Genomic DNA, 72,089 nt, shown 5'->3' on the forward strand with positions numbered 1-72,089 from the left:
CTATATTTCTATGTTACAACTGGTTTCTTGCACTTTACATTTTTTTTCTGGAGGAACTGGGCTTTTGGGTTGTATTATATTATTTCCAAAATTATAATGAAGTTGTTCAACCATATGAGGGAATAAATAGCCAGAAAGAAATGGTGTTAAAAAAACAAACAAACAAACAAATCAGGACATGATCATTCTTCATTAAAACTTGCAATCCATGCATATTTATAAAAGCAAGCAGTACCCTGTTAGAGTTGAAAATCATTTAATTTCCCTGGGAGCAGTTTCACTTTGAACACTGTTACCTCATTGGTTCATTGCTCATTGGTTCATGATGAGTATGATGTCATGTATGACATAACTGATATAGATCAATCACTTCAAATGAGTGGGGAAGCTTTTGTGATCATTTATTTATTTTAAATATTTATTACCGGTGCCTTCCAAGGTTTGGGGCAGGGGACAGTATGATATATATAAAAATACTATATTACCTAAAATCCAGTACAGAAAGCAAAAAAACAGAGTTTCACACATAGGCTGCTGAGTAGGATGCTAGGCTTTAATGGATCCTATTTCATGGTGGTAGAGGTCATATAACAAGGAACTCTAAGCAGGAGGATTAAAATTTTTTTTTAAAGAAAAACATTTTCAGAGCCTTTTCAAAATGCTTTATGATCTTTCATGTTATATATGGTAAGGGGAAGGGAATTCCACAATACAGGACTGGACTTGGAAAAGGCTCTTTCAGATGTCTCAGCCAGGTGTGTGACTTTAGGAGATGGCATATCCAAAAGGCCCTAATTGGAAGAATGAAGGGTGCATGCCAGAGTATAAACCTTTAAAATGGAGTTAATCCATGGGGAAGTAACATTTAGTAAGTTGTAGATAATGACTGCTAACCAGGGCCGGTGCAAGGGTATTGGGTGCCCTAGGCGACCCTTGCGCTGCCGCCCACCCCCCACCTGTTTCAATGCTGACTGTGTGCTTCTCAGGGCACCGAGCCGTAGGGGGCGCTGAAGAGCAGCCACGTGGTGCCGCAAGCGGGGCCTATCCTGCTCGCGGCAAAGAGAAATAGAGACTGTGTGCTTCTCAGGGCCGCTGCTGCTCATGGCCCAGAGAAGCACACAGACTCTATTTCTCTTTGCCACGAGCGGGATAGGCCCCGCTTGCGGCACCATGTGGCTGCTCTTTGGCGTCCCCTACGGCTCGGTGCCCTAGCCGACCGCCGAAGTTCGCCTAATGGACGCGCCGGCCCTGCTGCTAACTTATTTTGAATATGCCAGTGTAGGGGAAGCCAGTATAATGATTGAAGTATCAGAGTAATGTGGTCATGTATTTTAGTATCTGTCAACATTCTGGTGGCCACATTTTGAATGATTTGCAGGGATCTTAGGATATTAGTTGAAAGACCAAAATAAAGGGAGTCGCAATAGTCCAATTCTTTAAGTATCAATGATTGAAAAATGGTGTGGAAATGATTTGGATCAAGCAATGATTTTAACAATGTAATTTGGCAATGACGTCTGAACTACAGATTTAATATGAGGATGCATTGAAAGCACAGGGGTTTATGATTACACCAAGACTGCAAGCCTCATTGGAGATCTGAATGTTATGACCATCAAATGTAAATGCTGAAGGGACATCAGCAGAAGGAAAGCAAGAGGGTATGATTATCTCTGGTTTGTCGATGCTGAATGATAGTTTGTTGTGAGGCAGCCAACTTCTGATTGTAGACAAGCAGAGTATCGCGAACTGTACAGTAAGGGACCAGGAAGATTTTAAAGAAAAGAAGAACTGAATGTCTTCTGCATACAACCTATAGCAGATACCAAGGCTAGCCAACAGGTGACATAAAGATGTTAAATATATGTTGAAGAGGGCAGCTGATAAGGCTCATCACTGAGGCACTCTTGTGGGAATAGAAAACAAGGAGGAAGTCGCTGAGTGTATTCTGACCTGTGTATAGTTTGAGAGATAGGATCTAAACCAAGCCAGTACTAAACCAGTTAATCCAAGAGCCAAGAGACGGAGAAGCTAAGTGTAATAACTTATGGTATCACTAACACAGAAGCAACTCCTCCCAAAATTAAATCCACAACCATATAATAGAGAGGGAAAATTAATCACTGTTTACAAAGTCTACAACAACTCTTTTTCTGAGGACAACGATATCAGAATAAAGTACCTTGTGTGTAATCCACTGTCTCTCACCCGCAATGGGCCTCAAACAGTATCAACCGTCTCGGCACTATATTTCAATCATTTATCATTGCCTCATAAACGTTTCAACTTGTCCACCGATTATTTTATTAATTTTTATTTTTTATTTTCATAATACCCACAAATATTTATCCTATCATTTTATCATATTAAAAATCAAATACTTAGCTCCTGCTGTAGCGTTCACACATTACCCAACATGGACCATGTTTCAGCCAGCCCAGCCTTCATCAGGTGTCCCCTGTGGCTCTGCTCTCTGGCATCTCTATGCCAGAAGAATCCAGCAGATGCTGGTAGAAACACTGAATTCCACACAGAGTGACTCTACTAAATATTCAGGTTATATCACATCAGGTTTTAGGGGAATGTACGGTACTTCTTTTGAAAGAAGTTCTTGCATTGCTTTTAATTATAAATGAAACATCCCCTAAACATCACTGCTATTTTTATCACACCAGGGAAATACCTGCAGGACCTAAATGTAATCCGCTTTGAAGCGTCGAAAAGTGGAATATAAATAGATAAATAAACAAATGCCAGACACTGACAGTGTGTCAGACTTCCAGACATAACTTTTAAGCTAAAATGTAACGCTGGTTGTATGTTTTCCTTCATTATCCTGAAGTTTAAGCTGCCACCACTGCCAAAAGTTAATCAAGTTTGTTAATCTCTATATAATATTTCACAGGTGGCATTCTCCTCTATCCTCCCATTCAAGGATAAAGGCCCCGGCAGGGTAGCTCACATTCTGGAGACGAGTGAATGGCTATGGAGATGGTGCTGGTGAGAGTGTTTTGGCTTCCTGGACCATGGGATGATGTTTCAAGGACTGCTGAACAGAGATGACCTGTCAAAGAAGGGGATACAGCATCTTCCAGCACAGACTGGCAAATCTACTGAGGAGGGCTTTAAACTAGGATTAGATTGTATAAAAGGAGATATACTGTAATTAAATGTAATAAAATATAATAATCAAAGCCCTAAGGTAAGTAAAAAATGAAATACTTATATAGAATTGGGAAAAAAAAAAGGGTAACATCCAGAAAGCTATGTAATGCTCATAGTATGGGAAATAAAGTACTGGATCTAGAGGTTGTCATGGAAGAGGATGATGTGGATGTAGTGGCTGTCACCGAGACATGGTATATGGAAAACCATGACTGGGATTTTGTTATACTGGGTTACAAGGCCAAAGTAGGAAACAAGGGAGGAGAAGTAGCACTATGTATAAAAAATAGTATGATAGCAAAAATTGCAGGGCTTATGAGGTAAGGAGGGTTAATCCGGAAACAGGGAATGGAACAACTGTTTATATGTTGGTGTAACATACAGACCTCCATCACAAACAGAAGAAATGGAGAGCAATTTAATGGCTATGAAAGGGGAGCTGCTATTGCTAGGGGATTTCAATCTGCCAGATGTTGACTGGGACATCCCTCTCTCACCTTGTTTAAATCCCAACTAATGACCCACCTTTTTGAGAAAAAAGGAGGTCCCTGGTGAGACCTCACTTGGAATACTCTGTACAATTCTGGAAGATCACACCTTCAAAAGGTTATAAAGAGGATGGAGTTGGTCCAGAGGGTGGCTACTAAAATGGTCAGAGGTCTTCATTCTAAAGCATATGGGGACATTTATTTATTTAAAAATATTTATATTTCACCTACGATAACATTGTCATGCTAGGTGGATTACAATTAAAATTAAAATACCATCATAAAACAACACATAAAATCACATACTTAAAGATCTAAACATGTATGTCCTAGAGGAAAGGTGACATGGAGGAGATACAATAGAGACATTTGAATACATCCAAAGTTTCCATGGAAAGGAGGCTCTAGAATGAAGAGTCATGAGATGAGGGTGAAAGGGATAGATTTAGGAGTAATCTAAGGAACTATTTCTTTACAGAGAGGGTAGTGAATGCAAGGAACAGACTCCCCATGGAGGTAGTGGAGACAAGGACCATATTTGAAACATTTGCATTAACCTCAGATTTCACCTTCACTGAGTGAATAATATGCATTTAATTTTATTTTAGTCTTGTAGTATGTTTTAGAAGGAAAGGATTTAGGGTAATTATGCTTGGTAAGCAAGAAATCAGTGTCATAGCCTTGCTAGAAAAAAAAATACTCCCTCTCCCCCATCTCACCTTTTTTATGTTAAAGAAGATTGAAACTGTAAAAACAGGAAAGCAATAAATATCATGCAGCTCATTTATTTAAAAAAAAAATTAGGACTGGTGCTATCAGACTCCTTTTTTTAGCATCTGTGCCTGAATTAGCCAGTGACTCATTATTTTAGTGCAAGGTTATCAATTCACCCAGCGGTAAAATATTCAGCTGGGTGAATGGGAAATAGAGATATCACCCACATTCATTGCAGGTGGGGTAATAAAGGAATCGCTGTGTCTTTTAATGCAAGAAAGCAACAAATGCAAAATCTGGAGTTAAAAGAACTGCTTCCTCCCACAGCAGAGAGCCCAGGGATGGCCACCTCTGGTCCTTAAGAGCCACAAACAGGCCTAATTTTCAGGAGAACTACAATGAATATGCATGAGAGAGATCTGCATGCATTGCCTCCATTGTATGCAAATCTATCCCATGCATATTCATTGAGGGTATTATTTATTTAAAAGATTCTTTGCCCACAACCTCCCTATATTCCAGGCAGGGAATAATTAAAATACAACAAAGCTACCTAAAAATAATGGAGACAATAACAAACTCAAAGCCATACCATACTGTCAGTATCTGCTGACTGATTCAGGGAATTAAGCATCACAATCTAATACCAAACCTGGTTTACCAGATTAAATGCACTGCAAAATAAAACGTTTTTTTCACAGCTTTTTTAAAACTCCTGCATCTCTGGTAATGTTCGAATAGAAGTAGCTAAAGAGTTCCATAACTTTGGTCCTGAGACGGTGACTACCATTTCTCTTTTCTGTCCTGAGAGCCAGACCTGCTTGTGGCGCTTGAGAACCAGTGCAGGCCGGCCCTAGATAATCTACTCATGGAGCTTATTGCTGCCAGATATTTAGGAAGCAAATAGGATACGTGTATTCAAAAAGGAGCTGGTGCAATTAAAATGAGCTGAAAGCGGCTAACATGGCCCAGGCATCCTCCTGGGGGCGCCATGCTCCCTGAGAATGGGAGCCCGCGAGTGGCTGTCCGCCAGTTTAGAAAACGGACGCCGAATTTATCAGCGTCTGTTTTCTTAATCGGCTCACAGCCAGGGGGACTCAGGAAAGGGACGCTTTTTAACCGAGCATCCATTTTCTGAACTCCACCGCCCGCACTTTTTTAAAACTTTTTTTTTTTTAATTTGTTCTAAGATTTTGTTCCTCCTCCTTAATATCGCAACGATATTAAGTAGGAGGATGTACAGAAAAGCAGCATTTTCTGCTTTTCTTTCAAATTTTTGAGAGTGCTCAGCAATTAAAGCCTGCTCTTGGCAGGCGTTAATCTTTGAGCGTATTTATTTTTTCGCATATTTAGACGCATATTTAGACGCATATTTATTTTTTCATTGCGGGTGATTCGCTAATAGCCTCATCAACATGCATTTGCATGAGATGAGCTCTATTAATTTCGCCCCGCATTGGATGTGCATTGTGTAGGTGCTATTCACCTTATTGCATAAGAGGATTAGGTAGCACCTATATAGCTCGGGTCCACTGTTAAACAGCACCTATATAGCTCGGGTCCACTGTTAAACAGTGTGCTTGGCTGAGCACACTGGGGCAGATTTTAAATGTTACGCATGCGGGGTACATTTGTGCGCGCTACCTGGCGCGCACAAATGTACACCCAATTTTATAACATGAGCACGCTGTCGCACCTTGTGTGTGCCGAGCCCAAGGGGAGCCCCGATGGCTTTCCCCATTCCATCCAAGGCCTCGCTGAAATCCTTGGAGGGAACTCTTTTTTCGATCCCCCCCACCTTTCCCTCCCTTCCCCTATCTAACCCACCCCCAGCCCTAACTAAATCCCCCCCTACCGGAGAACTCGAGACTGCCCCCGGACCGCCTCCATGCCCTCATCCCCGCCACCGGACCTCCCATTTTAGAAAGCCCGGGGACATACGCGTGTCCCGGGGCTTGCGCGCACCACCGAGCCTAAGCAAAATAGGCTCAGCGCGTGCAGGGGCAGGTTTTCGGGGGTTACGCACGTGTCTTACGTGCATAACCCTTTGAAAATCTATCCCACTATGCATTGCATCGGCCCAAAAATAAATTAAGCAAATGCATGCAGGATAGATGAGGTCATAGGCCATCCAACATTACAGTCAGGAGTGCCACACCCTGGCCTGTGACTACTGGAATGGTAGGGCAGGGCATATGTATTTATTTTAAAATGTTTATATTCCGCCTAGAGTTTTCCTCTAAGCACCTGCTGCTTGATATTGCTGAGATAGGATACTGGGAGGGATGGCGTCATCCAGACTTTCAACAATTAAGCATTGCCCAGAAAACACAAAAGCTATAAAACTGTATTATTGCAATCATAACAAAGAGTATGGATCACAACCTAATCAAGTTAACTGTGCAGCCTCGGGCATCTTCTTAGAACAGTATGCTCAGTCTGAAATATGTGTCACAGTTTCTAATATTAGACAATTATCTCAGGTCTTAATGGAAGCATTGGAACTGGCAAACATTTTTATATTATGCAGCTGGCAATTGAACCGCACAGAATCTTCTTTTATGATGCTCTTTTTATTCGTTTTCATATTTTACTCTTGAAAAAATGTTCGTATTTAAAGGTTTTAAGGGGTGGATTGATTAAAGTTTTAGGCCAGTGTTTTCCCCTTTGGACCAGAGTAAAAGTGACACAAAACCTTCATATATAAATCCCAGACAACCCCCCTGGTATTGGGTCACTCCCACCAGTGCGAACTGGAGGAAGTGGAAACATACTGCTGTGTGTTTATCTTTATCAGACCTATGTGCAGAGATTATCTGAACAAGGACAGAATAGCAGACCGACTTAAGGAGAAGTATTATATTTAAAAAGATAAATTAAATATATAAGAAAAATAAATGGTGACAAAAAAAGAAAGGGGACCTAGAAATAAGGTCAACAATGAAAGGATTATGCAGGAAAGCTGACTTTGAAGACTGACTATTACTGCTACTTAAAGCTGGAGAAACTCCTAAAAGAGCTGATGGCTGCTGGTTTTATTATGAGGGGCGCTTTTGAAAGCTCCTGGCATGGCTCCTACCCCTGACTATTAATATGGTGGAAGCTACTTCGGGGTTATCATGTGATCCCAGTTTAATCAACAGCAGATTCCGCCTAGAAGAGCACTATCAAAAATAAAAATAATAATAATCGAGTATAGTGTGACCTAATTTAAAGAAAACAACAGGAAAATATTGCCTGATCCCGTGAGCATGTGGCTTTAGGAACTGTCCTCATCTCCAGCCAGGTTGTTCCTTATCTGGTTAATAATCTCGCCCACTACAAAATACTTAAATATGAAAAAGCGCAACAAAACTGGAGACCTGGCAGCTGGAAGTGCTGCCAGCGGTTTTGCCCTGGCTGGTACCCAGTGCTGCGGTGTCCCGCAGGAGCGCTAGACGGGAAGGTGCGCTGGGAACGCGCGCGATGTAAGAAGCCTCCGGCCGGCCTTGCACGGAGCGACCTTCCTCCTGCCCGGCGTGTGACATCAGCACGGGGCTCGCCGAGGGGACTATAAAAGAGCGAGGCGCACGCGCAGCCATACGGGAGTCAGGCGGAGCTCCATGGATCAGAATGGGTAGCAAAGACTCGCATTTTCAAAGTCTGCCTTAACAATTTCCTGTCTGGTGACTAACAAGAGTTTCCTGGCCTTCATCTTCTTCTCTTTTTTTTTTTTTTTTAAAATTGATCAGAAGGCTTCTTTGCAGACTCGAGTAGATTCTTAAGAATAAATGATTCTTAAATCCAAAATACTTCTGCTACAGATTTCGCCCTTCGCCCGACTATCTCTTTCCTTCCCAAGGATATTTTCTCCTCCACCTAGAGGGGAGGGGAGGGGGGGGGATGAGAGCGGGTTTCCCCCGTGTATGGCAAGGAAACAGTCCTAGGTGGCATCCTCTGCTCGGAGCCAGAGGGCGGCTGCTTCACAGGGCAGAGACCACCACCCTCCTGCACCTGCGGTCTCTGGATGAGCAAAGATCGGATCAAGTCCAGTTCAAACAATCATCGAGCAAAGGTTCATCTGAATCCAAGCAGAATCCTAAGACAGTTCTTTAATTACTTCAAAAGTCCAAACCCTAAGACAACGAGGTGGAACTTTGCCAGTATAATAACAACACACACACGCACACACATCCCAGCGTCAAAATCACGTTTCTGTCAGACGTGCAAAACGAGTTTTCCAAAACACAACGCAGCGTGAACATGAAATTGGAATGAGAAAAACCAAACCAAAAGACCCCGCCAATAACAAAACCAGATGGGCACTTACCATGCGCTGCTTTTGTCATGCTTTTTGTGTACTACAGACTTTTCACACACTGCCTTGCGAGGCTGCACCTGACCCTCCAGCGGCGCCTGGCAGGGAGAGAGGACGGGGCTAAGCGGGAGGGGGGAACGGGAGGAATGCGAAAGACAAACAGGCTGCAAGGGAGAGCGCTCCCAGCTTCCACGTGGCTAGAGAGGACATTACTACGTGTTCCCAGCGCGGACTCCCTTTGCCCGGACTTCTCTAGCGCAGGAAGAGTTAAGGACCAACTCGAGGCCCCCCCCCCCCCCCCCCCAGCCCAGCCCTGCCACGGGCTCCAGTGATGGACGAGTCCGCTCGGCAAATACTTCCAATCCCCCCCCCCCTCGCATCCACCCTCGAGCCGTTTTCTGCAGGCTGCTGGGATCGTCCCTCTCCTCTTCCTTTCCGCTCCCTCCCCCTCTTCCTCTTTTCACCCTAGCACGGGAGGGCACCTCCTGGAGCCTGCCGTGGACCTGGGAGCGGGGCAAGAGCCCCTGGACCTTCCCCTATCACAGAAGGGGGGGGGGCAAGGTGTGTGGGGCTGATTTCAATGCATTGCCCGGACCCGGCAATCCCTTTCCTTCTGTCTGCTGGGAAGGCAGGCACCGCTCTCTTTCTCCCGCCATTTGGGGGTGAAAGATAATGGGCGCTTTCCTTCTGAGCGGGTTATTTAAGGTCTTCCCCTTGCCAAGTGTGATCCTAAAAGAGCGAGGCGGCAGCAATGTTTTGGGGGGGTGTTTATGTCAGCGTCTGGCAGATCTGTGCTACGGCAGCTGTGCACGTGAGTGCTGCAAACTTTGCCAGGGGGGTAAAGTCTCGGGATGCGAAGGTACTTTGCGGGGCACCTCGGGACACATCTCAAGGACAAAAGTCTGCGAAGGGAGATCGGGGCTAATCAATAAGGAAGGGGCCGAGTAGTCGGCTGTGAGGCACAATGAAGGCGAATATCTTTAGTCCAGGATGAGAAACACATTACAAGAGTTAAAAAAAAAATCGTCATCCCCTTTAAGCGTGTTTTATGTCGCGTATTTGGCACCAGCTTGTTGCGTGATCTTTCCTTCCCCTGGGTCTGCAGAAGATGTCTGAAGTGAAGCCCACAAGCAGGGGCTGCAGCGCATAGTTGTTGGGTTTTTTTTTCCATTGTTTTCCTATGGCTATGATCTTCTGGCTTTGCCTGAGGAGCAGGTGGTGAGCCTCCACCGATCCTTGCAGACGAGGGAGGGAAGGAGATTCTCTCAGATTCCAGCGCAGCCTTACGACAAAATCAAGATCTCTCATCGCCACCGTCTACAAACTTGGGTGCGTGTGTGCTTTGGGAGTGGGTGCTGGTGGCAGGGCAGCGACATCATTCCAAACGAGATGCCCTCAGAGTCTAGATTGTTTACTGTATGTGTGTGTATGTGTGTGTGTGTGTATGTGTGTATGTGTGTGAGTTTATGTCCGGAGGGGGGACAGTATGCAAATTAATATCTCCCTACATATGGATTCACTGATCTGTTTTACCTAGACTTGAAAATGGAAATTTCCCGGTTTTATTTTTTTACTGAAACAATTCTGTCATCTGTGAAGGTGATGTTGAAGGCAACTGGCAAAAAGAAGACAGACCCAAGCACAGTACCATTAAATTCTGCAGCCAATTTGGTTACATTTGAGTGATGCCTACAATGATCTTCTATCCCTCCAGCTAAACAATTAGACTTATTTGCTTCCAGGACTCTTCATATCTAATATCCAATGTCTTTTTTGGGCTTTTGGCGGAGGCTGAGAGACGGTACAGTATGGACTGGTATTAATGTCCTACCAGCCTGTCCTTGTTTGGGACAGGATGATGCTACTACCAGAGCCAAAACAAAAGAATTAAATCTCCAGCTTAAAAATAAAACAAAAACAAACAAAGCAATCACTGCTATGGTTTCCAGAATCATAGAAAAATGACTTTAAGGTATTTATGGCAGGTTCTTCATTTTTTTTCCAGGTTTGTAGCCATAGCTCTCCTTTTGGATTAGGAAATATGATTCTGATTAACTAAACTGCAAGAATAAGGAGAAAGGACCCAAAATATTATGGTAGAACTTGGCAGGAACAGAAATAGAAATGCATTAACCTTAAAATGTTAGAAGCATTATTTAGGAAAAAAAAATCTAAATTGAAAAATAAGAAAGAAACAAACAAAAACAAAAACCCAGAAACTTCTATGGGGAGAAAAAAAGTCACTTTTTTTGGCTATGTCTTTAGGAGGCACTGCTGCTTTAAAATAAACAGAACTGGAATTAATTGCTAATTTAGTTTCTCTGTAATTGCTTTTCAGTTTTTTTTTATTGTAATACTTAATGTCACATGTCTCCTGGACTTCAAAGTCATTTTTGTTGTGGGAGTTGATCTGTTTACCACAGGTTTTAAAAGTCAAGCATTTCCAACTCCTGAACAGAGAATGGATTATGCTGAGCAGGCGTGAGTTATAGAAAGATTAAAAAAAACCCATGACATTAGAAAAAGGCTGTATGGCCCACCTAGTCTGTCTTTTTGCCCAATTACTTTAACTTTATAATTCCCACACTTCCTTAGAGATCCCCTGTATTTATCCCATGCTTTCTTGAATTCAGAAACGGTTTTTGTCTCCACCACCTCCATTGGGAGGCTGTTCCATACATCCACCACCCTGTCTGTAAAGAAATATTTCCTAAGATTATTCATGAACCTACCCCCTTTCACCCTCATCCTATGCCCCCCCTCATTCTAGAGCCTCTTTTCCATTGAAAGAGGCCCGCCTCCTGTGCATGGAAACCTTTGAGATATGTGAATGACTCTATCATATCTCCCCATATCTTGCCTTCCCTCTAGGGTGCACATGTTTAGATCTTTAAGTTTATCCCCATATGCTTTAGAACAATGACCATTTTAGTAGCCACTCCCTGGACCGACTCCAACTGTCCATGCAAACTACTACACTTAGGAAAGACTAAGAGGAAAGTGAAGGGAGCAATGGATGCGCACTCCATAATGCTCCAACGCACTTTGAAGATTTCAGGGTTTTCTTTGCATTAGATGAAGCATATCTTGATTGGCATAGAGGAGATTTGAGATGAGACTAAAAGAATTTTGGTGTTTATTTCTATATGCATAATAGAACTTGCAAGTATCATGGATGTATGTATTTAGACAAATTTTTTTTTCATCTAATTTTTCAAGAAAAAAAATCTTTTATGATTGTATGTTGTTGTCATGATAGTTCTAGTGTAGATCTTTCTTTATATTTTAATATATCCCCAATGAATATGATTTCTATGATGCAAAGGTTTGTCTGTATCTATCTCTATAGATGGACTCTCTACCTGGGTAACATCAAGCTAGGTTGAGAGAACATTGTACAAATCTCATTGTTGTGTGAGTTTTCTCACTCCAAAAGACATCAGATCATCACAAGAGTGCACTGTTCTGTTCATACGTCTCACTCTGCATGTCAAAGTGGCCCCTAACCCCTACACTACTACCTAAACCTCACCTCGAGTTACTCGGTGGGCCTCCTATAGTAGCATAAATAGCTGCTTACTAGGGTGCCACCCCAGAGACTTTCTCTCTTTCCTCTCCTCTCCCCTTCCCTTCCCTTCTCTCTCCTCTCCCCTCCCTTTCCCTCTCCCTCTCCCTCTCTCCCCTACTCCCACATCTCAGGCCCTTCCCCCATTCCCCTCCCACATCTCAGTCCCTTCCCCCAATCCCCTCCCACACCTCAAGCCCTTCTCCAGCCTAAAAATGCCCAAAATGGAGTTTGCGAAAAAAAAATCGCAATTTGCATTATGGGCATAATGCATAGAGATGTGATTCGGCTGAGCCTTCAGTAGGCTGAAGGAGTATGCTTTTGTCCCCCTACCTGTGGAGGTGATTTTCCGATGATCCTAACTCATATAGAGCAAAGATGGATCTCTGAATTGCAGTCCTTAGCTCCTGGCATACGCACATACATATGAGCCCATGCGGCTGTATCAAAGTTACCATCCCTGTGCTGTCACAGATCTTATTGATCTGTGGTCTTCTCCCTCCCTTTGACACCACTGGTTTGGGTCCTATCATCTCCATGGGAACTTGTTACATGTGTCCACTACCCTTACAAGGAAAAATAATTTTCTTAAATTCCTTTGAACTTCTCTTCCTTTCAGATTCATAGAATAATCTTTTGTCCTAGAGCTTTTCATTCCATGGAAAATGCTACCATCTGGTACTTTATTGGAGCCTAATTGTGAGGTTCTCACTCTCCGGTCAGATCTTTTCATCAGAGCACAGGCTAAACAATTCCTTCTTGCTCTCCTGGACTCAAATTTCTGGAGAAACTCGGGAAAAGTTTCCACAATCCATTCTGTATTGGGCACTGAATAGCCCTAGTACACTCCCAATGTCTGGGGAGCTCCAACTCAAACATAAAGTATTAACCGTTCCAAAGTATTCAGGACTCCAGCCAGTTCACCTGGAAACTCCAGGCCACATTTTAAGCATCTTATGTCAATTCTGCCCTTATGTAAAACCCCAAATGCTCTAACGCCACTTCAGTTTGTAGTGTTGCTGAAACCATGCACTTCTGACTTCAGTTTTCCTAAAGACACATGGCCCCAACTTCAGTAATATTGGATAGGGATGTGAATCGTTTTAGGACGATTAAAATTATCGTCCGATAATTTTAATATCGTCTTAAACCGTTATGGAACACAATACAATAGAGATTCTAACGATTTATCGTTATAAATCGTTAGAATCGTGAGCCGGCACACTAAAACCCCCTAAAACCCACCCCCGACCCTTTAAATTAAATCCCCCACCCTCCCGAACCCCCCCCAAATGAGTTAAATAACCTGCGGGTCCAGCGGCGGTCCGGAACGGCAGCGGTCCGGAACGGGCTCCTGCTCCTCAATCTTGTTGTCTTCAGCCGGCGCCATTTTCCAAAATGGCGGCGAAAAATGGCGGCGGCCATAGACGAACACGATTGGACGGCAGGAGGTCCTTCCGGACCCCCGCTGGACTTTTGGCAAGTCTCGTGGGGGTCAGGAGGCCCCCCACAAGCTGGCCAAAAGTTCCTGGAGGTCCAGCGGGGGTCAGGGAGCGATTTCCCGCCGCGAATCGTTTTCGTACGGAAAATGGCGCCGGCAGGAGATCGACTGCAGGAGGTCGTTCAGCGCTGAACGACCTCCTGCAGTCGATCTCCTGCCGGCGCCATTTTCCGTACGAAAACGATTCGCGGCGGGAAATCGCTCCCTGACCCCCGCTGGACCTCCAGGAACTTTTGGCCAGCTTGTGGGGGGCCTCCTGACCCCCACGAGACTTGCCAAAAGTCCAGCGGGGGTCCGGAAGGACCTCCTGCCGTCCAATCGTGTTCGTCTATGGCCGCCGCCATTTTTCGCTGCCATTTTGGAAAATGGCGCCGGCTGAAGACAACAAGATTGAGGAGCAGGAGCCCGTTCCGGACCGCTGCCGTTCCGGACCGCCGCTGGACCCGCAGGTTATTTAAGTCATTTGGGGGGGTTCGGGAGGGTGGGGGATTTAATTTAAAGGGTCGGGGGTGGGTTTTAGGGGGTTTTAATGTGCCGGTTTTGCGATTTTTCGATTTTTCACGATTTTTCACGATTTTTCACGATATTTTACCCCCCCAAACGGCAACAATACGATTCCCTCCCCCTCCCAGCCGAAATCGATCGTTAAGACGATCGAGGACACGATTCACATCCCTAATATTGGAAGTGCTTTATCATAGATCTAGCTTTTAGTTTCCCTTAATAGTTCAAACTCTCAATGCCACTCGTTAATCTCTCATATAAGCAGGCCAAAAGACAATCTTTCTTTCAATGTTCTTGCCCACCAGGATCGCACTGCCTCGCCTCCCATGTGGCAGCATCAATCTATCCCAATGAAGCCAATCGCTTTAACTGCAGGGTCTGTATCCCAGCCCCAGATCTCCCTTCATTTTGCCAATCACTAAGCCTGTGTTGTGTTTGAGGCATTGTGGACCCTTGGTCACAATGGAGAAGACTCCACCCATGGGGAGGAGCCCCGTGGGGAACCACTGCGATAGGCTGACACAGTTAGCAGACACTGAATGGAAAGAGTCTTTATTGTACTGCTTTAAATAGATGGTAAAGCAGGAAGGTAAGGCACTGATCCACAAGGTGCCAATACGCTCAACAGGCTCAGAAGTATAGTCTTAACCAGATGTTCACAATAGGCAGGAGCCCACAGTGCGGGTAATGCCGCGGCTGGTGGGTGGAGTTGGAGTGCCAGTTCGTAGAGGTACTCACAGAGTGACGGCGTCTTCCTGATGGTAGAGTGGTGGGACTGAAGGTCCGTGGTGCAGAATATGAAGAAGATAGGCCCTCGAGGAGCAAGTACCCAATGGTCCAATATCCTGGTAATGAATAAGAGAAAAGACCCCCGAGGAGCGGTTATCCAGGTTAGTGAGGGAAGGGAGTTGGAAGCGAGAGACCTCCGAGGAGCGGGTGTCTAGAGCTTCTGCTGGAGCGAGGCCATTAGCGAAAGGAGGCATCTAAGCTAGCAGCTTAGAGCAGGCAGAGTAGCGAAGTGAAGTCTTTGCTAACTCAAATTGGTAGCGGAAGCGGAGGCTAGTTACAGGGGTGGATTGTGGGAAAATAGTGGCCCGGGGGATTTTTCTCCATACTGGCCCATGGGTAACCAATTACATATACAATGTAATTTACATATATAATTTACATATAATTTACATATTTATGTACACACCCCTATATTTCGGTATGGTCCTCCCATAGCAACACAGTACTATTTGCCAACACTCAAAGAATAACAACCCCACCTATGAAAAAGAATACCACAAATATTACACCAGAATCTAAAATATCAATACACCTCCTATCAGGAAAACAGAACAGGCCAAGCTACTACAGATCCCTACAGAGAAACCACATGCTAAAAGAATGCTTCATCTCAGTCTTTGCATGCAGAACACAAACTCTCACCAAATACAGAATACAAAATGAAGGAGCACAAATGACAAAAACTGAAATGGAAACTCCAAGAAGCCAGACTCCATGTATTAACAATGGAAAAATAGAACCACCATTCCTCATAAAACAAATACAATCAAGAAACATAAAGCATCAGTTATAATAGTAAAACCATAATAAAAGAATATTTTAAAACTACTGATAAATAGAATTTCTATTAATTAAAATCATATACATTTTTTACAATGTCCCAAACACTAATAAAATATTTCAAAACAGCACATATATCAAATAACACTCAATAATTAAAACTAATAAGGATTTTAAAAAGCCCCTGCTGTCCCCTTCTGTGGGAGCTTTTTATTTCCAGTCACCCTGATATTGTCGAGGATTAGGAGGTTATCCTCTCTCTCTCATACATACTCACATGTCCATTCTCTCTCACGCATACACTGTCACATACATATACATTCATGCTCTTATACCCACCATAATCTCTCGCTCTCACTGACACTGACACACTCTCAGGCTCTAAGACACTCTCCCTCCACACACACACCCCCACACACACACCAACTCTTACCCCCTTGGATTTTCTCATACACACTCATACTCTCACACACACACACACACTGACCCCAGGCAGGCTCCCATTCATTTTCACACCCCTCCCTCCCCATCCCCCAGGCATGCATACATTTGTTCTCACACACACAGACCCCCAGGCAGGCATCTAAGCATTCGCACACATACGGCCCCAGGCAGAGTCCAATTCATACACATGCACACACTAAAGGCAGACCCCCCTCTCTTTCTTTTGCCAACAATCTTGGAACTTCTCTCATTCCTCTGCTGCCACTGTCACTGCTGCTGCATGGCTATTGGGGAGGCGCCGATTGCTGCTACTGACACTGAAGCCCATTCTGCTGCCTCCTCTGTGCAGGCCCCGTGGGCTTCCACTTTCTCCATGCTGATCTCGTACATTTGTGAGATCCGCATAGAGAAAGTGCTATTCTTGCACATTCCCAAAGATTACATGTGCCAATCACTAAAAAGTAATTTATTTATTTTTTTTTACCTTTGCTGGCCGATCTTAGTTTTCTAATCGGTTGGTCACAGGCTTTTTTTTTCCACCTTCCCTTTCTTATTTTTTTGCCAATTCCTTTTATATTGTCTTTTTTTCTATTTCTTTTCTCTCCATCTTCTTCCCTCAAACACACACTCAGGTTCTCATTCTCATATGCTTTCTCTCTCTTCTCACACACACACACATGCACACAGCCTCTCACTGTCACATGCTGTCTCTCATACAATCATTCATACACACAGGCTCTCACTGTTACAGGTTCTCTCTCATACAATCATTCATACACACAGTCTCTCACTGGCACATGCTGTCTGACTTTCACACATGCAGGCTCTCTCTCACTCCCACATGCTGTCTTACTCAAGCACAGGCTCTCACTGTCACATGTTCTCTCTCATACAATCATTCATATGCACACACACAGGCTCTCACTCTCACATGCTGTCTCTCTCACACACACACACAGAGGCTCTCACATGCTGTCTCCGCAAACATTCAGATCCTCACTCCCACACACAATTTCTCAACTCATCTCATACACGCACACATACATACTCTACAGACCCTCAGCCTCTCTCTCACCTCTGTGCCTCCTCTTCGCGGGTCGCCGCAGGATGGGCTCTGCAGCGGCCCTGATCTTCTTGGGCCGCGGCTGCCCTGCTACCGGGTCTCTTCCTCTTCTCGGGCCGCTGCGATGATTCGCGGCGGCCCGTATGTGCTGCTCCTCTTCTGCACGCACTGATGCCCCTCCTCCTTCCTGCCCACGCGGTTCCGGCAACGTTTACTTCTGGGGCCGCACAGGCAGGAAGGAGGAGGAGCATCAGCACGTTTAAACGCGATCTTTTTCTTCGGGCTGTGGTGACGTGAGCCTCACCACGGCCCTGCCGATCTGCCTGCTATATACGTGTTGCTGCTCAGCTGCCGCATGAGCCTCCTTGCGCCCAGGAGCATTGGCTCCCCTCGGGATACCACTGCTCGCGGCGCCCCCTAATACTTTGGTTGGAAATTTTATAATACAAAAAAAAAAAAATCACGTGACAGGAGTGACCGGCCCACCGGTGGAAGCCCGATCCCCCGATAGGTCAATCCGCCCCTGGCTAGTTATACCCGAAGGTACTGACGTTATGTGGTGGGGCCGCCCCCAAGATTCCCGCCATGACGTGTATTTGAGCATCAGAGATGTGCGCGCTCGCGCCCTAGGAGGCCACGGGAGTGAGCATGGCGGATGGGGACACCCATGCTGGTTTGAAAACGCCGAGGCCCATGGCAATCGGCACCGGAGACAGACATCTTGCCCAAAGAGAGAGAAAGGGGAGAAAAAGAGATAAGTCAGAGCGGTCGCAGCCGTCTGTGACTGACGGACGCAACAGTACCCCCTTCAAAGGGCCCCCTCCAAGACCCCGTTGAAGAAGCAGGATGTGAATTGATGGCATATTCCGCCCAAGGCAGTAATTCAGCCCAGTCGTTCTGTTTAGAGTTGACATAGGATCTCAAAAATTGTTTCAGCGTCCTATTCATCCTCTCAGTCTGACCATTAGACTGAGGATGGTAGGCAGAGGTTAGATCTAAAGCAATGTCAAACTCCTGACATAATGCTCTCCAAAACTTTGCAGTAAATTGCACTCCTCTGTCGGATAGGATATGTTTGGGCATCCCATGAAGACGGAAGATGTGTTTAATGAAGAGTTTAGTTAATTCAGTAGCAGAGGGTAATCCTGGTAATGCTATAAAGTGTGCCATTTTAGAGAAATGGTCAACCGTAACCCATATGGTGTTGTTGCCGCTGGATGATGGCAGGTCCACTACAAAATCAGTAGCGATATGGGTTCAAGGTTCATCCAGTGATGGTAGAGGTTGTAAAAATCCCAAGGTCGCCCGGGTGGTGGCTTTTGCTTGGCACAGACATCACAGGAACCCATGTACACTTGCACGTCCTTCTTCATGGTTGGCCACCAATAGTATCTTTGCAACATTGCTAAGGTGCGACTCGGTCCAGGATGGCCTGCCAGACAAGAATCGTGTGCCTATTTCAACAGTCTTTTTCTTAAACTTCTGGCCACCACCGTCTTCCCAGCAGGTACCGTGTGGGTGGCTGCGAGAACCACTCTTGCAGGATCAATGATATGACGGGATTCATCTGGCACATCCTGAGGTGAGAAGGAGTGTGATAGGGCATCAGCCCGGGTGTTCTTTTCTCCTGGACGGTATTTCAGAAGGAAATCGAACTTGTTGAAAAACAGGAACCATCTTGCCTGATGGTGGTTGAGTCGTTGAGCATGTTGAAGGTACTCTAGATTTTTATGATCGGCGTATACTACTATTTGGTGTTCTGCGCCTTCTAGCCCAGGACGCCACTCTTCAAAAGCCAGTTTGATCGCGAGAAGCTCCTTGTCTCCTATCCCATAGTTTCTCTCAGCAGGCGAGAATTGCCTAGAAAAGAAGGAGCAAGGATGGAGCACATTGGATTCGCTGTACTGACTTAGAACAGCCCCCACACCAACGTCGGATGCGTCAACCTCCACGATGAAAGGACGGTGGGGGTCAGGGTGGCAGAGACACGGCTTCTTTTGAAAAGCCTCTTTGAGCATCATGAAGGCTGAGATGGCTTCAGGAGACCAATTGGCAGGGTTGGCTCCCTTCTTGGTCATAGCAGTTAGAGGGACTGTCAATGCTGAGTAGTTTTTAATGAAGGAGCGGTAGTAGTTGGTAAATCCTAAGAAGCGACGGAATGCCTTCAGACCTGTGGGTTGAGGCCAGTCCCGGATACTCTCAAGTTTCTTGGGGTCCATTTGAAAACCGTTCTTCGAAACAATATATCCCAGGAAGGATACAGCTTCTTTGTGAAATTTGCACTTCTCAAGCTTTGTGTAAAGGTGGTACTCACGCAGGTGTCTTAGGACTTTCTTAACATCCTCCTGATGACTTTGCAGATCTTGAGAAAAGATCAGTATATCATCAAGATATACTACTATGCATTGATACAGTAAGTCCCGTAAGATGTCGTTCATCATATTTTGAAAGACTGCAGGTGCGTTACTTAAACCGAAGGGTGTGATGAGGTATTCAAAGTGTCCATCACGGGTGTTAAAAGCAGTCTTTCATTCGTCTCCTTCTCGAATACGCATCAAGTTGTAAGCTCCTTTTAGGTCCAATTTGGAGAATATTTTGGCCCCTTGGAGTCTATCAAATAGTTCAGATATTAAGGGCAGGGGGTACCTGTCCTTGATGGTAATTTCATTCAGACCCCTGTAGTTGATGCAAGGGCGTAAGGTGCCATCCTTTTTTCCTACAAAAAAGAAGCCTGCACCAGCAGGGGATTTGGAAGGTCCAATAAATCTCTTTTGTAGATTTTTCTTTATGTAGGTAGACATAGCTTTGGTCTCAGCTACAGAAAGAGGGTAGACTCTTCCTTTGTGAGGTTCAGAGTTTGGCTTCAGATTTATGGCACAATCGAACTCTCTGTGTGGAGGAAACACATCAGTTGCTTGCTTGGAAAAAACATCCTGAAAGGAGGCATATTGTGGAGGTAAGCCAGGTAATGATGGAGTGGTAGGCATGCAGATGAGCGGTGCAACTTCAGCAAGACACCGACCATGACAGTCTGGTCCCCACCGGGACAGTTCCAATTAAATTGTGGCATATGGTCTTGAAGCCACGGCAGGCCCAACACCACCGGATGCATGGCTTTTTCCAACACAAGAAAGGAAATTAAATCTGAGGGTAGGGCTCCAGTGCGCAGGCCAATGGCCTGGATGGTCAATGAAACTTCTCCAGGAAGTGGTTCACCATGGATGGATGACAATAGCAGAGGCTTATCTATTGGTGTGGTAGGAATCCTCAGATGTTCGACCAAGCACTTCAGAATAAAATTACCTCCGGCACCGGAGTCAATGAGAGCGAGAGTCTGAAACTCGAGACCTCCGCAAAGCAGGGATACAGGTAAAGACAATGGAGGAGTAGGAGAGGTAAAGCCCAGGAGAAGTCCTCCTGAAGATCCCAGGCTTGTCAGTTTCCCGGACAAATGCTGGGATGTGCATATTTGCAGTGTATCCACCAGTGGCAGAGGTCAGAGTCCGGAGTCAGTCCAAGAAATGGCATGAGATTCCTTTTCCCCAATTAGGGGGAAAGTTATTGTTTCCAGTGGAGGATGTGAAATCTCTTGGGGTAAAGTTAGATTAATTTCTGACTTTAGAAAAACAAATGTCATCAATGGCAAAGGTGGCATTTCAGAGATTTAAATGGGTAAGATGATTAAGACTAGGGATGTGAATCGTTTTCCATATCGTCTTAACGATAGAAATCGTGTGGCAGGGCAAGAAAATCGTCTTAGGCACGATTTTTTAGTTAAAAAATCGTTAAAAAATCGTTTTTTTCCGATTAGTGCGCACTAACGGGAGTTAGTGCGCACTAACTGGGAGTTAGTGCGCACTAACTGAAAATGATACAATTTGACACTTTTCAGGTCAGTTAAGGTCAGTTTAGGAATGAATATGTATTCCTATTGGCTGCCCTCTTATTTATTCATGTTACCAAGTTTCCTACTGACAGTATATGGGGGATGGGAAATGGAAACAGTTGGTAGCTTGACAAAACAAGTAATGTGATCAGTCAATGTGACTAGAACTTGTGCCCTAACCCTGATACCAGGGGTATTGTGATCTTCCTGCACACAGTGCCCTATCCCTATTAATACCAGGAGTGTTGTGATCTTCCTGCACACAGTGCCCTATCCCTAATACCAGGGGTGTTGTGATCTTCCTGCACACAGTGCCCTATTCCTGATACTGGGGGTGTTGTGATCTTCCTGCACACAGTGCCCTATTCCTGATACCGGGGGTGTTGTGATCTTCTTGCACACATCCCGATATCAGGGATAGGGCACTGCATGCAGGAAGATCACAACACTCCTGGTATTAATAGGGATAGGGCACTGCATGCAGGAAGATCACAACACTCCTGGTATTAATAGGGATAGGGCACTGCATGCAGGAAGATCACAACACCCCTGGTATCAGGGATAGGGCACTGTGTGCAGGAAGATCACAATATCCCGGAGGAGTGAGGGTCAGGCAGCTCCCCCCTGTCTGTGAAGCCAGCCTCTCACTAGTAATGCAGGGAGGGAGCTGTCTCAGACTTCACCATCCTCCCCCCCCCCCCTTACCCACACACCATTCACTAGCTGGGACATGGGGGAAGTCAGGAGGGAGGGTCAGGCAGCTCCCCCCCGTCTGTGAAGCCAGCCTCTCACTAGTAATGCAGGGAGGGAGCTGTCTCAGACTTCACCATCCTCCCCCCCCCCCCTCACCCACACACCATTCACTAGCTGGGACATGGGGGAAGTCAGGAGTGAGGGTCAGGCAGCTCCCCCCTGTCTGTGAAGCCAGCCTCTCACTAGTAATGCAGGGAGGGAGCTGTCTCAGACTTCACCATCCTCCCCCCCCCCCTCACCCACACACCATTCACTAGCTGGGACATGGGGGAAGTCAGGAGTGAGGGTCAGGCAGCTCCCCCCTGTCTGCGAAGCCAGCCTCTCACTAGTAATGCAGGGAGGGATCTGTCTCAGACTTCACCATCCTCCCCCCCCCCCCTCACCCACACACCATTCACTAGCTGGGACATGGGGGAAGTCAGGAGTGAGGGTCAGGCAGCTCCCCCCTGTCTGTGAAGCCAGCCTCTCACTAGTAATGCAGGGAGGGAGCTGTCTCAGACTTCACCATCCTCCCCCCCCCCTCACCCACACACCATTCACTAGCTGGGACATGGGGGAAGTCAGGAGTGAGGGTCAGGCAGCTCCCCCCTGTCTGTGAAGCCAGCCTCTCACTAGTAATGCAGGGAGGGAGCTGTCTCAGACTGGTATCAGGGTTAGGGCACTGTGTGCAGGAAGATCACAACACTCCTGGTATTAATAGGGATAGGGCACTGTAAGAGATGACTGTAGTAGATTGAATAAAGATCTGATGTTTCTGCTCTCCTCACACCAAACAAAAACAACACACAAGCAGAGAAGCCCTTCTTACAAAGCTGAGCTAGTGAGTTAAGTAGGAGGAAAAGTAAACATACTGGTGCCAGTGTGGCTACTTAAAAAATACACTTACCAACAATCAATTACATATATTTGAACTGTGTACAGTTCCAGCCAGGACCACCTTTCTAAAATGCACAGTGATTGGCAAATTCAACATGCACTAGCATTTCAGGTGCCTGCTAACAAAAATAATAAACAAACAAGTTCTAGTCACGTGAGTGCTGATCATTACATTACTTTTTTTGTCAAGCTTCCAACTGTTTCCATTTCACATCCCCCCAACCATATTGGTAACATCAATAGATAAGAGCACAGCCAGCCAATAGGAATACATACATACATATTCATTCCTAAGTGACCTTTACTGACCTGGGAAGTGTGAACACTTTGTTTCATTTTCTGTTGGTGTTCGTTAGTTTCCAGTTCCATTTCCCATCCCCCCAACCATCACCTCAGTGGTAACCTTGGTAATATCAATAGATAAGAGGGCAGCCAGCCAATAGGAACACATATTCATTCCTAACTGACCTTCAGTGACCTGGAAAGTGTTTATTTGTATCATTTTCAGTTAGTGCGCACTAACACGATTTAACGATTTTTAACGATAAATCGTTAGAATTTCTATTGTATCGTGTTCTATAACGATTTAAGACGATATAAACATTATCGGACGATAATTTTAATCGTTGAAAAACGATTCACATCCCTAATTAAGACCATTGTTGGAAACTGGTGACACTGAAAAAGGTAACCTATGCCTTGGTACTGTCTCAACTGGATTACTGTAATGCACATTACCTGGGGTTAGCAGGTAAAGTGATTAGGAGGCTTCAAGTAATCCATAATGCAGCAGCACAGATAATTCTGGGATGTGCATGGAGTGTATCAGTTGCTCCATTACTTTTTAAATTGCATTGGTTCCCCATTGTGCAATGGTGCAAATGCAAATGTTTAACATTGGCCTTTAAGGTGTTACATGAAGCTGGTCTACCTCATCTAAGAGGTCATATTCAATGGTATAAAAGTAAGCGAGAACTATAAAAGTTTGAGATCACAGCTTCAGTTGCCATCAGCGAATGTATATAAAAATGTCTGTTTGCAAAACAGGGCTCTCTCGTCAGCGAGAGGCAGTGGAGACCCACCTCCTGGTAGGGACCAGGAGGCAACTGCCCAAGGGGGTGGAGCACTGGAAGAGACAGAGGCTAGGAAGAGCTTCACCACTGGAAGCCCGAGGTCCCCCTGGAGGAGCCCGTAGGGACCCGGGCTGCTTGGACTTAGGAAGGCCTCACAGGGTCTCCTGGGAGAGTGGAAGACCGGCGTGCCCACGGCAGAGGGGGAGCACAGTCAAGTTCGAGACTGGAGGTCAGGTGGAACAAGGAGGACCAGAATAACATAGGTGATGACAAGGCTAGGAACAGAGCCAGAATTTGGAGATTAGGTTGAACAGGCAGAGGTCAGAGTCCAGGAGTCAGTCCAATGAATGGTCAACAAAGCAGAGGTCAGACGAGGTCACAGGCAAGCTGGGGTCAGAAGGCAGGTAGCAGACAGACAAGTTGTAGCAGGCTGGAGTCAGGAGGCAGAGAAACAAACCAAGGTCAGTACCAGACAGGCAGTCTGGGGTACTACCTGGGTAGACAAACAGGAGAATGCCAGAACAGAAGGATCCTGGAACAAGATACAAATGCAGTGACAATCTAGCATAAGCCACCCCAGAGCAGTGCTTGATCTTCATCCTACTGGGCCAAGTCTCCAGCTATCAGCAGGAACAGAACCAAAGTCCAGGGTGAGCAGCTGAACAAGGCAGAGATATTCCAGTTAAGGTAGTGTTGCGATCCCGGGCCATCCCCGGGACCGCCACTCACCCTGTCACTGTGCCCCTCCGGTTCCGCCGCGTTTTCGGGCCGTGCAGGCCCCAAGAGCGGCGCTCCCACGCCGCGCTGGCTGCCGGCGTTCTCCGCGGCTAGGCCCCGCCCCCTAGCCGCGCGCGCGCGGCAGGCCCCAGGTTTTAAAGGGGCCAGCGCGGGAAACAACGGCACTGCCCCCCCGGATGACGTCAGACGCTCAGGGTATTTAAACCCTGCACCGTGAGGCCTTCCTTGCCTTGCAACGAGGTTCCAGGTTTCCTGTCTTTAGTTGCTGCGTCCTGTGCTTCCTTGGTTTCCTGATTCCTGATCCCGGACTGGCTTACGACGACCCTCTGGCTCCTGATCCTGATCTGGCTTACGACGACCCTCTGGCTTCTGATTCTGATCTGGCTTACGACGACTCCTCGGCTTCTGAATCTGGACTGGCTTACGACGATTCCCTGGCTCTCGACTCTGGACTGGCAAGCGGCGATTCCCTGGCACTCGACTCTGGACTGGCAAGCGGCGACTCTCTGGCACTTGACTCTGGACTGGTGAGCAACGACCCTCCGGCACTCGACCGCGGATCCCGTCTGACTCTGCCCCCGCGGGCTCTCCTAAGTCCCAGCGGCCGGGTTCCTACGGGCTCCTCCTGGGGGGACTTCGGCTTCCAGGGTGAATCTCCTAAGTCCCAGCGGCCGAACTCCTACGAGCTCCTCTCGGGGGAGGCTCGGCTTCCAGGGCGAAGACTTCCTCACCACTGTGTCAGCTCCATCCGTCTTCCTCTCCCTTGCCTAGCCCTTGGTCGCAAAGGGCTTTCCAGGGCCTTCCTCGGGCCAGCCACTTCTCCGTCCTTGCCGCCTCCCGGTCGGGGCTACTGCTACTACCTCGCAGTACTCCATCTTCCGGTCCCGACCGGCCCAAGGGTCCACGAACCCAACAGATTGCAAGGCCATGGACCCGGCGGACCTGGCCGGCCTCAAAGCAATCCCGGGCATAGCTCAGAAACTGCAACAACAACAGTCCTGCCTTGATACTCTGATGTCAGCAGTCCAGCGCCTGGCGGATCGCGTTGAGGGGACCTCCGCAACTCGCCCTGTAGCATCCTCGTCCCAGGTCAGTGCCAGTTCGCCTGTCCCGGTACAGATGCCAGCACCGCCTAGATATTCCGGAGACCCGAAGGCGTGTCGGGGGTTTCTCAACCACTGCTATATCCGCTTTGACCTTCTGCCTGCTCAGTTCTCTACGGACCGGTCCAAAACGACCTATATCATTTCTCTCCTGAACGGGAAACCCTTGACCTGGGCTTCTTCCCTCTGGGAGTGCCAAGACTCCCGGTTGAATAACCTTGTACTCTTCGTCAAGGCCTTCCGGAGGATTTTTGATGAGCCATCCCGAGCCTCCACGGCCGCCTCAGAACTCCTCCAGTTGAGACAAGGTAATCGCCCTCTAGAGGAATATGCGATGGAGTTTCAGACCCTGGCCACTGAGCTGGCCTGGGGGGAGGACAGCCTACACGGGATATTCCTGGAGGGTCTTTCCCCTCGGCTCCAGGATGAACTCGCGGCCCGGGAGCTCCCGGACGACCTCCAAGAGCTCATCGAATTGGCCGGACGAGTGGATCGACGCATTCAGTGCCGTTTCCGAGAGCGAAGGTCCGTGCAGGGACCGGTCGCCCGTCGTACCACGCCACCTCGGGCCCGACCTTCACCTTCTGTGACAGCTGCCGTCCCGCTGGAGGAACCCATGCAGTTGGGCCGAGGCCCTCTCTCGGCTGAAGAACGAAGGCGTCGACGCTCGCAGGGCCTATGCCTCTATTGTGGTGGTAAGGGGCATTTCCTGGCTCGCTGCACAGAGCGTTCGGGAAACGCCAGAACCTAGAGTCTAGCGGGGAGTTGACTCTAGGCAGTATCTCTCCGGACTCCCCATGCACTGTTCCAGCTAAACTCTGTCTTCCTGGAGGAGGGTTCGACACCCTGGCGCTGCTCGACTCTGGGTCCGGGGGGAATTTTATCCTCCGTGATCTGGCGCAACAACTGCAGCTTAAGATCCTGCCTCAAGAACCTCCTTTGCGGGTATCATCTATCCAAGGGGTTCCCCTTCCAGGGAGCATTACTACTCGAACACGCCCTCTCCAGCTTCAGGTCGGGCTCCTTCATAAGGAGGAGATCTCTTTCCTCATCCTCGAGAGATCCATTCACCCGCTCATCCTTGGACTGCCCTGGCTAAGGAAACACTCGCCAGTAATCGACTGGCACTCGCTTCAGATCACATCTTGGGGACCAGCCTGCTCCCACAGTTGTCTTCCGGCTCGTCCGCTTCAGTCCCTTCCGCTTCTGACAGCCCCGCTGACAGTACCACCACAGTACCAGGCCTTCCAGGATGTCTTCTCTAAGGAGAAGGCTGAGTTACTTCCTGAGCATCGCCCCTTCGACTGTGCGATCGACTTACTGCCAAATACCACGCCTCCGCGTGGTAAGTTTACCCTCTGTCCTTGCCTGAGACCAAGGCCATGTCTGCTTACATCAAGGAGAATCTAGACCGAGGATTCATAAGACCCTCCAAATCCCCCGCAGGCGCCGGCTTCTTTTTCGTGGCCAAGAAGGATGGGTCCCTTTGGCCCTGTATCGACTACCGGGGCCTGAACCAGATCACCCGACGAGACCGCTATCCATTGCCCCTGATTCCGGAACTCCTAGATCGCCTGCAGGGGGCCCGTATCTTCACCAAATTGGACCTTAGAGGGGCATACAACCTCGTACGGATACGACCGGGAGACGAGTGGAAGACCGCCTTTAACACCAGGGACGGTCATTATGAGTACCTCGTCATGCCTTTTGGTCTCTGCAACGCCCCAGCCGTGTTTCAAAATTTAATGAACGAGGTACTGCGCGACCTCTTGTACACCTCAGTCATAGTCTACCTGGACGACGTGTTGATTTTTTCCTGGGACCTTGAGGAACATCGCCAACACGTGCGCCAGGTTTTGCTAAAATTACGAGAAAGCCGACTGTATGCCAAACTGGAGAAATGCCAGTTCGAAGAGGAATCCTTGCCCTTCCTGGGGTACATCATCTCCTCGACTGGTTTCCGCATGGACCCCGATAAAGTTGCAGCTATCCGGAAATGGCCACAGCCTATGGGGGTAAAGGCGCTCCAGCGGTTCTTAGGCTTCGCCAACTTCTACCGCCACTTCATCCCGCAGTACTCCACCTTGGTGGCTCCTCTTACGGCTCTCACACGCAAGGGTGCCGATGCCCGGAATTGGACTCCAACCGCCGTACAGGCCTTCCAGACTCTAAAGGAGGCTTTCCTTCAAGACACCTGTCTCCGGCACCCGGATCCGGTACGCCCGTTCATAGTGGAGGTGGATGCTTCCAGTGTGGCTGTAGGGGCCGTCCTGTCCCAGATTTCCAGAGACGGTAAAGCTCGACCATGTTCCTACTTCTCCCGGAAATTTTCGCCTGCCGAAAGCAACTATGGTATCGGGGACAAAGAACTACTGGCCATTAAATTGGCCTTTGAAGAATGGCGCCAGTGGTTGGAGGGGGCCCAACACCCAATCGTAGTGTATACGGACCACAAGAATCTGGCGTACCTATCCCAAGCACAAAGACTCAACCCCCGACAGGCACGCTGGTCACTCTTTTTTAGTCGGTTCAACTTTTCACTTCGGTACCGACCGGCGGCCAAGAATATTAGGGCGGACGCTCTCTCACGCACTACAGAAATGGAAGACACCTCTGAATCCCCTCAGTACATTCTGGATCCAGCGAAGGTCCAACTGTCTGCCACCGACTTAGCACCTGCCGGGAGGACGGTAGTCCCACTCCGCTCAAGGAAAAGGGTCCTAGCTTGAGCGCACGACTCACTGACGGCGGGTCACCCCGGGATCTCCCGGACTCTGGAACTACTAACCGAGTTCTATTGGTGGCCACGGGTAAAGGAGGATGTCCGTCTTTATGTCCAGTCTTGTCCCACGTGTGCACAGCAGAAGTCCTTACCAGGCCGTCCCTGGGGTCTCCTCCAGCCACTCCCTGTACCCACGGAACCATGGACACACATCTCCACGGATTTTGTGGTAGAGCTGCCCCCGTCCCAGGGTAAAACGGTGGTGTGGGTCACCATTGACCGTTTCTCGAAAATGGCTCACTTTGTGCCTCTGGCCAAGTTACCCACGGCCCAGGAGTTAGCTGAACTGTTTATCCAGCACATCTTCCGTCTGCACGGCTTGCCGCAGCACATTGCCTCGGACCGAGGGCCCCAATTTACGGCGAAATACTGGCGGGCGCTCTGTAGAAAATTTGGGGTTCAGTTAGACTTGACCACGGCATTTCACCCCCAGGGCAACGGCCAAGTGGAGCGCACGAACCGAACCCTGAAGGCGTTCCTCCGGGCTTTTGTAGGGGAACAGCAGGACAACTGGGCTGCCCTTCTTCCGTGGGCAGAGTTCTCTTACAATCGCCATCGACACTCTGCCACGCTACAGTCTCCCTTCAAGCTGGTTTATGGAAAGGTTCCCAAACCGCCACTACCGTTATCGATCTCTACATCCTCGCCAGCGGCGCAATTGACAGCCAGCCAGATTCAGCAGCTTTGGCACTCCACACAAGAAAAGCTCCGTCACACCGCCGCACGCTTCAAGGCTTATGCGGATAAGTCTCGGCGACCTGCCCCAGTGTTTCTGCCTGGTTCAAGGGTATGGCTCAGCACCAAGAACATCCAACTTCGCCTGCCCTCCATGAGACTAGCGCCTCGTTACATTGGTCCTTTCCAGGTAGCCGAACGGGTTGGCGCGGTTTCCTACCGCCTGCATCTTCCCTCTACCCTTCGCATCCATGACGTCTTCCACGTCTCTCTCCTCAAACCGGTGGTCCTCTCCCGCTTTCGACCCTTGCCTCCGAAGCCCACTGCTGTTACTTCTGACCCGGGAGCCACGTACACGGTTAAAGAAGTGCTGGATGTCCGGTTCCGTCGCCATCGCTGGGAGTACCTCCTGTCTTGGGAGGGCTATGGGCCCGAGGAGAACTCGTGGGAACCTTCCTCTCATATCCTGGATAAGGATCTCCTTCGCCGGTTCCATGTGGCGCATCCGGCCAAACCCCGGCCTCCTGGGAGGGGGCGCAGGGGAGGGGGTACTGTTGCGATCCCGGGCCGTCCCCGGGACCGCCACTCACCCTGTCACGGTGCCCCTCCGGTTCCGCTGCGTTTTCGGGCCGTGCAGGCCCTAAGAGCGGCGCTCCCACGCCGCGCTGGCTGCCGGCGTTCTCCAGGTTTTAAAGGGGCCGGCGTTCTCCAGGTTTTAAAGGGGCCAGCGCGGGAAACAACGGCACTGCCCCCCCGGATGACATCAGACGCTCAGGGTATTTAAACCCTGCACCGTGAGGCCTTCCTTGCCTTGCAACGAGGTTCCAGGTTTCCTGTCTTTAGTTGCTGCGTCCTGTGCTTCCTTGGTTTCCTGATTCCTGATCCCGGACTGGCTTACGACGACCCTCTGGCTCCTGATCCTGATCTGGCTTACGACGACCCTCTGGCTTCTGATTCTGATCTGGCTTACGACGACTCCTCGGCTTCTGACTCTGGACTGGCTTACGACGATTCCCTGGCTCTCGACTCTGGACTGGCAAGCAGCGATTCCCTGGCACTCGACTCTGGACTGGCAAGCGGCGACTCTCTGGCACTTGACTCTGGACTGGTGAGCAACGACCCTCCGGCACTCGACCGCGGATCCCGTCTGACTCTGCCCCCGCGGACTCTCCTAAGTCCCAGCGGCCGGGTTCCTACGGGCTCCTCCTGGGGGGACTCCGGCTTCCAGGGTGAATCTCCTAAGTCTCAGCGGCCGAACTCCTACGAGCTCCTCTCGGGGGAGGCTCGGCTTCCAGGGCGAAGACTTCCTCACCACTGTGTCAGCTCCATCCGTCTTCCTCTCCCTTGCCTAGCCCTTGGTCGCAAAGGGCTTTCCAGGGCCTTCCTCGGGCCAGCCACTTCTCCGTCCTTGCCGCCTCCCGGTCGGGGCTACTGCTACTACCTCGCAGTACTCCATCTTCCGGTCCCGACCGGCCCAAGGGTCCACGAACCCAACAGGTAGATGGTCTTTGAATTCTTGAAGTGAGAGCTTGAACCCATGAGCTTGGAAACTAGTGTTCTTGGAATCAAGGATATATGGGCTGGGACCCATGAGCTTGAAATCAATTCTTGGAAGCACAGAGAGTGGGACTTGAACCCACAACTTTCAGATCAAGGACTCTTTACCTTAGGCGTTGCACCACATGCCAAGCCAAGGAAATGCACACAGGGACTTCCTTATAACAGACTCTCAATCAGGGCACGCCGCGGAGCTAAGACCCGCCCTTGGCCCTACAAGAGGCCGGACCATCCGTGCACATGCGCATAGGGGCGTGGCCAACAGCGCCAAAGATGCCGAGCTCCGGCTTGAGGCCTGATGTGCATTAGAAGGCCCGGCAACCGCCTCCACGGGACACCCTGGAAGGGCTAGCAGCTGTCGCTAGGGAGGCTGACCTGGGACCTGCCTTGGGACCATGAAGGTGAGCAGGCCCGTGCTTGGGATGGGTGTGAATGGGGCACGTAACATGTAGCATACTAAAGCAAGTAATAAATCCAGATAAATTACAGAAACCCTTACATTTTGGTGTACCAGTAACAAACTGCTTAGAACCATAATGCAGAATGGTGCTGCTAAAACAGAACATCTGACTTTTAAACTATGAATCCAAGGTTTTCATAAGTAGGACCAGCAGAAAGGTCTCTGTCTAACTTTTAAATTGAGCCCTCTTATGTCTTCCTGTGATTTTCTGGTGCCAAGTTGCAGAATAAAATACAAAACTGCCTACCAATAAAAGCTTTGAGGTCTGGTTTATATGTATATAATCTGATGTAAAAATCATGCACTGGATTCACATGCCCTATGCATTTACTACAGGCAAAGGGTATTAACAACTGTTCTGTGATAAACTGGGAGTATCTCACTAGAATGTTATTCCTAATGTCTTGTGCATTTTACTGTGTTATGAAGATATTTTTTGTAAGCTATAATTTAAGTCCTTATATGACTAAAGTCTTACCAGTAATTGAGTTTATAGACCTCATTTACAATATGTTAGTGGCAATGTTGAGGGCTTTGTTCTGGTATTAATACTGATCACCAGATTTAGAAAGCAGCACTTTTAGTGCTGAAAATAACACTTATTTGAGGTTAAGGCTAATTGTGCTACTTTATTACATGAGTTATGTGTGCCTTTATTGCCATATGGAAATAAAGGTGCATTAAATTCTAAAAGTATGAAAATGAATTATAAGGGAAGGGAGGGAAAATCTCTTCAAACAATTCAATGAGATTTATAAAAACTAGTACTGTGCATAGCCTGTTTATGCTCCAAAATTATCGCTGAGGTACAACTTGGTCATATTTAAAAAAAAAAAAAAAATCCTCAATTTTGAAAAGTACTTTTAAAATTTGAAAATTTCCATATAAAAATGTCCATTTTGGGGCAATTTTGTAGGCATCCTATTTTGTTAGAGATCAGTAGGAAAAGGATATATATTAGACCCAGGTCTTTTTAAATAGCCCACAAATTACACTGCATTTAATTAATTTGCACTGGTTCTATTACTATCCTGATTGCCTGGTGCTATTAGCATTGGAGTTTGTAAATGTGACTTGGAATTAAGGCTTGGCATTAATGGAGGCAAATTAATGCAGGAAGCCTATTTAGCTTAAGGGCTAAAGTCTTGATGATTGGTGCTACTGCTCACAAGTTTCAAACTTGTGCTAATTCTGTCCCTTTTTGTCTCTCTCACTCTCTATTTTTTTTTCTTTTCTGTATAATTAAATAGATGCAACCTTAATATACAGATACATAAGTGATTAACTTTATCATTAACTTGGACTATATAGTTTGTTTGCATTGTTAAGTGTTGAACAAAAGTTTGGCAAAAAGATTCATAACAAGTAATTTAGCATGTGTTTTAGGTACTATTATTTTATGTTTAATTTTATTTTGATTATTAACATTTAGCTTCCAAAACTCCAGACAAATTTATTTGTACATGCACACTCACATAATCAATATAATATTAGAACAAATAACACAACCTCCCCCCCCCCCCCACACATCCATCCTCAATCTCCTGCCTTAGAAATATAAAAAAGTACAAACAAACTGATTGATAACTACACAACCCACAATAATACACAAAGGCCCCTAATATCCAAAAGGATAATAAACATACCCTATATGAAACCAACCCTCCATTTACAAATATACAGAGTAAAACTATATGTGACAATTATACAACCCCATATAATATACCACCCTTACAATTCAAAGGGATAATAAACTCACACGAAATCAAGCAAATAAGAGTCTCCCTTTTAACAAATGCCACTTCTTCAATGTTATAAGTTAAAGGTGTTGCGAGCATAGAGGTGCAGTCGCTTGGTCCAGGGGGATGCAAGAGTGTCCAAGCACAGGCAGGAGCTGGAACAAGGCTGGACCAGGATTGAGATGTGGGATATCACAGACTGGAACTAGGCAGGCTCAGACCTCCACTGGACCTGCACGCACAGGTGAGACTGAGCAATGCAATGCGGGTCTCAAGAGTAGCCTTCTGGCCACTCGGTAGCCCTTCCAGGCCCGCTGCTTGGGAAAGACGAGTGCATGAGGCCAGACGGAGGCTGAGGGCAGGAACAAGATGAGACATGGAACTCAGGAACTTGGAAGACTCAGACGAGGACTTGAGGAACTTGGAAGACTCAGATGAGGATTCAGGATTCAAGCACTAGTACAGGGTGAGTACTGCACTGCAGCACGCCCTACACAGTCGCCCATGGCTAGCTGCAGACCTCACTGGAAGTGAAGCAGACTCCAGATGAGCAGATGAGGACTTGGATCTGGAAACATGACGAAGATTCAGGAGAGGCCTGCACCGAGGTGCGCCCTACACAGCCGCCTGTGGCTGGTCATGGACCATGCTGAGCGGAGCAGGTTCTGGCCTGAGTCTAGGGCATGGACGGAAGCAGTAACAAGGAACTCTGAAGACCAGGAACAGGATTCAAGACTCAAGATTCAAGACTCAGGATTCAAGGATTCAGAACTCGGATTCAGGAACAGACTTTGGCATTAAAAGCAAGAGTCTTCCGGAGACTTGTGCCACAGACGTGAAGACAGGCCTTGTGCTACAAAGCACCCTTCACAGTCCCCCATGGGCTGGTGATGTTCCACAATGGTGGCACGCCAGGAAAGGTGGATGAGCAGGAAACCTGGAAGCAGGACAAAGACCCGGAGATAGGAACATCAGGACCAGGATTGGAACACCAGGAACAAGGAACATCAGGAACATTGAACCTCAGGACATGGAACAGGTAACGAAGGAGCTCTGATGAGGAACAAGACCAGGAACATCAGATGAAGGAGACCAGGAACATCTATCGAAGAGCCATCTAGACATGAGATGACCTCGGAGGACCTTGGCTGTAGATAGTCCTGTGGCATGAACCAGAGCTGTGTAAAGCAGGGACTGGATTGAAACAGGCAAGAAGGAACCAGGCCTAGGATGCAGGCACCTCCCGCAGGTTGTTCAAACCCAAGGACCTGGAGTTGCTGTGGAATCTGTAACTTACGAGGGTATATGCTCCCTGAAGATCGATGGTACTCAGCAGAGGAACAAGGAGACAAATGACTACAAGTGTTGAAACCTGGGCGCAGGCACTTCCTGAAGGTCGTATGGAACCCAGGAAGAAATGCAGGCATCTCTTGTGGATTGAACAGAGATAGTCCCTGGAACATCTGCAGGTGCCTCTTGCAGGTTGAGGGGAGTTCCATGACCGGACTGAACTCAAAGGGAATCTGGATGCAGGTGCCTCCTGAGGGTCATGAAAAAATCCAGACACACCAACAAGAAAAAAGAAAAATAAATTCTTGGCTAGGAGCAGGATATCAAATGTCCAGGAAACTTGAGCCCATCACAGGCACACGCTCACCAAGCTCATGGCCTTCGCATCCTGTTGCAAGTGCAGAGGTGCGGTCACTTGCTTTATTATGTATGTATTTTCTGTACATCGCCTAGGCCATCTAAGTGTTAGGCGATCAATAAATTTTAATAAATGAAATAAAATGAAAAATGTGAGCTCTTGGGCCACTGCGCAGGTCAGGGAGGAGCCCCAAGGCACACACCGTGGGAGATGAGAGTGTCCAAGCACGGGCAGGAGCAGGAACAAGGCTGGACCAGGATTGAGATGTAGGACATCAAGGACTGGATCTAGGCAGGCTCAGACCTCCACTGTACCTGCATGCACAGGTGAGATCCAGCAACTCAATGCTGGTCTCAAGAGTAGCCCACTGGCCACTCAGTAGCCCTTCCGGGCCCGCTGCTTGGGAATGATGAGTGCATGAGGCCAGACGGAGGCTGAGGGCAGGAACAAGATGAGACATGGAACTCAGGAACTTGGAAGACTCAGACGAGGACTCAAGGAACTTGGAAGACTCAAACGAGGATTCAGGATTCAGGCACTAGTACAGGGTGAGTACTTCACTGCAGCATGCCCTACACAGCTGCCCATGGCTGGTCGCGGACCACGCTGGAAGTGAAGCAGACTCCAGACAAGAAAATGAGGACTTGGAACTGGAAACATGATGAAGATTCAGGGGAGGCCTGCACTGAGGCATGCCCTACACAGCTGCCTGTGGGCTGGTCACGGACCATGACGGTAGCACGCCAGGAAAGGTGGATGAGCAGGAAACCTGGAAGCAGGATGAAGAGCCGGAGATGGGAACATCAGGACCAGGACTGGAACACCAGGAACAAGGAACATCAGGAACATGGAACCTCAGGACATGGAACAGGTGACAAAGGAGCTCCGATGAGGAACAAGATTAGGAACATCAGACGAAGGAGACCAGAAGCATCTAATGAAGAGCCATCTAGACACAAGAAAACCACGGAGGACCTTGACCAGAGAGAGACCACAGGCAACTGTGAAGATCCAATGCAAAGGCCTCAAGGAGAACAAGCAGAGCCCTTTTATAGGGCTGGATAAGGCTCAGAAAGATGAGGTCATCTGTTGGGGCCGCGGGCTTTTCCCACTGCTGGCCCTTTAAATATTGAGGAGAGGCACGCACTCGCGCCTATGAGGGCCTGATGCAGGAGTGAGGCAGTGGCAACGATGGCGGCATCCCAGCTGCATTACTGGAGGCAACGGCGGTGGCACCAGGGCCGCGAAGAGGCCCTCCCGGCAGCAGCTCCTGCCATAGAAGTGAAGAGACAGCTGCAGCTTCCTAGCCACATGAAGAGGCGTCGGCTTCATGCCGCGAAGAGGAGGAGCTCGCACCAGGGCAGGCCGGCTGGGGAATGCGGCAGCGGCGCGGGACTCTGGGCCAAGCAGGAAGCAAGGGCCAGCAGTGGCTCCTCAGCCACAGAGGTGGGAGAGGCCTGCCCCGGCATCGGGCCAGGGAGATGATTGGGTGCCGGCCGGCGCGGAAGGTGAGAGGCTGCTCGTGGGATGGGCTGTGCGAGCAGCCTCATTAGAAAAGGGCCGTGCATACTGTAGAACTTCTTTAATTTTGCATCTATGTGTGAAAGTAAATAGAACCAGGAATTTTTAGAATTAGACTTATGTGTCAAAGTTTGATGGTCTGTGAGAATGCTGTAACTGATTTTTTTGAATGGCAGAAGAGTAAAAGGACAACTTTTTATACCTAAAAAAAAGGGATTGTCCTTCTTGATTGAAAAGTGAAATAAAAAGCATTGAAACAGATGATGTTTTCTGAAAGGAAGACCATCCCAATAAGAATATCCAATTAGTTTTCCAACAAAATCAAGGACACTAGTTTATCTTACCTAAGGGGCTTAAAAATTAGACTCAGGTCCCTAAAATCCATTTCTGCAAGATATGAATCTAGGATGAGGCCTGCCACCGAATCCACAAGGCAGGGTTCTCCTCCCTTCAGTTCTCTGTTCCTTATCTTGTGAAAGTTAAAAACAAGCTATAATTTACAAATTCAAACATATTGCATTTCACTTATTTCACTGAAACAGTTCTCACAGTAAAAGCAATTTTCAAAGGATTTCTATGGGTAAAATAGTGCCTTTTAAACTGCTCTGTAGTACAGAAGTAAAATTACATGCAGGCACCGTTCAAGCGTGCAATTTTATGTGCGTATAGAAGAGATGGGGTTGGGGCTTATGCGTAAACTCTCTTTTCAAAACAATGTGCACCAAATAGAATGTGTGATTGTCTGGACAGAGTTTTACCAGGGATGGATTTCCAAGTGAACTTACATGTGTAAATTCGCTTTGAAAATTGGTATAGCTTGGCCACATAGCAACCCTCCAACGTATGCAGCCCTTCGCTAAATGACCCCCAATATTGCTTATCACAACTTATCACCATAGAAAATTATATAGATGGGCAAAAAGTACATTTCGCACTCTGTAAATAGTTTCACAAGAACCTGGAATCATTTGTCATTTTGCAAAAAAAAAAAAAAAATCTGCCCTGAGACTTAATCATAAATGTTTACGTGAACAGTACAGATCTGGGAAAGGTTTATGAAAAGATTGGGGAGAACTGAGGAGACTACGAATCATGGCAGCGTCTAATGAACAATAATGTGGAATCAGCTGCTGATTTATAATATGTTTCTGGAAGTACAGGGCAAATTAGGAAGGTAAAAATCCGCACGTTGGAAGCAAACTATTTGCGAAGGCAGAAGACATCAGGTTTTTTTTTGCACTTGGAGTGAAAATTTTTCACTAATTTGTAGTCCCCTCAACAAAACACATTATATATAATTGCCAATTACAATCCAAGCGGTGTATGAGTACTGCTTGTTGAAAAAGTTGATGGTCTGACATCCAAACACACAGAGAGTCTTTCCTTTTCAAATATCTGAATCATCTGTCTGATGAGGCTATTTCTTTGAACACATTTCTGAAAGGGGTCCCAAGAAAATGAGAACTCATTACAAGCTTTCCCCCCCCCCCCTTTCCACAATACTTGAAGCATGTGTGAATCTTCACAAGCCTTTTCTTATGCCTCCAGCAAATGACTTACCCTTTGAGATCATCTGTCCTTGGCATCTCTGCCAATTAGCTGAATGCTTTTGTATATGATCTACAGATATATGACCAGTGACTCTTTGAAATAAGCCTTATATCCTTCTGCATCCTAGGTTTTACAATTATGGCTCTAGAATGAGAGCAAAATAATTGCAGAAATCTTGTTCAATTAGACACACCGACTTAATATTACTGGTAACAGTTTGCTACATGATTTGTTGTTTGAAAGATGAAGATTTTCTTATTATAGATTGAAAGATAAGTAAAATAATGTGTGTGAATTAGTTACATAACATGTTCGATCAATAACAGCACGTTTGACAAGTGCGGTTTAATATTTCAGTACAGTAACAAGAGGCTTTGAAACATTTCTTTCACCCGACAAGATAGTCAAATATTAGAAAATACACTTGCAAGGAATTGTCTTATTTAAAGTATCTCACTATATCTTATACAGAGCCTGATATACTAAAGTACAAAATCACTTTGCATGCAAAAATGCCCCAAACACCCCCAAAACACCACAATTTTGAGATTTTGCACGTGAATCCCATTTTTGAAAAGCGACAGTTCGCAGTAATACACTTTTGCATGTCATCCACTAGGACATGAACGTTTTTTAAATCCAACCCTGGTGAGCTTCTGTGATGCAAAAGCATGCAAAGCAGCTAAAGTAGAATTTTGAGAAAGCAGGCAGTAAAAAAAGGCTTCACAGGTCTGCTTTTGCAAAAAAGGTAACTACATGTCAGTAATTACTCCCTTCTGACAGAAGCCACTTGCCTAGATATCTTTTGAAGATATCTGGATAAGTAGCAAATTATCTGGCTAGACCAGGCCAGATAACTAGAAAAACCTAACCAGCTATATTCAAACACTGCTGGTTAAGTTTTTTAGTTATCTGGCTACATTTAGCCGGATAACTTTAGGCAAGTATATTCAGTGGGACATTTATCCCACTGAATATACAGGACAAGGTTTTTGGCTAACTTTAGCCAGATAACTTCTCCAATAAATGGCCTACTGAATTTTGGGACCTTTACATTTAAATTAGTAGTATTTGGTTATTTGCAGATTGTGATACCTTTTATTGAACTAGTAGAAAAATTAACCAAAGATTATGGGGCAGATATTAAAAGCTACGCGCGGGCATAGATTTGTGCGCGCAACCCGGTGCGCACAAAGCTTTAGAAAAAACATAGATCCTTTTGTAGTTCTGGCCCCTATAATTTTGAAAGCTCATGTAAAGCAGGAACTTTGGATAATGCATGGGTCCAGTAAACTGCGCCACAAACAGCAAAGAGACATCTTCAGTTATTGCATAATACAGTTGCTAGGCTTTTTGGTCTTAAATGGTATGAGCAAGTTACTGCTATTTTATGCAGGATGAAATTTAAGAGGCTAACTTTCAAACAACTGCAGGAGGTGGTATATATGCATGTATGTAATGACTCATAGATTTACTATAGTATTTTATAACATGTGTATATATGATATACACACATTTAATAAAATACCCATATCTCTGCCCTCTAACATACACATGTACGTAGGCTTACACACGGATGAAACCATGAACATCAATGCATTGAATGCACACACTTTACCGACATATTTAAAAAATATGCTTGCATATATTTTACGCGTGAAAGTACAGTAGGATTTACCCATATAAGACCCAATTTATGCACGTGAGTTTATATATTTTATAACATGCACGCATCAAAATTGCCAGTTTTACCAATTAGTCTACTATTTTGCCCAGTCCTTCTCTGGGTCATCGAGACCCTGCAGGTTCTTCAGCCTGAGCTCCCCCTGTTACGGCCCCGGGCCATGCCCCGGGTCCCTCACTCACCTCGAGGCCAGCTCGGGCCGCTGTAGTGCTGATTCGGCCTGCCCAGGCCTCAGCTGTGGCGTCCCGTCTCGTCTGGCCCCACCCCCTAGGTGCGCACACGCGCAGGGCTTCAGAATTTAAAGGGGCCAGCGCGGGAAAAGTCAGAGGATGCCCTCGGATGACGTCAGATGCTGCAGGGTATTTAAACCCTGCAGCTTGGCCTAAACCTCGTCTTGCAACGAGGTTCACTCTTTATTGAATCTCTAGTTGTGGTTCCTGGTTCCTGATTCCTGATTGTCTTCGGCTTCTGACTTCTGGCTTCTGACCCTGCTTCGTTCTTTGACTTCGGCTTCAGCTTCCGTCCCTGGTTTGTCTTCGGCATCTGACTTCTGGCTCCCGACCTTGGCTTATCCCTGGACTCCGGCTACAGCTCTCTCCACTTCTGCAGGTATTCAGCTCTTCACTTGCCCGGAGGTTTTTGCCTGAGTCCCAGTGGCTCGGGTCCTCACAGGCTCCTCCCGGGGGGGGCCGCGGGCTTCCAAGGATGAAGTCTCTTCTGACCTCCTGGGCTCTGCCTTGTCATTGGACTTCCTCATTGGGCTGCTCTTCTGGTCCTTGGTTGCAGAGGATCACACCTAAGACCAAGAGGCCCGGGTCCCTACGGGCTCCTCCTGGGGGGACCTCGGGCTTCCAGTGGTGAAGCCTTCTCCGGAGTACCTCTCCAGTGCCTCCTCCCGGCTGTGACATCCACTGTGGGTCTCCAGGGTGCAACCTCATCAGTCTCAGCTGGCCCAAGGGTTATAACGTCCATAACACCCCCCAGTTCACCAGACCTCTCGCCCAGTCAGTTCTACAGAATACACATATTTAATATCACACCAGATAATTAGCAGGTATAAAATGACATAAGTTGGTAAATGAACATGCACAACTTATTCTTTTAAAATAGCAACTTACATGCATAACTGTTGGCCCCACGCAGGAATACCCATAGACTGCCCCTTTTTTTACACTCATATATGTGTGCATGCAAGTGACTATACGCACGGATTTTGGACTTTTATAAAATATGGAATACATAAGTAGAGGCTACTTCTGTAAATATATGCTAATTTGTATGCATGTAATCTTTTGAAAATTCATCTTTGAGATTCTATGTTTAACTTTTAAATCCCTCCAGAGAACTCAGGCAGAATATCTGGTGGAATTTGTTGATTCCCTATCTGTTCTCAAGGGTTCTTTGCTGTTCCCATCAAGGTTTTCTCAAAATTCCTTCTCCATCCAAAATTTATTTAGAGTTTTCTAGACAGTCTACTTTTTTCTTCAAGTGCCTCCTGCATATATAATTTTAAGAACCATGATAATTTGGTTTTATGTTTTTCAATATTTAAATATTTAAGTGGATATTTTTGTCGGAATTATTTAGTTTGCAGAGTTGTGTTATGGAAGTTTGTTATTCATATTTGATTTTAGTTTAATTATGTTGTTAATGGAATATTATTTTGTTTTTCATGGCTTTATGTTTATTTATATTTTTATGATGTAAGTTACCTTGATTTTATGGACACAGTTGGTATTACGTTAATTCAGTGGGGGATTTTTTTCCCATGATCATTATGCCTGCTAAACCTGTACTGCACAATTTGGTAATTTTTAAATTCTTTTTTGTAATTTCTGTTCTTAGATTTGTACCCTACCTTTCTAGTGAAAAGATTGCTTAAGGTGGCTAACAGCAATGATTAAAACAAACAATTCAAAAACACAATTACAATTCCAGCATGAATAAATTATAAGCAATAATCAAATGAAATCAATAAATAGTTACATTATTTATTTATTTATTTTAAAATCTTCTATACTGCATCTTCCAGAAAACATTCAGTGTGGTTTACAATATACATTCATAAAATCACATAAAGCAGTATAAAACAATATCACAATAACAATTGCATAGAATATACAATTCATCCAAAAGCCTGTTGAAAGAATACTATACTAATTAATCCACATATTAATGCTACAAAAAATGTAATTTCAACAAAAGATGACATTAAACAAAATCACCATAAATAGCAGCGGTAAGAGAATTCTGGAGAAAATAAAAATAGTTGTTCAAGTGTGTGTCACCCCGATTTTATAAGCTGCTCACACGTGTGCACATGTCCTGATGCGCAAATATTTCACACTGGAAAAATAAAGGGTGGAATGTGGGTGAGGTGTGGATGTTGTATTGCGGGGCCAAGAGATATGTTCACAAGTAACTACGGTATATGCCTTGGTATGTGCCCTGGTATATTCGAGTGTAAATTTACTTCTACTCTGGAGATGGTGTAAATCTCAATAAAAATATTTCCAGGCATCTATGAAGTGTTTGAGTAGTCTGGGATAACGGGGGGGGGGGGGGGGGGGGGGAGTATAGGCTAAAGAAACAGGGAGGTCTGGAGGATGTAGCTGTAGATTTGGCAAACTGGTGATGGACTGGTGAAACCGGTCATGGCGTGGACGGTGTGCGCCTGTTGTGATTGTCAATATCCGGAAGTGGATCCTTGGGCCGACCGACGCCGGAGGACGGTCGGGAGACAGACACACACTGGAAGGACTGGAACTTCACCTGGAAACCCGTGACCCCTCCAGAGGAGCTGTGGGAGCCCGGGTCGCTAGGACTTAGGTGTCTTCGCCCTGGAAGCCCGAGGTCCCCCCAGGAGGAGCCCGTAGGGACCCGGACCGCTGGGACTTAGGAGAAGGTCTGAAGAATCCAAGGAGAGAAGACACGAACCGGAGTCAAGGCTGGCAGCAGACAGGCAGAAGTGGAGACACGTACCGAAGTCAAGGCAGGCAGCAGGCAGGCAGAAGTGGAGACACGTACCGAAGTCAAGGCAGGCAGCAGGCAGGCAGAAGTGGAGTCACGTACCGAAGTCAAGGCAGGCAGCAGGCAGGAATGGAATCACGGACCGGAGTCAAGGCAGGCAGCTGGCAGGCAGAATCCAAGTCACAAGGCAGGCAGGCAGGCAGGAACAGAAGTCAGACGGGCAAGCAAAACCACGGACGAGAAAGCAGAAGTCAGGAACCAGGCAAGCAGGAATGGCAATCAGGAAACTCAACAGAGTGACCACGTTGCAAAGCAAAGAAGAAATGCAGAAACCCCGTTTAAATCTCCTGCCGGCGTCTGACGTCAGTCGGGGGCGGTCCAGCACATCCGGGTGCTGAAACTACAAGAACCCAGCCCTCACGCGCGCCCGTTCCCCTGCTGAGGGGAGGAGTCTTCGGCGACATCTCCCTCGTGGGGACGCTGCTGCCACGCGGCCCGAACGGCCCAGAAACCGGCGTTTCGCGGGTCTTGGAGCGCAGGTAAGGGCCCGGTCACTAACCCAGTGACCGGGATCACAACAGTACCCCCCCCTTTTACGCCCCCTCCGCAGAGGACCAGGCTTCCCGGGATTGTCTAGGTGGTACTGAGTCAGCAGGGACTTGTCCAAAATGTTCCGTGCAGGCTCCCAAGAGTCCTCCTCGGGGCCGCAGCCCTCCCAGGCCAACAAGTACTCCCAACGGCAATTGTGAAAGTGCACATCCTGTACTTCCCGAACCTGATAAACAGTTTCCCCAGAAGACTCGACAGAGACTGCATCAGGAGTGGGCCGATGGTAACGAGAGAACACCACAGGCTTCAACAGTGATACATGAAACACATTGTGGATGCGTAAAGATGACGGGAGGCGAAGCCTATAGGAGACCATACCTATTCGTTCCACTACTGGAAAAGGACCACAGAATCTGGGAGCCAACTTGCGAGAGCAACCCGGAAAGTGGAGATGCTTGGTATTCAGCCATACCTTAGTGCCGGGTAGCAATTCTGGTGCAAGGCGTCTGTGCCGATTCGCCCCTCTTTGTGCCCTCTCTGCTGCTGTACTGAGGCAGCGTTGAAGGGTCTTCCAGAGCCGATGAAGTTGAGTGGCCCTTGTCTGGGCTGCCGGCGAAGGAATATCCACAGGGACTGGCACAGGCGATCTGAGATGACGGCCAAAAACCGTCTGGAACGGAGATTGTCCTGTAACCGAATGCGTATGATTATTGTAAGCGAATTCGGCCCAGGGAAGCAGAGAGACCCAATTGTCTCTCTTCTCAGAGATGAAGCTGCGAAGAAATGTCTTGAGTGAGCGATTCATTCGTTCTGTCTGCCCGTTACTTTGAGGGTGGAACGCGGTGGAAAAGTTTAATTGTACACCAAACTTCTTACACAGAGCACGCCAATAGCGGGCTGTAAATTGGGGTCCCCGATCGGAAACAATGCTCTGTGGAAGACCATGAGACTGGAATATATGCTGTGTAAATAAAAGTGCCAGTTCTGGTGCCGATGGTAGCTTGGGCAGGGGTACCAAGTGCACCATTTTAGAAAACCGGTCTACGGTGACCCATATTACCATTTTACCTTCTGATGGCGGTAAATCCACCACGAAATCGGTGGCGATGTGGGTCCAAGGTTCAGTGGGAATTGGTAAGGGTTGTAGGAGTCCCAATGGTCGTCCCCCGAGAGGTTTCTGTCTGGCACATACTGGGCAAGATGCCACATACTCTTGCACATCTTGTCGTACCCGAGGCCACCAGTAATATCGATTTAGGACGGTTAGAGTTCTCTCTCGACCGGCATGGCCCCCCGTGAGGGAGTCGTGGGCCCACTCTAGAACTTTCCTACGATCCCGTCGAGAAACTACCACTCTTCCCTGAGTGGACACACTGGTGCTAGCTAAAGAGATTCTGGCAGGATCGATGATATACTGAGGGGAATCATCCTTCTCCTCGAAGATGGTGTTCCGAGATAAGGCATCGGCCCGAACATTCTTCGAGGCTGGCCTGTATTTGAGAATGAAGTCAAATCGACTAAAGAATAGTGACCATCGAGCTTGCCTGGGATTAAGGCGTTGGGCCTGCGAGAGAAACTCCAAATTTTTATGATCAGTATAAACAGTGACCTGATGTTGAGCTCCCTCAAGCCACTGCCTCCATTCTTCGAAAGCTAGTTTGATGGCCAAAAGTTCTTTGTCGCCAATCCCGTAGTTGCTTTCGGCAGGGGTAAATTTCTTTGAAAAGTAAGAGCATGGTAGTAATCTCCCTGTACTGGAATATTGAGAGAGTACCGCTTCTACCGCCACACTGGAAGCGTCCACTTCCACAACTAATGGACGCAATGGATCAGGGTGACGTAAGCAGGTTTCCAAAAGAAAGGCCTCCTTTAAGGCACAAAACGCCTTACGCGCTTCAGAAGACCATTGTCGAGTGTCCGCTCCTTTCTTTGTTAGCGCGGTCAGTGGCGGCCACCAGCTGTGAATACCCAGGTATGAAGTGCCTGTAAAAGTTCGCGAAGCCCAGGAAGCGCTGTAAGGCTTTTAGACCAACAGGCTGGGGCCACTTCTTGATAGCCGATACTTTCTCAGGATCCATCTTAAATCCCGTGGCAGAAATAATATAGCCCAGAAAGGGTAAAGTGTCCTGCTCAAAAAGGCATTTTTCAAATTTTGCATAAAGATGGTGGTCACGGAGAATCTGGAGCACCTGTCGGACCTGGAGTCGGTGAGAGTTTAGATCTTGGGAAAAAATGAGGACATCGTCCAGATATACTATGACACAAGAGTACAACAGTTCTCGGAGAATCTCATTCATGAGATGCTGGAACACAGCAGGAGCGTTACATAAGCCGAACGGCATGACCAGGTACTCGTAGTGCCCGTCCCGGGTATTGAAAGCGGTCTTCCATTCATCCCCGGGACGGATACGGACCAAATTGTAGGCCCCTCTTAAGTCCAGCTTCGTAAATACTCGAGCTCCTTGAAGTTTATCCAGTAACTCCGGAATCAATGGCAATGGGTAACGGTTCTTCTTGGTAATGGAATTCAGGCCCCGATAGTCGATGCAGGGCCTTAGTGATCCATCCTTTTTTGCTACAAAGAAGAATCCGGCCCCCGCAGGCGATTTAGACTGGCAGATGAATCCTTTGTCGAGATTTTCTTTAATGTAGTCAGACATCGCTTTAGTCTCAGGCTGTGATAGAGGATACACTCTGCCGCGGGGTGGAGCTGTACCGGGAAGTAGCTCAATGGCACAATCGAAGGGACGGTGTTGAGGTAGCAACTCTGCCTTCTCCTTAGAAAATACGTCGGCGAAGTCCGCATAGGGTACCGGGAGTAGGGACCCAGCATGTGCCAATGGAATGGGAGGAACCACTGCCTTCTTGATGCAAGAGTGGAAACAGCGGGAGCTCCATTGAGTAATCTGAAGGTCGTCCCATCGAATCACCGGAGAGTGTTGCTGAAGCCAGGGTAGGCCGAGGACTACCGGGTGTACCGACCTCTCCAAGACCAGGAAGGAGATCGTCTCTTGGTGCAGTAATCCGGTCTGGAGTGAGAGTGGGTCCGTGGTAACGGAAATACTTCCAGGTAAAGGTGTACCTTGAATAGAGGTAACCCGCAGTGGTGGATCACGAGGTTGCGTGGGTAACTGGAGTTGCTGGACCAGATCGCGGGTGATAAAGTTCCCTCCAGCTCCGGAGTCAATGAGAGCCCGTGTTTCAAAGACACCCCCAGGAAACCTCAGGGTTATAGGTACTGTACATTGAGGAGCAGCATTAAGACAGCCCAGGAGACACTCCTCCAATCCTCCTAGGCGCGAGCGTTTTCTGCCCGTTCTTTGCATTGTGACAGGAAATGTCCCTTTCCACCGCAATACAGACAAAGTCCTAGCGTACGGCGATGGCGACGGCGTTTCTCCTCCTCAGTCAGGGACGTTCTCCCCAGCTGCATGGGTTCCTCAGTGGAAGATTCGGAGGAGGCCACGGTGGTCCGAGGACTCGGCGTGAGCGGCCTCGAGAAGACAGGAGCCAAGGATGTCATATGTCGTGGGGGGCGTATCTCTTTTGCCCTTTGTTCGCCCAGCGAGTTCTATAAGTGCATTGAGGTCCTCTGGAATGTCCCGGGCGGCCAAGACATCTTTAATCCGACCCGCAAGACCCTCCAGGAAAATTCCTCGAAGGGCGTCATCACGCCAACCCACCTCCAGCGATAGCGTGCGGAATTCCAGGGCATATTCAGCCAGAGTGCGTGCTCCTTGTCGAAGTTGTAGCAATTCAGAGGTGGCTGAGGTCTGACGAGCAGGCTCATCAAAGGCTGCTTTAAAACTGGCTACAAAATTATCCAAGTTAGTGAGAGTAACATCGTTCTTCTCCCACATGGGTGAGGCCCAGTTCAGGGCCCGGCCGTCTAAGAGAGAAAAGATGTATGCCACCTTGACTGAATCAGTAGGAAACTGGTTAGGTAATAAGGCAAACCGCACAAAACACTGATTTAGGAACCCCCGACACGCCTTGGGATCCCCAGCGTATCGAGAAGGAGCAGGAAGTTGCGTGGGCGTCTGGAGCGTGACGACCGGAGCGGCCGCTGGTACTGGTGCTGGCGCGGGAGGCTCAGCATCCATGTGAGTAGCCATACGCTCCACTGTGGCTACCAGCGAGTCGAGAACCTGCTGCTGTTGTACCAACCTTTGGGCAAGCCCTGGAATGGCCTGGAGCCCAGCGAGGTCTGCCGGATCCATGGCCTTGCAAACTGTTGTGATTGTCAATATCTGGAAGTGGATCCTTGGGCCGACCGACGCCGGAGGACGGTCGGGAGACAGACACACACTGGAAGGACTGGAACTTCACCTGGAAACCCGTGACCCCTCCAGAGGAGCTGTGGGAGCCCGGGTCGCTAGGACTTAGGTGTCTTCGCCCTGGAAGCCCGAGGTCCCCCCAGGAGGAGCCCGTAGGGACCCGGACCGCTGGGACTTAGGAGAAGGTCTGAAGAATCCAAGGAGAGAAGACACGAACCGGAGTCAAGGCTGGCAGCAGGCAGGCAGAAGTGGAGACGCGTACCGAAGTCAAGGCAGGCAGCAGGCAGGCAGAAGTGGAGACACGTACCGAAGTCAAGGCAGGCAGCAGGCAGGCAGAAGTGGAGTCACGTACCGAAGTCAAGACAGGCAGCAGGCAGGCAGGAATGGAATCACGGACCGGAGTCAAGGCAGGCAGCTGGCAGGCAGAATCCGAGTAACAAGGCAGGCAGGCAGGCAGGTAGGAACAGAAGTCAGACGGGCAAGCAAAACCACGAACGAGCAAGCAGAAGTCAGGAACCAGGCAAGCAGGAATGGCAACTAGAAACTCAACAGAGTGACCACGTTGCAAGGCAAAGAAAAAATGCAGAAACCCCGTTTAAATCTCCTGCCGGCGTCTGACATCAGTCGGGGGCGGTCCAGCACATCCGGGTGCTGAAACTACAAGAACCCAGCCCTCGCGCGTGCGAGTTCCCCTGCTAAGGGGAGGAGTCTTCGGCGACGTCTCCCTCGTGGGGACGCCGCTGCCACGCGGCCCGAACGGCCCAGAAACCGGCATTTCGCGGGTCTTGGAGCGCAGGTAAGGGCCCGGTCACTAACCCAGTGACCGGGATCACAACAGCGCCTGTTATAAAATTCCCTCGCTTGCGCGGCTCACAACTGACAGTGCGTGGCTGTGTGCACGCACTTGTAAAATTAGGAGCACGCATACAACAAGCCAGGGCTATTTTATAACATGTACATGTATGTGCACGAAGGATATAAAATTATAGAATGAGTCCTGTACTCAAACTGCTATAGAATTGACCTGGACATGTTTTTTACACTCTTCTAATAATTAATCTTGTTTAAAAAAACTGTTACCGAACCTTATGGCACCTATGTAAAATGAAAGATTATAATAGCATTACTTTTATGTGCCTTTATGTAAACCATTGTGACGGTACCCACCTTAATGACGGTATAGAAAAGACTTAAATAAATAAATACATAAATAAATAAATAAATTGCTACATGACTGTCTGCATGCCCCTATACACGTGTATATATGTGCCTGTGCGCCCATTTGAAAGTTACTGTCCCCAAGTGTTCCAAAGTGACAGGTGATGGCCACTTTCTTACCTCCTTACAGAAGAGCTAGCAGCAACCTCTTGCCTCTGAGAGTCTTCAGTGCATGAGGTAATCTAATAGTCATGCCATGTTCTAATCATATTTTGCTATCTCCTTGGCTCCTTTCCAGGTAGGTTTTACAGGAAATGCTGTAGTAACTTACTTTTTATATTTCACAGCATCTACACAGGCTCAAATATATGCCCTTTCCTGGAGATAATTTCTGAGTCATTACGTTTCCTTTACAGGCTCAGTGGCTCAGAGGAAGTGCAGTGTTCTGTTATTTGGGAATAATGGGTTTAGTACTTGAGTCCAAGGTCAAGGGTGCTACCCAGGCAGCATTCACAGTCCTTGGGGGAGGAGGGGGGGGGGGTGTCGGGAAGAAGTCTTAGATATCATACAATTGTGACACCTAGAAGGTGCATATATCTTGGGTTCTAGAAAGGTCTGTGGTCTGTGACTCTGGCCAAAGACTACTGCAGAGGTGGTTGGGCTACTCTGGAGAGATTATCTAATTGGAACCACTTCCAGTAGTTGTAAATGAAGGCTCATGGTATCATAGTTCAGTGAAGGCCAGTTTTTATTGAACTGGAAACACAAAGCAGCAGGACAAAAATGCTGGGTGGGCAGGGGGTGAGATGGGGTGGGGAATGTCATTATTTTTCAGGCCATTGTTTTAAACCAGCAAAAGAAAAATTTAGAATATCCAATCCAGTATTTCCCAACCCTCTCCTGAAGGTACACCTGTCCAGTTGGGTTTTCAGGATATCCATAATGAATATGCACGAGATAGATTTGTGTGCATTGGAGACCAAGGTTATGCAAATCTATTTCAGGCATATTCATTATGGCAATCCTGAAATCCCAACTGGCTAGATGTGTCTCTAGGAGAGAGTTAGGAAACACTGGTCTAATCCATCTTTTCATACATTTCTCTAGTAATTCTCAATGCACAAAATAAATGAAATGCTAGAAATTTTAAAATGCAAAGTGTCAGAGTTTCTGGACCTTTCTCTTAAAATTGGAATGGTTTGGGGAACTCAGGGCAGCCTCTTTACTGCCTTGCTTACTATCTATCTTCTCTGTCCCCTATAGAAACAAGATGAATTACTTTGTAGCAATGATTTCTCTTTATCAAGTTTCGTACATTAATTACTGTAGTATAAAGAAGGCAAAAATTAACAGTGACTTATAAGAGCACAAATAGGTAGAAAATAATATAATTATGGACCATAGTGTTCACACTAACAAAGGAAATATAGGAGTAAGACTTGGACATAAGGAAAAGGTAGTGTGGCCACCACTGAAGATGAGTGGATAGATGTACTAACCCATGGGAGTTTCTGCAGGTTAGTGACCTCTTTGTGTGAATGATTGTTGCTTCTTTCCCCTCATGTGCTAGTACATTCTCATTCTTTCCTTCTGTTCATTGAAGCTCTTGTCCAAATTTAAGAATGGAGATTAATTGTGATCATTCACTTTCATACTTCAGTACTTTGAATATTTGTGTCTGTTATGCTTGGAGGCCTATGGTTGTAGCTCTGTATGTGTAATATATTTCTATAAGACCCATTCATCCTCCTACTCTTGGGATGTATAATCTCAGCATACATTGGTTCTTATTGATTACCTCGTGGGAGTTTTCTTGCTCTTTCATCCAACTTTTAAGGATCTTTCATGGTCCAATCTATTATTCCAAAGCTGTATGAGAATGTAGAGATTGCATGCTAATTGATGTCTTATATTTTATTCCATGCTGTTAAGCATTTTTCAATGTTATTTTTGTCTCCTATAGTACTATTTGTTGATACTTTCTTTCAGTGATTTGAGCTGGATTTTGTATATTCTTCCACACTTAAATATTTATATATATTTTCCTGCTCAGTTTGCTTCATATTACAGTCTTCAATTAAATAGATTTTTTCAGTTTTTCTTATTTTTCTTTTAAGAAAGGTCACCTTGGTACATTTGTCCAGGTCAAATATTATCCTGAGGTCCTCTGTGAAGTCATCTACAAATAGTAGGTGTTGTGTTCTGCGGCCGTGGCGCCCCACGACCGCGGCCCCCTACCTTGTCCACGGCGTTCCCTCGCCGCAGGAGCCCCGGGAGAGGGCTCTGATTCGGGCCGTCACTCCTGCGCGGCCTCCGGTGCTGCTCACTGCAGGGGGAGCCGTCCTGCTCCCCCCTCGCAGCATCCAGTGGCGTCTCTCCTCCGCGGGGGAAAATCCAAGATGGCTGCCGCCATCCTTAGGTGCGAGGCCACGCCTCCTCTTCAGATTTAAAGGGACCTAATCCCTTTAACTGGCTTCACCTGTTCCTGATCAGCCTAGGCAGGGGAAGTATAAAAGGAAGCTTCCTCTGCTCATCCAGTGGCTTGGCAACGTCCTCCAGCACTGACTAGTCTGCTTGCTTCGGTGAGTTCCTTGAGCTTTGGATCCTGTTCCTGTTTCGTCTTGGTGTTCCTGGTTCCTGACTTCGGATTGGCAAGCGGTGATTCTCTGGTGTGTGGCCTCGGACTGGTGAGCGACGACCCTCTGGCACTCGACCTAGGACTCCTTCTAGACTACCATCTCCAAGGGCCCGCCTAAGTCCCAGCAGCCCGGGTCCCTACGGGCTCCTCCTGGGGGGACCACAGACTTCCAGTGGTGAAGACACAGCAACTCTTCTCGTCTCTTCATCCGCCTCCGCAGTCGCCTCAGTCTCCAGTGCCAAGGGTCAGCTGGTCCCATCTTCTGCGCTGCCTCACCACCCGACGAGAGAACCTACGGATCCTCCGAAAGGTATACCATCCTCCCGTCAGCCAAGGATTCACAAGCCTGAGCATAACAGAAGGTATTATCTCTAGATCATTTGAGTTTCTGGGATTAAGTCTGAATCCATAACCCAAATAGTTAATGAGAGTATTCAGCAGTTTTAGTGCCAGACAAAGCAAGAGTGGTGAGAGAGAATCTCTCTGAAATATTCCTTGCTGGATCTTAACATTAGAGATGGCAAATTGCCCATATTCATAATTCAGAGGAAGTATAATTTGCTACATTTTCATGATGAACTTGATGTACATGATTGATCCAGGGTTTATTTTTATACATTTTAAGAGTGTGGGATGTTATCAAAAGCTTTCTTATAGTCAATCCATATTATACTGAGATTTTGGATTTTCTTACAGCTTCCCATGATGGCTTTATTCAGAACAAACTGGTCTTTGGTTTTATATATTTCTCTGTTATTGCCTTTCTGTTCTATTGTCAGGATGTGATTAGAGTCTATTGCAATGAACAGCTTGTAGAATGTAAATAGCAAGTTATTAGCTGTTAGTATTTGTGGATAACCTAGATGTGTTCAGGAGTAATACAGGAAACTTCAACTGAGCCATGAGGGGGAAGTTAATACTCAGCAATGAACTCCTTTAAAATTCAGCTAGTCAAACATAAAAGCCAACATAGATTTGTTAAATGTTTACTGCAATCCATTAGCGAAAACATGACTGAGAAGACAATATTGCAAGCTCCTGTGAGTAAGCTTGTTAAAAAAGAATATTTTTATCTTTCTCCATTTCTTCTTGTCTTATGGAAAATTTTAATAGGATTTTCTCAGTAATGATTTTACTGCATAATATTGTATCTGATTTATTTCTATGATATCAAATAGGGATGTGCAGAAGGAAAAAAAATTGTTGTGATTCGGTATTCGTTTCGCTGGGACCCAAATTTGTGGCATTTGTTTCATAGGGGGAAAACCAATTCGTTGATTAGTTTTATTTGTTTTCCGATTTCCCATTAAAGTCAATGGGGGAAGTATTTGCAGCCTATTTTTGGCTGCAGAATTGGAGTTTTCTTATCAATTCTGATGAAATTTCTGGGGAGCAATCATCAGAACGAGAAAAGAGCTCCAAGATACTTAGACTGTGGCAAAGTGGCATCAAAATGGCATGAATAGCCTAAGGTACTTTAAAGGGGAAAACGGGTACCAGGAGTGGCAAGAGTGCTTTAACAGAGGTGCAAAGCAGCAGCGAGAGTGTCAAAAACACACCACAGCTTCAAAAGAGAGCACTGATAACAGATGCATGAACCCTCGAAGGAAACATGACAGGCAAAGTGGCAAGACAAGTGGCATCAACATCCTACAGCACAATGAAGGGGGAACATAGCAAGCAGAAAGGGTATCAGAAAAAAACAGAAGGCCGATAAAGGGACAAAGCAGCAGAAAGATTAGCATCAACACACTGAGGAACCATGATAGTGGCAAGAACACCACAGGGAGTAGAATCATCTGGTGTATGGCAGCAAGGCAGAGTGGCAGAAAGTTGATAGGGGCAAGACAGGCTGGCAGAGCGGAGGTAGTCTGGTCCCTCTGGTTTTGATAGGGGCAAGACAGGCTGGCAGAGCTGAGGTAGTCAGGTCCCTCTGGTTTTGATAGGGGCAAGACAGGCTGGCAGAGCTGAGGTAGTCAGGTCCCTGTGGTTTTGATAGGGGCAAGACAGGCTGGCAGAGCTGAGGTAGTCAGGTCCCTGTGGTTTTGATAGGGGCAAGACAGGCTGGCAGAGCTGAGGTAGTCAGGTCCCTGTGGTTTTGATAGGGGCAAGACAGGCTGGCCTCGGGAGAGTTCCCTTTCCTTTGAGCAGGAAAGGGCTTCCTGCAATGGGTTGGCCCCTAGAGTGGGGTGTTTTCATTGGCATCTAGTGAGCTTTGGCTGGTCTTTTAAAATCTGTTGGACATAGCAGATATACAAATGAGAATTTTCAAGGCTGAGGCGGAGGAGGGTGCATGTGAACTGCAGTTCAACATGGGTCAAAAGGTTCTAAGAGATAGGCTGGCCGGCTTCCCCGAGGAGAGTTCCCTTTCCTTTGAGCAGGAAAGGGCTCCTGGACTGTCAGGCACAGCGTTAGAGGTCAAGCCTTTTTAGGGACGTAAGGCCTGGACAGACAGGCACAGCATTTGAGGATAGAGGCCAAGCCCTTTTAGGGACATAAGGCCTGGCCAGACAGGCACAGTATTTGAGGTCAAGCCCTAAGGCCTGGATGGACAGGCACAGCATTAGAGGTCAAGCACTTTTAGGGACATAAGGCCTGGATGGTCAGGCACAGCATTAGAGGTCAAGCCCTTTTAGGGACATAAGGACTGGATGGACAGGCACAGTATTGGAGGTCAAGCCCTTTTAGGGACATAAGGTCTGGACAGACAGGAACAGCATTAGAGGTCAAACCCTTGTAGAGACGTAAAGCCTGGACGGACAGGCACAGGGTTAGAGGTAAACCCTTGTAGAGACATAAAGCCTTGACAGACAGGCACAGCATTAGAGGTCAAACTCTTGTAGAAACGTAAAGCCTGGATGGACAGGCACAGCATTCGAAGATCGAGGTCAAGCCTTTTTTTGGATATAAGGCCTGGACAGACAGGCACAGCATTCAAGGATACACAGGCATGAGGATCGAGGTCAAGCCCTTGTAGGGACTTAAGGCCTGGACGGACAGGCACAGCATTAGAGGTCAAGCCCTTTTAGGGACATAAAGCCTGGATGGACAGGCACAGCCTTCGAAGATAGAGGTCAAGCCCTTTTAGGGACATAAGGCCTGGACGGACAGGTACAGTATTCGAGGTCAAGCCCTTTTAGGGACATAAGGCCTGGATGGATAGGCACAGCATTCAAGGATATACAGGCACAGCATTTGAGGATCGAGGTCAAGCCCTTTTAGGGACGTAAGGCCTGGACATACAGGCACAGCTTTAGAGGTCATGCGCTCATAGGGACATAAGGCCTGGATGGACAGGCTGTTGGTGTTTGAGGTAGTTGTGGGTGGATCCTTGGGCCGGTGGCAGATGACAACGCCCCCAGGAGAAGATCCCGAGAGGGACCACTGGTCAGGCTGAGCGTATGGAGACACACACACTAGTTCTTTTATTAAACAATATATTGAACCACCAGAGATGGCAGTAGTGAGCTGGAAGTGCCCGGCAGGGCTGTAGTCCCTCAGGTACTGGAACAGCGATCCTAGATAACTGAGCTGTAGAGAAACTGAATATAGTGAGTAGGCAGAGTATGCAGAGTTCAGGAACAGAACCTTGATGGTAACACTCACACAATAGTCTCTAGAAGTAGTCCAGGTGTTGGAATGAGTTAGGCCCTCGAGACGTGAGTACCTGGTTCCAGGGAAAGCTCTGAGAAAGAGATGGTAACTCACTGGTGTAGTAGGCAGTGATGACTTCCAGGCAGAATAAGTATTCAGCTGTTGATAATCTCCGTACGGAGTTAGCAATCTGTTGGAAATCTGCTAGGGAGTAGCAATCTGTTAGGATTCTCCATGAGGAGTAGCAATCTGTTATATCTGTTAAGAAAGCTGGGCATTAGATGGGAGGAGCAATCTGAATGAATGGCTCCTAAGAAGGAGGAGTCAGCTATCTTGTAGAGTCTCAGATTCTGTTATATTCCGCTATGCTGGTAGTTAGCAATCAGTTATGAATCTGAGATAGTAATGGTGAATCCCTGGGCTGGTGGCAGATGACCACGCCCCTGGGATGATATCCCAAGAGGGACCACTGGCTAGGCTTGAGTATGGAGAAAGGCACACATTAGTTCTTTTATTAAACAGGTTTTGGAAACCACCAGAGGTGGCAGTAGTGTGCTGATATGCCCGGCAGGGCTGTAGTCCCTCAGGCAATGGAACCACGATACAGGATGGCTGAGCTGTTGAGAACTGTAGAAAGTGAGTAGGTAGAGTAGACAAGGTTCATGAACAGAACTAGATGACAAAACTCACATAAGGTCTCAAGGAAGCTCAGGAGCTGGAAAGGTTTAGGCCCTTGAGGAGTGAGTACCTGGTTCCAGGGAAAGCTCTGAGAGAGCGATGGTAACTCACAATTGTTTGTAGCAGTGGTAGCTTCCAGGCAGTAGAGAATCTTCAGAGTGTCCAGGAACATGGGCCCTCGAGGAGCGAGTACTGGTTCCTATCTGTAATCTGAAAGTAAAGAAAAGAGCGAGGCCTCCAAGGAGCGCGTACTTCTGGTAAGTCTGAGGAGGACTTACCAGAGGAAACCTAGCCGAATCCGTATCCGAATCCTCTCTTTGCTAACTCAGTTAGATAGTGAATAAGAGACCTTTAAATATTAGAAGCGGATGACGTCATCTCAGGGGGACGCCTCTGAGGTTCGCACCCTTGCTTGTATTTCAATCAGAGCACGCGCCCTAGGTCATCAGGCAACATGGCGGATCTGCAACATCGAGCCGGTCCGGGGACGCCAGAGGGAGACGGCATGGAGACGCCGCGGCAGCCAGCCGTCCATCAGACTCAGAGGGAGTCACCACAGAAGTAAAGAGGCGGAGTGAGGGCGTCAAGCAGCGACGGACGCAACAGTACCCCCCTTCAAAGGGCGATCTCCTCTTCAGGTATCAGGCTTAGGTTTGGAAGGATGCGCGAGGTGGAACTGATGAAGCACCTCTTTATCCAAGATATTGGTCTGAGGCTCCCAAGAGATTAAATCGAGGCCGAAGCCTTCCCAAATTAGAAGGTATTCAAAAGTCTTGCCTCTGTTACAAAATCTAGAATCTCTTTAATCTTAATTTCTAATTCATCTTCTGCATTGATGACAGATGAATCTTAAGTTTTGGAAGAATCTTGCAGAGTGTTATTGATGATATCAGCAGCAATGGATTGAGCTGCTGTGGACATCACTGAAGGTTTCAGTGGAAGTGGTGATGTTAGGGTAGGTCCAACACCCACTTCTAAAGATGACTCTCCAGTAGAAGTTGCTGGGTGAGAAATGAAGTAGAATTCAGCAGTAATAAATAGCTGCTATGGACATCACTGAGGCTTCAGCGGAAGTGGTGATGTTAGAGTATGTCCAAAATCCACTTCTAGAGATGGTAGCATTACCAGCGGAAACAGACTAGCTGGTTGCCAGAGATATCTTCTTCGGATCAATTATGTGCTGGGGCTCATCAGACACATCCTCTGAATGGATGGAACGTGACAAATATCTCTAAGTTTATAATCCGTGAATGCGGATAGATGTTGAATGCCTTTGAGCCAGAGTGAACTCATTTAGACCTCGGTAATCGATACATGGTCATAAGGTACCGTCCTTCTTCCCGACGAAGAAAAAGCCTGCACTGGCTGGTGACTTAGATGGTCAAATAAAGCCCTTCTCGAGATTTTCTTCAATGCATTCCGACATAGCTTTATTCTCAAATGCTGAGAGAGGATACACCCTTCCTTTCGGTGGCTCGGTATTGGGCTTCAGTCTTATGGCACAGTCATAGGGCCTATGTGGAGGAAGAATATCAGCTGCTTCTTTTGAGAACACATCCCCGAAGGATGCGTTTTGGGGCGGCAGCCCTGGCATCACTGGAGTCATAGACATGCATATGATAGGTGAGATCTCCTTAAGGCACCTCCCATGACATTCTGGGCCTTATCATGAAAGATCCAGGGATGCCCAGTCAAATTGGGGTTGGTGCATTTGCAGCCAGGGTAACCCCAGGACGATAGGGTGCATAGCCTTTTCCAGTACAAAGAAAGAGATTGTTTCCGTATGGAGCGCTCCGGTGCAAAGCACAACAGGTACGGTTTCACAAGTCACGTTGCCCGGTAATGGATCTTCTAGTTTGACGAAGGGACTCCTCAGGTCTTTCCACTAGATGTCTGAGAATGAAGGTGCCTTCTGCCCCTGAGTCCACCAGGGCAGGAGTCTGAACCGTAGTCGGTTCGCAGATCACGGAGACTGGAAGAGAAGGCGGAGGAGAAAATGCAGTATGGCCCAAGAACAGTCCTCCTGCGGGACTTAGACCCGTCCGTTTCCTGGACGAATGGGATATGTAGAGTCATCATGGCTGGGCTGACCACAGTATATGCACAAGCCACATTTCTTCTGAAAACTTCTCTCCTTGGAGGTCAAGTGTCCACGACCAAATTGCATCGGTTCACCTTTATCAATAGCAGACGTTACTGGAACCATCCGAGGTGCAGTGGTAATACTAGCCTGTTTCAACCCAAGTAACACTTTAGGCCGGAGTTCCTTCACCTTGTCTCGGAGCTGGTGATCAATCCGAGTGGCCTATTAATTCGTCCAGCGAGTCAGGTGTCTGGTGAGCGGCCAGGTCAGCCTTTAAGCGGGTATCCAGGCCTCTGCAGAAGAGAGTCTTGAGACAGTTGGGGTCCCAGCGAAGTTCCGCTGCAAGAGTCTTGAATTCTATGGCGAATTCAGTCAATGATCTGTTGCCTTGCTTCAAGTCCACCAAAGCAAACCCAGCAATAGAATTACGAGCAGGGTCATCAAAGACGGATTTAAACAAGTCCATAAAGGAGACTGAGAGAGAAAGAGAGAAGGATTTCCTGGATTACCTTGCAAACGAGAGAACCCGGGGGTAGGCGTTTCTGTTTCCTGCCCCAACGGTGTACAGCGGCTGCTAATTTTCTGACGTGCAGGGTGGGACCCCGGAAGTGGTCCTTTAAGAGCGGGCACTTCAAACATTTCTTTGAGACTGAGAGAGAAAGAGAGAAGGATTTAGTGGATTACCTTGCAGCCGAGAGAACCCGGCGGTAGGCGTTTCTGTTTCCTACCCCGATGGTGTTCAGCGGCTGCTAATTTTCTGACATGCAGGGTGGGACCCTGGAAGTGGTCCTTTAAGAGCGGGCACTTCAAACATTTCTTTGAGACTGAGAGAGAAAGAGAGAAGGATTTCCTGGATTACCTTGCAGCCGAGAGAACCTGGGGGTAGGCATTTCTGTTTCCTACCCCGATGGTGTTCAGCGGCTGCTAATTTTCTGACATGCAGGGTGGGACCCTGGAAGTGGTCCTTTAAGAGTGGGCACTTCAAACATTTCTTTGAGACTGAGAGAGAAAGAGAGAAGGATTTACTGGATTACATTGCAGCCAAGAGAACCCGGGGTAGGCGTTTCTGTTTCCTGCCCCGATGGTGTACAGTGGCTGCTAATTTTCTGACGTGCAGGGCGGGACCCCGGAAGTCGTCTTTTAAGAACGAGCCCTTAGTGGCGCGCCGTTGATGCCGGCGCGCCGCCAAGCCGCGCGCTCTAAGGGACGTGCGGGCTTTGCTGGGCTTTGCTGGGATTCGCAAGTATCCAATTGAAATACCGACTGCCAATGCATGCTTACCAACACATCTACTTCGAGGTACTGTTTACTATTTGAATTAATAGATAATGTTTGTTATCTCTCTATCTTGAAGATTTATGATCTCTCTACTCTCAGTACTCCTTTGGTGGAACCTATTGTATAGTTGCAACTCAGCCTACATACCGTTTGTTTCTGGAATTAGATTTTTTTCTCTTTCTTTTTTTTGAATTTCTAAAGCAAAATGCCACACACAAAAAGGAAGGCAAAGTTGAGGCCTTCCACTAGTGTTGTGGAATTTGCTCCAGGACAAAAGATGGTAATGGAATGGCTGGACAAGCCCAGTGACACACCTGTGGAATTGACCGCATTAGGAATGGGTTGTGAACATAGCCCGGTTCCTCAGGTTGAAGAAACATCTCCAAGTCCAGGGGCACCGGTAGCTTCGACACTACCTGGGAAAGAAGGGTATATGCCCTCAGAGTTCCCAGTGAATGATCAAGGAATTATGAATATGTTAGAGATGCAAGAGGCAGATAATACACATCTGGAGGGTCAGGAAACCAATGATTCATCTGGTTTGGAAGAGCTGGGAAGTATGATTTCTAACCCCAAACAAGAAAGCACTCCTAAAGTGGATATTCCCCCCAAAGGGAAAAAAAAAAAAAGCAGGACATTGCATTTGTCTTAAAACCTTCAGCAGTGGTGAAACCTGTAAATGTAACACTAGACACATTATGGAACTATATGGCAAAAATTGATGCTTCTATTATTAATTTAACTGATGCTGTTAAAGAAATTAATAGCTCTTTAAAGCAAAATAAGGATAAAACTTGAGAATCAGCAAAAAGAGATAGTAGGACTAGAAAAACGTCTGACACAAGTCGAGAAAATACAGAATCATCAAATTAAGATTGAGGATGCTTTTCATAAAAAATTTGAAAACTTGGAAAACTCAATTAGAGCTTTAAATTTAAGAGCTATCAATTTCCCTATTATTAATCAAATAAGTCTAATGGAATTATTTAAGAATTATATTACACATGTTTTAAATATTCCTGAAAAGTGTTTACTTGTGATAATAAAAGCTTTCTATGTAGGTAATCGTAGTGCTGCACAGAAGAGTGAACAAGAGCAAATACAATCTGTGCAACAAGGAGAGAGTGTAGAACATGGGAATAAAGAGGAAGATAATTCTTTAAATATTTCTGATCTTTTACAAAAGTCCCAGGAGGACCTTGAAGTTAAATATAGAGGTATTCTTTTAATTCAATTTGCGTTTTTGTCAGATAAAGACAATGTAATTAAATTCTTTTTCCGTAATAGACAGAAAATGCTCTACGGTCAAAAAATTTGGATTTTCCACGATCTAGTTAAAAGTACACAACTGCGTAGGAAGAAATTCCTCCAAATGAGAAAAGAGGTTATAGATAAGGGGTTTTTTTTTATTGAAGTACCCTTGCAGGTGTGTCATAAAATTGGAAGGAAAAAATTATCAATATTCAGATCCAGAACATCTAAAAAATCTCCTTGTTAGTGGACCGGTAATAGAATAGAGAAAGGGCAGTAAGGTTGCATATTGCTGTTTATTTTAAGAAATTCTTATTTGCTTCTGGTAATCAAGCTCATGATTAAGAGGTTTCACTAAATTTTCTTGGTTTATAGAAGATAACTGATGTATTAGTCTACCTTTGATTATTACAATTAACATGGCTGTATGTAATCAGTTTTCTTTGTAATACAAAATAACAAGAAGTATACTTGTAGTAAATTTGAAATCTCAATAAATAAAAAATAATAAAAAAAAAAAACAAGGCAATAAATCCTTCTATGTCCTGCAAAATAGGGTCCTTGTGTTCCCACAAGACAGATGCCCATGACAGCGCTCTCCTACCCAAATAAGACAGGTAGTCTTCGAAAGAGCCGTGGGAAATAAAGTTGGCTGTAAAATGAAGTTCATGCAGCACTGGTGCAGAAAGCCCCGGGTCCTCTGGATTTCTCCGGAAAAGCGGATACGAACCGCCAATGGTACAGCAGTCTTTAAAGTTACCTCCTGTAACTGACCTTCTTGGTTAGAAGCTGTGCCTTGTAATTTCTGTGTGTGTAGCTGATGAAATGCTGCAGTAAGTTTCTCCAAAGTTTCTTGCTGCTCTGAGATACGTTGGGCCAGGCCCGGTATAGCCTGCAATGCAGAGAGATGTGCCAGATCCATGGAGTTAACAACATCCAAAATTTAAGCCAGATCCACTGGAGTAACAACATCCCATAATTAAGCCGGATCCACTGGAGTTAAAAACATCCCATATTTAAGCCGGATCCACTGGAGTTAGCAATCTGTTGAGAATCTCCGTACGGAGTTAGCAATCTGTTGGAAATCTACTAGGGAGCAGCAATCTGTTAGGGTTCTCCTTGAGGAGTAGCAATCTGTTATATCTGTTAAGAAAGCTGGGTGTTAGATGGGAGGAGCAATCTGAATGAATGGCTCCTAAGAAGGAGGAGTCAGATATCTTGTAGAGTCTCAGATTCTGTTATATTCCGCTATGCTGGTAGTTAACAATCAGTTATGAATCTGAGATAGTAATGGTGAATCCTTGGGCAGGTGGCAGATGACCATGCTCCCGGGAGGATATCCCGAGAGGGACCATTGGCTAGGCTTGAGTATAGAGACAGACACACATTAGTTCTTTTATTAAACAGGTTTTGGAAACCACCAGAGGTAGCAGTAGAGAGCTGATATGCCCGGCAGGGCTGTATTCCCTCAGGCAATGGAACCGCGATCCAGGATGGCTGAGCTGTTGAGAACTGTAGAAAGTGAGTAGGTAGAGTAGACAAGGTTCATGAACAGAACTAGATGACAAAACTCACATAAGGTCTCAAGGAAGCTCAGGAGCTGGAAAGGTTTAGGTCCTCGAGGAGCCAGTACCTGGTTCCAGGGAAAGCTCTAAGAGAGCGATGGTAACTCACAATTGTTTGCAGCAGCGGTAGCTTCCAAGCAGTAGAGAATCTTCAGAGAGTCCAGGAACATGGGCCCTCGAGGAGTGAGTACCGGTTCCTATCTGTAATCTGAAAGTAAAGAAAAGAGCGAGGCCTCCGAGGAGCGGGTACCTCTGGTAAGTCCGAGGAGGCAGAGTAACTTGGAGGAAATGTAGTCGAATCCGTATCCAAATCCTCTCCTTGCTAACTCAGATAGTGAATAAGAGACCTTTAAATATTGGAAGCGGATGACGTCATCTCAGGGGGATGCCCCTGAGGTTCGCGCCCTTGCTGGTATTTAAATCAGAGCGCACGCACGCGCCCTAGGTCATCAGGCAACATGGCGAATCTGCAATGTCAAGCCGGAATGGGGATGCCGGAGGGAGATGGCATGGAGATGCCGCGGCAGCCATCCATCCATCAGACCCGGAGGGAATCTCCACAGAGGTAAAGAGGCGGAGTGAGGGCGTCGAGCAGCGACGGATGCAACATCAGCAACCAGTCTGGGAACATGGGCCCTCGAGGAGAGAGTACCGGTTCTAGACTGTGACCTGAAAAACAGAGAGCGAGGCCCCCGAGGAGCGGGTACCCCTGGTAAGTCCGAGGAGGCAAAGTAGCGTAGAACAAATCCATTCCTTGCTAACTCGATTCATTAGTGATTTCTAAGACCTTATATATCTGGTACTGATGACGTCATCTCAGGGGGACGCCCATGAGGTTCGCGCCATTGCTGGTACATCAGTCGGGGCCTCGCTGCGCATGCGCCCTTAGTTCCTTGTGAAACATGGTGGATTGCAGCGTCGAGCCGCTCCAGAAACCCCGGAGGAAGACGGCAGAATGACACCGCAGCAGCCAACCTTCCACTTAAGCAAGAGGGAGTCATCAAGGAGGTGAGGAGGGTGGAGTGGAGACATCAGGCAGCGACGGTCGCAACACAGGCACAGCATTCCAGGATAGAGGTCAAGCCCTTGTGGGGACATAAGGCCTGGACGGACAGGCACAGCATTAGAGGTCAAACCCTTGTAGGGACATAAGGCCTGGACGGACCTGCACAGCATTCAAGGATCGAGGTCAAGCCCTTGTAGGGACAAGGCCTGGACGGACAGGCAGAGCATTTAAGGTCAAACCCTTATAGAGACATAAGGCACAGACAGGCAAAGCATTCGAGGATAGAGGTCAAGCCCTTTTAGGGACATAAGGCCTGGATGGACAGGCACAGCGTTCGAGGTCAAGCCCTTTTAGGGACGTAAGGTCTGGATGGACAGGCACAGCATTAGAGGTCAAGCCCTTTTAGGGACATAAAGCCTGGACGGACAGGCACAGTGTTAGCGGTCAAGCCCTTGTAATTCAACAGAGGATGCTTTTAGAGCAATAGGGACTGCCATTTGTGAATCAAAATGGCGCTGATAGCTTTGCCCATACTATGTCACAGGGGCTACCGGTGCCATTGGTCAGCCCCTGTCACATGGCCATCGGCGCCATATTGTGCTCCTACCATGTGACAGGGGCTGACCAATGGCACCGGTAGCCCCTGTGACATAGTATGGGCAAAGGCTATCAGCGCCATTTTGATTACTGGCAGCCGATGGCCTGAGGGCAGGAGATCACTCCCAGACCCCCGCTGGACTCCCAGGGACTTTTGGCCAGCTTGGGGGAAGACCTCCTGGCCCCCCCAAGACTTGCCAAAAGTCCCTGGGGGTCCAGCGGGAGTCCGGGAGCGATCTCGCCATCGCTGCCAGTAATCAAAATGGCACCGATAGCCTTTGCCCCTACTATGTCACAGGGGCTACTGGTGCCATTGGTCAGCCCCTGTCACATGGTAGGAGCACAAGATAGCGCCGATGGCCATGTGACAGGGGCTGACCAATGGCACCAGTAGCCCCTGTGACATAGTAGGTCAGAGGCTATCGGCGCCATTTTGAGCGAGGCAGGCCCGAAAGTCAGAAAGCACGGAGGGACTAATCACTCGTGGGACCCCGCTGGACCACCAGGGATGTTGGTAAGTCTTGGGGAGGGATCGGGATGGTTGGGGGGGGGGGGGGGGGTTGTATTTAATGTTTTATAGTAAATTTTAATGCTTGGAGTGGGTTTTTTTGAGCTTCGTTTTCCCGTGTCGTTTTTTGGGCCGGTTTCGTTTTTCCCACTTAGATTTTTGTTCTTTTTTCCAAAAAACTAACCGAGGAAAAACGAACTTTACCCCGAAGCGTCCGACTCAAAAAATGACCTGGTAGTAAAAAACGAAGCTCATCTCTACTGTCGCTGACAGAGTGCTGCTCCTGCTTGGGCTAGCACAACTCTCTGAAGTGCCCACTGCTGTTTCCTCCTCTGCTTTATGCCTAATCTGTCTCTGCCTATGGTGCTCCTGATCAAAGACTTTTGCTAACAGCAGGTCCTTCACAAATGAGAGACAATTGGACTGTAGGGCGAGTTTCCCTTTCACACAGGGATCACAGACTGTGGCGAGCATGTATGTGTGCTCTTCTGTTAAAGGCCTTAATCTCTCTTGCTCCTGCTGCTGCAAAAAGTCCAGACAATACAGCACCTCAGCTGTCATTCCCTCTTCCTGTTTAAAGCCCTCCAAATTTCATCCAGGAAATTAACTATAGAGATGATGTCAGCCAAGGTGGCACTTCTGGAACCCAGCTCCTCCGTGGCATCCTTGAAGAGCTGCAGGATTTTTACCAGCTGACTCATGACTAACCAATCATGATGCCCTAGAGCTGTGGTTCTCAACCTTTTTTCTGTCGGGACACACCTGACAGATGGTTCTCACATGCATGACACACTGACCCATGATCGTCACAGGGCTAGATGTAAAAGTACAGTTTGCATCCACAGGAACCCCCCTGACCCACAATAATGGATGTAAAGCAGAATTATGACATTCCCCATACAACTCACCCTACAAAAAAGATATTCTGGTTCTGGTGTCATCTCAGTAACAGCAACTCAAACTCCTTCTACTTCCAGGCTCAATAGCCCTACTTATGAAAAGACAGCAGTTTACCACCAATGCATGTCCTCTTGAGAAAACACAACAAATAAGACTGATACAAACGCTTACATGCTAGTAAAATATCTCGGTAACAGACACAGAACCGACCTAACATACTCCCAGGATCTGTAGTAATGCACATAAACTAATCCGCACACAGTTACACCTGTATTATGGAATACACTCAAACAGGAGCAACCCTATCTATGAAAAGGCAACACTACAAATATTAAATCGGGTCCTAAAACCAATACACCTCTATTAGGAAAACAGAATTAGCAAGCAGCTATAGATCCCCACACAGAAATAATTGTAAAACTATACTAATAAGCAGAATAAATGTTTCACAACAACTATGAACAGAATAACATCCAACAATTAAAAACTCATAAAAACTATTAAAAATTCTCCAAACACCAATAAAATAATTCAAAAAAAGCAGACACATCACATAATATTAAATAATTAAAATGGCAGTCAATCAAGAAAAATAAACTTAAAAAGCCACCTTTACTTACCCCTTCCAGCAGCTCTCCTACTCCTCTTCCATGCAGGCTGTAGCACACACCAGAAGCAGCAGTAGTGGCTAAGCTCTATACTCATGGTCCTCTTCCTTAGGGCCCATGTCTCTCACACACACACACCATATCAGTCATGACCAGTTTCTGTCTCTCACACACCAATCATCTCCCAAACAGTCTTTGACAAACACCAATCACCTTCCTGAACAGTTTCTCTCATGCCATACACACACACAGGCTTCCCACTCCTGTGTTCCACTTACATATATGGGCTTCTCACTCTCATAATCACTTTCTCTTTCTCACACACACTCACCAGTCTCTCACTCCCATGCGTGTTCTCTCCACATGCACAGGCTTCTCATTCCCATAATCATTTTCTTTCTCTCACACACATACACAAACACACACACCAGTCACCTGATCTCTCTCATGCATACACACACACAGGCTTCCCACTCCCATGTTCTCTTTCAGATATACAGGCTTCTCACTCCCATGCTGTGTCTCGCACACACCCAGGATTCTCACTCCCATGCTCACTCTTCACATGCACAGGCTTCTCATTCCCATAATCACTGTCTTTCTCTCTCTTTCACACACACACACTCACACACCAGTCACCTGATCTCTCTCATGCATACACACACACACACACATACAGGCTTCCCACTTCCATGTTCTGTCTTACATATACAGGCTTCTCCCTCCCATGCTGTGTCTCACACACACCCAGGTTCTCACTCCCATGCTCACTTTCTTCACATGCACAGGCTTCTCATTCCCATAATCACTTTCTCTCTGTTACACACACACACACACACACACACACACACACACACGTGGAGAGCAAGCATTTCCATGCTTGCTCTCCACCTGCACAGCCTTCTCATTCCCTGAATCATATTCTCTCTCTCTCACATTCACATACACACCAGTCACCTTACCAACCAGTCTCTCTTTCTCATACATGCACACACACACAGGCTTCCCACTCCCATGCTCTCTCTCACATGGCCTTCCCGCTTCATACACCAAACCGCTTCAGATGGTGCAAAATGCAGCTGCACGAATTCTGACAAATACCAGGAGAAGGGACCACATAACCTCCATTCTAAAGAGCCTCCATTGGCTACCTATACACTTTAGAATAATATACAAGGCCATTCTTACCACATACAAAAACATCCACCAATTGGCTCCCATTGACCTACAGATCCCTCTCCGACTACACAATTCGTCAAGACCGACAAGAGATGCATACAGGGGATCGCTACAGGTACCACCGTCCAAATCCACCAGACACTGCACACTAAGAGACCGGGCTTTCTCTACAGCCATTCCACCGTTATGGAACTCCATCCCCTCAAATCTCAGAACAGAACCATGCATCTCAACTTTCAAAAAAAGACTAAAGACCTGGATATTCACACAAGCTTTCCCGAACGCCAATTGATCGAACACCTCCAAGCCACCCCTAATCTCCAACTATACCATGGTTAACTAATCTCCAACATGGTTAACTAATCTCCAACTACACCATGGTCATCCTTATCTTCTATCGTTTACCTGTGTGAATTTAATAACCTTTCCTTTCTCTTCCTTCTCAGCCAAGTTCTTATCACCCTGTTATATGTAACTGCCTTTTCAACACCATTGTTATAGTTATGTTTACTATGCACCCCTGTTTTATGTGAACCAGCACGATGTGACTGCTGTCTCGAATGCCGGTATATAAAAATCTGAAATAAATAAATAAATAAATAAATAAATAATCAGGCTTCTCACTCCCATGCTTTCTTTCACATACACCCCCACAACACCAGGCTTCTTACTCCCATGCTTTCTCACATACCCAGATTTCTCACTTCCATGCTTTTTCTCGCTTTCTCACACACTCACACACACACACACACACACACACTGGACACTGTAGACGAAGACTCAGGCGAGTATACTGTAGGCAAAGGCAAGGATCAAGGCACTGTAGACGTAGGCAAAGGGGTCAAAGTGCTGGGTCGAGACTGCGACGCAGCGCTCCCTACACAGTCCACCCGCGGGACTGGTTTCGGACTACGCTGGGCTCGAAGCAGACTCTAGGAGCGATACTGGAAGCTGATACCAAAACATGACGAAGATACTGAAGAGGCCTGCACTGGGGCGTGCCCTACACAGTCCACCTGTGGACCACGCTGGTGCGGAGCAGGTTCGAACAGAGTCTTGACATGGACAGATGCAAATGCAAGGAGCTCCGAAGACCGGGACAAGTTTCAAGCACAGGATTCAAGATTCTCTAGGATTCAAAGACAACTCAGGATTCAAGACTTAGGACTGAAGCATAAGTCCTCCGGAGGCTAGCACTGCGGAGATGAGAATGGCCTTTGTACTGTGAGGTGCCTTACACAGCCTGCCCATGGGCTGGTTGCAGACCACGACAACGGCATGCCAGGAAAGTGGACATCAAGGAACCAGGGCATGGAGGCAGAGGCGAAGACAAAGGCATCAGGAAGGACATTGGACATCAGGAGGTACGAACAAAGAACATCAGGAACATGGACATCTGAAGACACGGAGAAGGACATCAGGAACCTGAATACATCTGGAGGCACGGACGAAGGGCACCAGGAACATGAAGACAACTGGAGGCACGGACGAAGGGCATCATGAACATGAAAACAAAGCCATCAAAGCAGGAGAAGACCACGGAGGACCTGGACCGGAGAGAAGACACAGACAACTGTGGAACCTGATCTGAAAGCCAGGAGTGACTGAAGAGGAACCCCTTTATAGGGCTGAAGCAGGAAGTGGTCATCAGGTGGGGCCCGGGGCATATCCGGCCGAAGGCCCTTTAAATACAGTGAAGAGGCGCGTGCTGGCGCCTAGGAGGAAGCAGGAATAGAAGACAGGCATGTCGACGGCGTCCCTGCCGCATGGGAGTGAGGCCCGGCAACGGCATCTGCCGCGAAGATGAACAGCAGACCGGCAGTTGAGGGGCAACCCCTCCTGCAGGAAGCAAGGGTCCTGGTGGCTGCACCAGGCCATGAAGAGGAGAACTGAGTGGTCTCGCTGCCGCTCAGCGTGAAGGCAATGTGGGCAACCTCCGGGCCGCGAAGGAGGAGTTCTTGGCGGCAGCAGCCCCACTGCGAAAGAAGAGGACGAGGCGGGCTGCAGGAGCAGCAAGAACAGCTTCAATTGGTGGTGCTAGGATCGCGGGGGAGCCGGGACACAGCGGCCTGACCTGCTGTGAAGAAACTGCGTCGGCAGCCCGGCCGGCCATGCTTAGGCTGGTAAAAGGTAGGGAGTCTGCCTGCATACCGCGGGCAGATTTGTAACCGTCTCTTTTTAGTCAGTAAGGAGGTCCAGACAACTGATCCGAAAAGATAGACTTTTATTGCCAGCAAGATGCAGCTAAGACAAAGGCTCAGTACAACTCCATGCCACGCCCCCTTCGGAGCAAACTTTTATGCACTTTACAACTCTTATCTTTCACACATGCGTTCTGGTTTTTGCTGAACAAACATTTCACAAATTGCTGAACAAGCATTAGCTAGCGTGGTCCTCTAGTAGGTGTAGCTTATGATCAGACTATTGTTTCGTCATTTAATTGACGTGTTAGACATTTTACATCGGCATTCGTATTAATACAATACAAAGTATTATTCCAAAATGGAGTTACGTTACGTTACGCTAAAAGTTAGTGCGCCACTGCGTCACTACGCATTACGTATCATTTGCGTTGCAAATAATAGTACGTTCAAGATGGCTGTGCGTTTCACTGCTGGCATGATTAGTCGGAGGATGTTCAGTTGTTCGTTCGTACTTCAGGGGGGTCACGAAATTGAACCCCTTCAGATTCACAACACTAGTGGTCAGTTCCAGGTGGCAGGCAATCATGGTCAGGTCCAAGGAAGGGGTCAAGATCCAAAGCATCAAGACAAGGGTGGATGAAGAAACTAGACAAGTAGAAAAAGACAAGGCAAGACTGGACGAGGTGGGCTGGACAAGGAAGGCTGGAAAACACAAAGCTGGATTAGACAAAGCTAGAAGGCAAGGTAGGATGAGGCAAGGCTGAAAGACAAGGCACAGAAACCAGAAATGCAGACAGGAATCAGGAATCTACAGGCAGTAGTAACTCGCACTACTTCAGGAATAGGAGACCTGTTGCTAAGATGACTGGTGCTCTACAGAAGGGGCCTTTTATCTGGAGGAGCTGGTGATGTCATCAAGGGGCACCCCGACTGCTTTTCCGCCATGGGCCCTTTAAATATCCAGGCATTGGGCATGTGCATGCCTAAGAGGAGCCAGGAGTATTGCAGCATGGCAGCATCCCACGCCGCTACAGAGGCAGTTAGAGTTGGCAGTGACTGGCTGCGGAGAGCTGGCTGTAGAACTGGTGTCAGCAGGCGGCATCAGGGGTAAGTGCTGCAGCTCGCAGGTCTGATCTGCGAGCCACAAATCTTAATACAGTGCTGTCCTAAGCAGTTTCACTACTCCCTCTATTATTTTCTTGAATCTCCTTCTCCCCTCATCACCCATGTGCTCACTGACTGGGTTCCTGCCATGAGTTCTGAACAGTAGGCCTTGCTTCTTTCATGTAGGCCTCCTTCTCCTGCTCGTGCAGTTAAGGGTTCTTGTTCTGTTCCTTTTATGTAGTAAAAAAATCAATATATCTGTGCGATCCTTAAGGGCTGTTTCCTGAGCTTAAAGCTATGTCATCTGGCTTTATTTTGTTTTTATTTTATCGTATTTCTTTTATCTTATTTTAGATTTCACGTTATTTTATTTTTATTTTACCAATATTATTTTAGCTTGTTGTATTTTATTGATATATTTTATGATATTGCATATAATTATCATTTTATTAATTTGATTATTTTATGTTTAAGTTTCTACTGTTTTATTATGTAATTTTGATTGTATAATTATGTAGTGCCCTCTATATAATTGAGTGTAAACCATGGAGATTGTTCCAGATCGATGGTATACAAAACAAACAAACAAACAAACAAATAAATAAATAAATGTACCTGTTGGGAATTCGGCAGTCAGCTTCACTCCATCCGCCAATGGCACCAGGTGGACCCCTGCCTTGGGCTGTAGATGTCCTTTTGTTTTGCAGCCTGGGGCCCTGGGTTCACTTTTATTGCTCCATCTTTCAGTGCAGGAGTGACAGCAGCAGTGGCAGAAGACTTGAAGGTGTGAGCCAGGTACAGACTCCTCTTTACCTATATTGTTTTTCCTGGTCCTAGACCCCTTTCTCTGTTTGAATCACATAGAAAAATCTATGTAAATGCCTTAAATATAATAACAAAATATATAACTGGTTTTGCTTCCTCCAACTGATTTGTTAAATTAATTTATTATACATGGAATTATTCCCAATCTTGCCTACTTCTTTCTTAATGCTTCTACTCTGGAAAGTATCCTCTGCAATCGTTTTTTCTCACAAGGTCTCCTATGGTGAAGCCCTCCACCCTGTCTTTATCACAGTTTGTTGACTCAGTGACTAAGCTAAAGCATCTCATTTTACAATTTTCTAGCATCCCAGGAAGGAAGGGTAGCAGCCGGAAAGTCCTGGCAGCAGCTACTTCATCCTGCTTGCCAATGAGCTGTGCATTTCCTTTTCTATCTGTTTTCGTGGACTAAGAAAATAATGGCAAATACAGTCTTTATCCTAATGTGTTTACTTATGTCTAAATGTTTGAACAGCTTTGGAAAAAGTCAAAGCCTACAATCTCTGTGACATCAGATACATTGTGATGTCATTGACTGCACATGAAATGCATTGTTCTGAATGACATTGTGGGAGATGAATATTACTTTTTAAAACATAGCTCAGATATGAATAGTTGCTGTTAGAGTCATACAAAAAAAAAAGACACAGAAAAGATAGTTTTAATATCAGGAACATTTCACAAAACCTCTGGATTTCATCCCTGTTTTTCAACTACAGCTAGCTTACAATTTGTTAATTTGTGGGAGCTGAGATGAAGGCAACCTCAGATCTGCCCAATATATGAAATAAAATAGCTCGGCTTCAAGGATACGCAGAGACATTATCATCTTAAGGTTCTGTTTATGCTCATTTCTTTTAGAATCACTTCATCTTTTTCCCTCATCCCTTCTTTTCCCGCTATCTTTTTCTGCACACACAGTTCAAGTTCTCATACTGGTGGAAGACAGGAAATAGATGCTTCCTCTCTTTCAGGGTCTTCTCATGGTTGCACTGCAGCATTCACTGATTTTTCCTGCCCTCTGTTACTCTCTGTTACTCTGAATTCAGCTTTTCTACAACACCCCCCCCCCGTACCTCACTGCAATAACAGATGGGTGACCTAAGCATAGATTCCTGCATGTCATTAAACAGCACTACTATCAAGTTACAGACCCAGCCCGTGGTTAGGGCTTACTACTGGGGTTCTCAACCTGGTCCTTGGGAATCTCTGGCCTATTCAAGTTTTCAGAGTAGTCCCAGTGAATACACCTGAGATATATTTATATACAGTGGAGGCAGTGCATACAAATACATCTCATACATATTCATCGTGGATATACTGAAAAGCAGACTGGATAGATAGGTCCTGAAGACCAGGCTGAAAAGCATGGGTTTATAGTGGCACCAGAATCTCTTACTGGAAATTGTTTCCCCTCATTTCCTGCAGCCAAACTAACATTCTGTAATGAATTGCATGGTAAAATAAAATAAAATAAAAAAAATCAACTAATTTCAATGCAGGACATTGAAGAATTTCAGCACCACTTATCTTCTGAAGAAATGTTCTGATTTGCATGGAAGAAGCTGCCTGCATTGAGTCAGTCTAGCACTTGGACTATGCCTCTGTCCATTGTCGGGGGCAAATATCAAGGCTCCCACTTGTGTAGCAACAGGACTGAGCCATAATGTCAGCTTTGACTTTTGCCCTGAGATCCAAGGCAAACTCTTTCATAAACCTGTCAAAAAAGCATGTGGCTGAATGCTACTTATTTGCAGCTAAGAATCTCATAGCACTAAGCATAAATTATTCAAACCTGTATGCAAGGACTCTAACGCTATTCTT

This window comes from Rhinatrema bivittatum, chromosome 1 (genome assembly GCF_901001135.1).
Source record: "Rhinatrema bivittatum chromosome 1, aRhiBiv1.1, whole genome shotgun sequence".
Lineage (NCBI taxonomy): Eukaryota > Metazoa > Chordata > Amphibia > Gymnophiona > Rhinatrematidae > Rhinatrema > Rhinatrema bivittatum.